Below are 56,692 nucleotides of genomic sequence, written 5' to 3' on the forward strand. Positions count from 1 at the left end.
CTTTCCAACACGAGGTGCTTGCCCAAGGATAAAATGTAAAAAGGAAAGGTGAAGATCACCATGTCTCTTAATGTAAGACAAGAAGTGAAAGATAGGCCCCTCGCAGAGGGAAGCAGAGGTTGTCATGTGCTTTTATTTCTTCCGTATCACAAGATTGTATAAAGCTTATTTTCTCCACACTAATAAGCCATACATATTTAGAGAGCAATTTTTATTGCTTGCAACATGACAACTTACTTGAAGGATCTTACTCAATCCATAGGTAGGTATGGTGGAATCTCATGGCAAAACTGGGTTTAAGGATATTTGGAAGCACAAGTAGTATCTCTACTTGATACAAGGAATTTGGCTAGCATGAGGGGGAAAGGCAAGCTCAATATGTTGGATGATCCATGACAATATACTTTAACTAAGATGTGAGAAAACATAACCCATTACATTGTATTCCTTGTCCAACATCAACTCTTTAGCATGTCATACTTTAATGAGTGCTCACATTCATAAAAGATGTCCAAGATAGTATATTTATATGTGAGAACCTCTCTTTCTTTATTACTTCCTATTAATTGCAACGATGACCAAGACTATGTTTGCCAACTCTCAACAACTTTTAATCATCATACTCTTTATATGTGAAGTCATTACTATCCACAAGATCAATATGGTCTCTTTTATTTCTTTTTATTCTTTTTTATTCCCTCAAGATCATAGCAAGATAGCAAAGCCCTTGACTCAACACTAATCTTTATTATATATAGCTCACAGACTCGATTACATAGAGGGATCATAAGGCAAAACTCAAAACTAAATCATACCAAAACTTTATTCTACTAGATCAAGATATTACCAAAAGGATCGAACTAAGAAAAACGGTAAAGATAGGAGTGTGATGGTGATACGATACCGGGGCACCTCCCCCAAGCTTGGCAGTTGCCAAGGGGAGTGCCCATACCCATGTGATTATGTCCTTGGAGGTGGTGATGATGGAATTGTTGATGATGTAGGCTTCTTCCTAAATTTACGCTTGAGGATGGAATTTTGCTCCCTTAGATCATCGATCTCCTTCTCAAGGCTTAATATCCTTTTGCATAGTTCCTGTTTGTTTTCCTGCAAGAGATGAAAGGGAATAAACTCGATCTTTGGTTTCTTTGCTGTGTCAGGGAGGCTTGACTTTTTAAACTCCACATGCATGTCCCCAGGTTGAGGTAATGGGGCTTCATCTTCATCTAAGCTTGTCTCCTCCTTTCCTTTAGGCTCATAGTCTTCTTCTTCTTCCATAGTCCAGCCATGATGCTCCAAGTCCCCGTAGACCTTGGGGTCTGCTAGGTAATCAGCCACATAGCTTTCTCCCTCCGAATCCTGGGATGACATATTACTCTAATCTGCGGCAGAAACAGTTCAAGACAAAAATAGAGGATTTTTGCGTGATACGGTGGTCAAAACCTTTGGGAGATTATATAATGAATTTTTACCGACCAAATGAAGTATCATGCAGGAAAACGGAGTTCAGAGAGCACATGAGGTGCCCACGAGGCAGGGGGCGCGCCCAGGGGGTAGGGCGCGCCCTCCACCCTCGTGGACGCCTCATGTCCTTCCCGGACTACTTATTATTTTTCCTATTTTCTTAAATATTCCAAAATGGGGAAAAATTGCTGTTAGGACTGTTTTGGAGTCGGTTTACTTACCGTACCACATACCTATTCCTTTTCGGAGTCTAAAACATTATGGAAAGTGTCCCTTATGTATTCCTCCAGGGTTACGGTTTCAATAACATTAGATTCAACATTTATAGGATTATCTGAGATATAATGTTTGATTCTTTGACCGTTCACCACCTTCGGATTCGTGCATTTGAAGTTGTTGATTTTTATGGCAACGGAACGATAGACCTCCTCGATAACGTAAGGGCCTTACCATTTAGAGAGAAGTTTTCCTGCAAAAAATCCTAAACAAGAGTTGAAAAGCAAAACATAATCGCCTACGTTAAACTCACGCTTTTCTATCCTTTTGTCATGCCATCGTTTAACTTTTTCCTTAAACAGTTTGGCATTCTCATAGGCATGGGTTCTCCATTCATCAAGTAAGCTAATGTCAAATAACCTCTTCTCACCGGCAAGTTTGAAATCATAATTGAGCTCTTTAATGGCCCAATATGCCTTATGTTCTAGTTCGAGAGGTAAATGACATGATTTTCCATAAACCATTTTATACGGAGACATACCCATAGGATTCTTATATGCAGTTCAATAAGCCCATAATACATCGTCAAGTTTCTTGGACCAATTCTTTCTACATCTATTAACAGTCTTTTGCAAAATTAATTTGAGCTCTCTGTTACTCAATTCTACTTGACCACTAGACTGTGGGTGATATGGAGATGCAATTCTACGATTAACATCATACTTAGCAAGCATTTTACGAAAAGCACCATGAATAAAATGTGAACCACCATCAGTCATTAAATATCTAAGGACTCCAAACCTCGGAAAAATTAACTTCTTTAAGCATCTTAATAGAGGTGTTATGATCAGCACTACTAGTTGGAATAGCTTCTACCCACTTAGTAACGTAACCTACAACAACTAAAATATGTGTGTACCCATTAGAGGCAGGAAAAGGTCCCATATAATCAAAGCCCCAAACATCAAATGGTTCAATAACAAGAGAATAATTCATAGGAATTTCTTGACGTCTACTAATATTACAAATTCTTTGACATCATCATAAGACAAGACAAACTTACGGGCATCTTTAAAAAGAGTAGGCCAATAAAAACCGGATTGCAATACCTTATGTGCAGTTCTATCTCCAGCATGGTGTCCTCCATATGCCTCGGAGTGACACTTGCATAGGATCTGTTCCTGTTCATGCTCAGGTACACAACGTCTAATAACACCATCTACTCCTTCTTTATAAAGGTGTGGGTCATCCCAGAAGTAATGCCTTAAATCATTGAAAAACTTTTTCTTTTGCTGGTATGTGAAACTAGGTGGTATGAATTTAGCAACAATGTAATTAGCATAATCAGCATACCATGGGACAGTACGAGAAGCATTTATGACAGCTAATTGTTCATCAGGAAAGCTATCATCAATAGGTAGTGGGTCATCAAGGACATTCTCTAACCTAAACAAGTTGTCTGCAACGGGGTTCTCAGCTCTCTTTCTATCAATAATATGCAAATCAAATTCTTGTAGCAAGAGAACCCATCTAATAAGTCTAGGTTTAGTATCTTTCTTTTCCATAAGATATTTAATAGCAGCATGATTAGTGTGAATAGTTACTTTAGAATCAACAATATAAGGTCTGAACTTATCACAAGCAAATATAACTGCTAAGAATTCTTTTTCAGTAGTAGCATAATTTCTCTGGGCAGTATCTAGAGTTTTACTAGCATATTGGATAACATTTAGTTTCTTATCAACTCTTTGTCCTAGAAAAACACCTACAGCATAATCACTAGCATCACACATAATTTCAAAGGGTAAATTCCAATCAGGTGGCTGAACAATAGGTGCAGAAATCCAAGCCTTCTTAAGTATTTCAAATGCTTCTACACAATCATCATCGAAGACAAAAGGAATATCTTTTTGTAAGAGATTAGTCAGAGGTCGAGACATTTTAGAGAACTCCTTAATGAACCTCCTATAAAAACCGGCATGACCAAGGAAACTTCTTATACCTTTAATGTCTTTGGGACACAGCATCTTTTCAATAGCATCAATCTTAGCTTTATCAACTTCAATACCTCTTTCAGAAATTTTATGCCCCAAGACAACACCTTCATTAACCATAAAGTGGCACTTCTCCCAATTCAAGACAAGACTAGTATCTTCGCATCTCTGCAAAACTTGATTAAGGTTGCTCAAGCAACCGTCAAAAGAGGATCCATAAACGGAGAAATCGTCCATGAATACCTCACAAATCTTTTCAGAAAAGTCAGAGAATATAGCCACCATGCATCTTTGAAAGGTAGCAGGTGCATTACATAAACCAAAAGGCATACGTCTATAAGCAAAAGTATCGAAAGTGCAAGTAAAAGTGGTCTTTTCTTGATCCTCTGCTGACACAGGTATTTGAGAGAAACTAGAGTAACCATCTAGAAAGCAAAAATGTGTATGTTTGGATAGTCTTTCTAGCATTTGATCAATAAAAGGTAAAGGGTAATGATCCTTTTTAGTAGCTTTATTTAATTTGCGTAAATCAATTACCATCCTATAACCTGTAATAATTCTTTGCGGGATCAATTCATCTTTATCATTAGGAACGACAGTAATACCTCCCTTCTTAGGGACACAACGGACAGGACTTACCCACTGACTATCAGCAACGGGATAAATTATACCTGCCTCAAGGAGCTTTAGTATTTCCTTTCTTACCACTTCTTTCATCTTAGGATTTAACCGTCGTTGGTGATCAATAACTGGTTTGGCGCCTTCCTCCAATTTTATTTTGTGTTGGCATAAAGTGGGACTAATTCCCTTAAGATCATCAAGAGTATACCCAGTAGCAACATGGTGCTTCTTCAGAGTTTTCAATAATCTTTCCTCTTCCTGCTCTGAAAGGTTAGCACTAATACTAACAGGATATATCTTCTTTTCATCAGGATAAGCATATTTGAGAGTATCAGGTAATGGCTTAAGCTCAACCACGGGATCACCCTTGGGTGGTGGAGGATCCCCTAAGATTTCAACAGGCAAGTTATGTTTCAAAATAGGTCCATGTTTAAAGAATACTTCATCTATCTCCCTTCTTTCATTCATAAACATATCATTTTCATGGTCTAGCAAATATTGTTCTAAAGGATCATTAGGAGGCACGACAATAGAAGCAAGACCAATAATTTCATCCTTACTAGGCAATTCTGGGTTGTCTACGAAACTTAGCAAAATTAAACTCCTGAGACATATCCCCCAAACCAATAGTAACAACATCCTTTTCGCAATCTATCTTAGCATTAACAGTGTTCAAGAAGGGTCTACCAAATATAATGGGACAAAAGTCATCTTGTGGGGAACCAAGTACAAGAAAATCAGCAGGATATTTAACTTTCCCACACAAGACTTCAACATCTCTAACAATCCCAATTGGTGAAATAGTATCTCTATTGGCAAGGTTAATTGTAACATCAATTCCTTCTATCTCAGCAGGTGCAATGTCATGCATAATTTCTTCATATAAGAAATGAGGTATTGCACTAGCACTAGCACCCATATCACATAAGCCATGATAACAATGATATCCTATTTTAACAGAAATAACAGGCATGCCTACAACAGGTCTATGTTTCTTAGCATCGGGTCTAGCAATTCTAGTAGCTGCATCACAGAAATAAATAACATGCCCATCAATATTATCAGCCAAGAGATCTTTAACCTTAGCAATACTAGGTTCAACTTTAATTTGCTCAGGTGGTGTATATGGTCTAGTATTACTCTTACGAACCACAGTTGAAGCTTTAGCATGATCCTTTATCCTAACAGAGAAAGGTGGTTTCTCAATATAAGTGGAAGGAACGATATGATCATTATAAGTGATAGCCTTTTGTTCAACTGTAATAGGTGCAACTACATTTACTTCAGTGGGAGGATTGTATTTAAACCACTTCTCCTTAGGGAGGTCAACATGAGTAGCAAATGATTCACAGAAGGAAGCTACTATCTCAGAGTCAAGTCCATATTTAGTGCTAAATCCATGAAAAGCATCGGTATCCATAAAAGATTTAACACAATCAAACTTAGGTGTCATACCTGACTCCTTACCTTCCTTGAAATCCCAATCTTCAGAGTTGCGTTTAATTCTTTCCAATAAATCCCACTTGAATTCAATAGTCTTCATCATAAAAGACCCAGCACAAGAAGTATCGAGCATGGAGCGATTGTTGAGAGAAAGCCGAGCATAAAAATTTTGAATAATCATTTCTCTTGAGAGCTCATGATTGGGGCATGAATATAACATCGACTTAAGCCTCCCCCAAGCTTGAGCGATGCTTTCTCCTTCGCGAGGCCAAAGATTATATATATAATTACGATCACGATGAACAAGATGCATAGGATAAAACTTCTGGTGAAATTCCAATTTCAATCATTTGTAGTCCCATGATCCCATATTATCACATAGCCTATACCATGTCAATGCATCTCCCTTCAAAGATAAAGGGAAGACCTTCTTCTTGATAACATCATCTGGCATACCTACAAGCTTAAATAATCCACAAACTTCATCCACATAGATTAGGTGTAAATCGGGATGCAATGTTCCATCTCCTACAAAGGGATTAGCTAGCAATTTCTCTACCATACCCAAAGGAATTTCAAAGTAAACATTCTCAGTAGGTTCAGTAGGTTGAGGAGCAACTCTTTGATCTACTGGTCGGGGTGAAGATACCCCGAACAAGCCCCTCAAAGGATTATGTTCCATAGTAACAAGTGACAGTAAATTTCAGCACACTATATAAATTTTTCCTTATCAAGTTCCACTCACCAAAGGCGCTTCACTCCCCGGCAACGGCGCCAGAAAAGAGTCTTGATGGCCCAAAAGTGTAGGGGATCTATCGTAGTCCTTTCGATAAGTAAGAGTGTCGAACCCAACGAGGAGCAGAAGGAAATGACAAGCGGTTTTCAGTAAGGTATTCTCTGCAAGCACTGAAATTATCGGTAACAGATAGTTTTGTGATAAGGTAATTTGTAACGGGTAACAAGCAGTGAAACTAATAAGATGCAGAAAGGTGGCCCAATCCTTTTTGTAGCAAAGGACAAGCCTGGACAAATTCTTATGTAAAGAAAAGCGATCCCGAGGACACATGGGAATTATCGTCAATCTAGTTTTCATCACATTCATATGATTCGCGTTCGTTACTTTGATAATTTGATATGTGGGTGGACCGGTGCTTGGGTACTGCCCTTTCTTGGACAAGCATCCCACTTATGATTAACCCCTATAGCAAGCATCTGCAACTACAAAAGAAGTATTAAGGTAAACCTAACCATAGCATGAAACAAATGGATCCAAATCAGCCCCTCACGAAGCAACACATAAACTAGGTTTTAAGCTTCTGTCCCTCTTGCAACCCATCATCTACTTATTACTTCCCAATGCCTTCCTCTAGGCTTAAATAATGGTGAAGTGGCATGTAGTCGATGCTCACATAACACCACTAGAGGAGAGACAACATACATCTCATCAAAATATCGAACGAATACCAAATTCACATGACTACTAATAGGAAGACTTCTCCCATGTCCTCAGGAACAAACATAACTACTCACAAAGCATATTCATGTTCATAATTAGAGGGATATTAATATGCATTAAGGATATGAACATATGATCTTCCACCAAATAAACCAACTAGCATCAACTAAAAGGAGTAATCAACACTACTAGCAACCCACAGGTACCAATCGAAGGTTTGGGTACAAAGATTGGATACAAGAGATGAACTAGGGTTTGAGAGGATATGGTGCTGGTGAAGATGTTGATGGAGATTGACCCCCTCCAGATGAGAGGATCGTTGGTGATGACGATGGTGATGATTTCCCCCTCCCGGAGGGAAGTTTCCCCGGCAGAACAGCTTCGCTGGAGCCCTAGATTAGTTCTGCCAAGGTACCGCCTCGTGGCGGCGGAGTTTTGTCCCATAAGATTGCTTGTGATTTTTTTCCAGGGTAAAAGACTTCATATAGCAGAAGATGGGCACCGGAGGGCTACCAGGTGGCCCATGAGGCAGGGGGCGCGCCTAGGGGGGTAGGGCGCGCCCCCCACCCTTGTGGCCAGGGTGTGGGCCCCCTCTGGTACTTCTTTCGCTCAATATTTTTTATTAATTCCCAAAATGACTTTCATGGAGTTTCAGGACTTTTGGAGCTGTGCAGAATAGGTCTATAATATTGATAACCCACAAGTATAGGGGATCGCAATAGTTTTCGAGGGTAGAGTATTCAACCCAAATTTATTGATTCGACACAAGGGGAGCCAAAGAATATTCTCAAGTATTAGCAGTTGAGTTGTCAATTCAACCACACCTGGATAACTTAGTATCTGCAGCAAAGTGTTTAGTAGCAAGCTCAAGAATTACTTGGGACCTCATAAATTTGACATGCAAGCTCAAGAACAGGGTCACCTAGGCAGCAAAAATTTGCAATGAATAAAGCACTAGAACAAAAACTAATTGGACCATTGGAGGAGTCACATACAAAGGAACAATCTCCCAAAGCAGTTTTGTGAATGGAGCTTTGAGCAAGGAGATTGAAAATGGCAGCAAAGTGAGCTAGAACTCGTGCTTGAGCTGGATGGTGATTTTTTTTGGGAGGAAGATGAAGTGTGTGGGTGTAGGAATAACTGGAGGGGGGGCACCATGGGCCCACGAGGCAGGGGCGCGCCCTGGACCCTCGTGGCCAGGTGCCAGCTCCCTCTACTGTGTTCTCGATGCCAGATATTCTTGAGTATTCCAGAAAAAAGCATACTAAATTTGCAGGGCATTTGGAGAACTTTTATTTTTGGGATATTTTTTATTGCATGGATAATTCAAAAAACAGACAGAAAAATTCTATTTTTACTTTATTTAATCTAAATAACAGAAAGTAGAAGGAGGGTACAGAAGGTTGTGCCTTCTAATTTCATCCATCTCATGCTCATCAAAAGGAATCCACTAACAAGGTTGATCAAGTCTTGTTAAAAAACTCATTCCGAATAACATGGAACTGGAGAAATTTCGAATAACACTAGGTTACCTCAATGGGGATATGCACATCCCCAATAATAAGAATATCATATTTCTTCTTGACAGTAGGAAGCAGAAATTCAAAACCTCCAATAATGATAGTTGGAATTTTTCCAATAGAATTGATGATATGAACTTGAGGTTGTTTCCTCGGAAAGTGTACCATATGCTCATTACCATTAACATGGAAAGTGATATTGCCTTTGTTGCAATCAATAACAGCCCCTGCAGTATTCAAAAAGGGTCTACCAAGGATAATCGGCATACTATCATCCTCGGGAATATCAAGAATAACAAAGTCCGTTAAGATAGTAATGTTTTCAACCACAACAGGCACATCCTCACAAATACCGACATGTATAGTAGTTGATTTATCAGCCATTTGCAAAGATATTTCAGTAGGTGTCAACTTATTCAATTCAAGTCTATGATATAAAGAGAGAGGCATAACACTAACACCTGCTCCATGATCACATAAAGCAGTTTTAACATAGCTTCTTTTAATGGAACATGGTATAGTTGGTACTCCTGGATCTCCAAGTTTCTTTGGTATTCCACCCTTAAAAGTATAATTAGCAAGCATGGTGGAAATTTCAGCTTCCAATATCTTTCTTTTATTCATAATAATATCTTTCATGTACTTAGCATAAGGATTCACCTTAAGCATATCAATTAAGCACATACGTAAGAAGATAGGTCTAATCATTTTAGCAAAGCGCTCAAAATCCTCATCATCCTTTTTCTTGGATGGCTTAGGTGGAAAAGGCATGGGTTTCTGAACCCATGGTTCTCTTTCTTTACCGTGCTTCCTAGCAACAAAATCTCTCTTATCATAACGTTGATTCTTTGATTGTGGGTTATCAAGATCAACAACAGGTTCAATCTCTACATCATTATTATTGCTAGGTTGAGCATCAACATGAACATTATCATTAACATTATCACTAGGTTCATGTTCATCACCAGATTGTGTTTCAGCATCAGAAATAGAAATATCATTGGGATTCTCAGGTGTGTCTACAACAGGTTCACTAGAAGCATGCAAAGTCCTATCATTTTTCTTTTTCTTCTTTTTAGAAGGACTAGGTGCATCTAAATTATTTCTCTGAGAATCTTGCTTAATTCTCTTAGGGTGGCCTTCGGTATACAAAGGTTCCTGAGTCATTTTACCAGTTCTAGTAGCCACTCTAACAGCAAAGTCATATTTATTATTTAATTCATCGAGCAAATCACTTTGAGCCTTAAGTACTTGTTCTGCTTGAGTGGTAACCATAGAAGCATATTTACTAATGATTTTAAGTTCACCTTTAACTCTAGCCATATAATCACTCAAGCATCCAATCATGTAAGAATTACTCTTTAATTCTCTACCAACATAAGCATTGAAATTTTCTTGTCTAGCCATAAAGTCATCAAATTCATCCAAACATTGGCTAGGAAACTTAGTAGGCGGGATTTCAACTTTATCATATCTATAGAGATAATTTACCTTTACTACCTATGTCGGGTTATCAAGACCATGTGTTTCTTCAGTAGGTGGTATATTAAGACCATTTATTTCTTCAACAGGAGGTAAATTCTTAACATATTCAGCTTTAATACCTTTTTCTTTCATAGATTTCAATGCCTCTTGCATATCTTCAGGACTGAGAAATAGAACACCTCTTTTCTTCGGAGTAGGTTTAGGAGTTGGCTCAGGAATTGGCTTAGGAATTGGCTCAGGAAGAGTCCAATTATTTTCATTAGTCAACATATTATTCAATAGCAATTCAGCTTGATCGGCTGTTCTTTCCCTGAAAACACAACCAGCACAACTATCCAAGTGGTCCTTGGAAGCATCGGTTAGTCCATTATAAAAGATATCAAGTATTTCATTTTTCTTAAGAGGATGATCAGGCAAAGCATTAAGTAATCGGAGAAGCCTCCCCCAAGCTTATGGGAGACTCTCTTCTTCAATCTGCACAAAATTATATATTTCCCTCAAGGCAGCTTGTTTCTTATGAGCAGGGAAATATTTAGCAGAGAAGTAATATATCATATCCTGGGGACTACGCACACAACCAGGATCAAGAGAATTAAACCAAGTTTTAGCATCACCCTTTAATGAGAACAGAAATATCCTAAGGATATAATAGTAGCGGGATTTCTCATCATTAGTGAACAGGGTGGCTATATCATTCAATTTAGTAAGATGTGCCACAACAGTTTCAGATTCATAGCCATAAAAAGGATCAAATTCAACCAAAGTAATTATCTCAGGATCGATAGAGAATTCATAATCATTATCAGTAACAAAGATAAGTGAAGTAGCAAAAGGAGGTCATATTTCATTCTACCATTTAGAGATTTCTGTTTCAGCTTAGCTAGTAACTTCTTAAGATCAGATCTATCATTGCAAGCAAGAAAATCTCTAGCAGTTTCTTCATCCATAACATAACCCTCAGGAACAATAGGCAATTCATACTTAGGGGGAGAACCTTCATCATCACTATCTTCAATAATTTCATTCTCTCTAACCCTAGCAAGTTGTTCATCAAGAAATTCACCTAATGGCACAGTAGTATCAAGCATAGATGTAGTTTCATCATAAGTATCATGCATAGTAGAAGTGGCATCATCAATAACATGCAGCATATCAGAATTAATAGCAGAAGCAGATTTAGGTGTCGCAAGCTTACTCATAACAGAAGGAGAATCTAGTGCAGAGCTAGATGGCAGTTCCTTACCTCCCCTCGTAGTTGAGGGATAAATCTTAGTTCTTTCGTCTTTCAAGTTCCTCGTAGTGACCAGCAGATATAAATCTCAAGTGACTCAAAGAATAGATCTATGCTCCACGGCAACGGCGCCAGAAAATAGTCTTCATAACCCACAAGTATAGGGGATCGCAACAGTTTTTGAGGGTAGAGTATTCAACCCAAATTTATTGATTGGACACAAGGGGAGCCAAAAAATATTCTCAAGTATTAGCACTTGAGTTGTCAATTCAACCACACCTAGATAACTTAGTATCTGCAGCAAAGTGTTTAGTAGCAAAGCAGTATGGAAGTAACGGTAATAGTGGCAAAAGTAACAGTAGCAGTTTTGTAGTAATTGTAACAGCGGCAACGGTAAAGTAAATAAGCAAAGCACAATATGTGAAAAGCTCGTAGGCATTGGATCAATGATGGATAATTATGTCGGATGCGATTCCTCATGTAATAGTTATAACATAGGGTGACACAGAACTAGCTCCAATTCATCAATGTAATGTAGGCATGTATTCCGAATATAGTCATACGTGCTTATGGAAAAGAACTTGCATGACATCTTTTGTCCTACCCTCCCATGGCAGCAGGGTCCTAGTGGAAACTAAGGGATATTAAGGCCTCCTTTTAATAGAGTACCGGACCAAAGCATTAACACATAGTGAATACATGAACTCCTCAAACTACGGTCATCACTGAGAACTATCCCGATTATTGTCACTTCGGGGTTGTCGGATCATAACTCATAATAGGTGACTATATACTTGCAAGATAGGATCAAGAACTCACATATATTCATGAAAACATAATAGGTTCAGATCTGAAATCATGGCACTCAGGCCCTAGTGACAAGCATTAAGCATAGCAAAGTCATAGCAACATCAATCTGAGAACATAGTGGATACTAGGGATCAAACCCTAACAAAACTAACTTGATTACATGGTAAATCTCATCCAACCCATCACTGTCCAGCAAGCCTACGATGGAATTACTCACGCACGGCGGTGAGCATCATGAAATTGTGACGGAGGATGGTTGATGATGACGACGGTGATGAATCTCCCTCTCCGGAGCCCCGAACGGATTCCAGATGAGCCCTCCCGAGAGAGATTAGGGCTTGGCGGCGGATCCGTATCGTAAAACGTGATGAAACTTTCTATCTGATTTTTTTCTCCGCGAAAGCAAATATATGGAGTTGGAGTTGAGGTCGGTGGACGTCCAGGGGGCCCACGAGGCAGGGGGCACGCCCTAGGGGAGGGGGCGCGCCCCCCACCTGTTGGAAATATGCCCTAGAGGCAATAATAAAATGATTATTATTATATTTCCTTGTTCATGATAATTGTCTATTATTCATGCTATAATTGTGTTATCCGGAAATCGTAATACATGTGTGAATACATAGACCACAACATGTCCCTAGTGAGCCTCTAGTTGACTAGCTCGTTGATCAACAGATAGTCATGGTTTCCTGACTATGGACATTGGATGTCATTGATAACGGGATCACATCATTAGGAGAATGATGTGATGGACAAGAGCCAATCCTAAGCATAGCACAAGATCATGTAGTTCGTTTGCTAGAGCTTTTCCAATGTCAAGTATCATTTCCTTAGACCATGAGATCATGTAACTCCCGGATACCATAGGAGTGCTTTGGGTGTACCAAACATCACAACGTAAGTGGGTGGCTATAAAGCTATACTACAGGTATCTCCGAAAGTGTCTGTTGGGTTGACACGGATCGAGACTGGGATTTGTCACTTCATATGACGGAGAGGTATCTCTGGGCCCACTCGGTAATGCATCATCATAATGAGCTCAATGTGATCAAGTGGTTGGTCACGGGATCATGCATTACGATACGAGTAAAGTGACTTGCTGGTAACGAGATTGAATGAGGTATTGGGATACCGACGATCGAATCTCGGGTAAGTAACGTACCGATTGACAAAGGGAATTGTATACGGGATTACCTAAATCCTCGACATCGTAGTTCATTCGATGAGATCATTGTGGAACATGTGGGAGCCAACATGGGTATCCAGATCCCGCTGTTGGTTATTGGCCGGAGAGCTGTCTTGGTCATGTCTACGTGATTCCCGGACCCGTAGGGTCTACACACTTAAGGTTCGGTGACGCTAGGGTTGTAGAGATATTAGTATGCGGTAACCCGAAAGTTGTTCGGAGTCCTGGATGAGATCCTGGACGTCACAAGGAGTTCCGTAATGGTCCGGAGGTGAAGAATTGTATATAGGAAGTCCAGTTTCGGCCACCGGGAAAGTTTCGAGGGTCACCAATATTGTACCGGGACCACCGGAAGGGTCCCGGGAGTCCACCGGGTGGGGCCACCTATCCCGGAGGGCCCCATGGGCTGAAGAGGGAAGGGAACCAGTCCCTGGTGGGCTGGTGCGCCCCCCTTGGGCCTCCCCCTGCGCCTAGCGTTGGAAACCCTAGGGGTGGGGGGCGCCCCACTTGACTTGGGGGGCAAGTCCCCCCCCCTAGCCCCCCCCCCTTGAGATTAGATCTCTAGGGGGCCGGTGCCCCCCTAGGGCCCCTATATAAAGAGGGGGGAGGGAGGGCAGCCGCACCCTAGTCCCTGGCGCCTCCCTCTCCCCACGTACCACCTCTCCCTCTCGCTGAGCTTGGCGAAGCCCAGCCGAGATCGCCGCTACTTCCACCACCACGCCGTCATGCTGCTAGATATCCATCAACCTCTCCTTCCCCCTTGCTGGATCAAGAAGGAGGAGACGTCTTCCCCAACCGTACGTGTGTTGAACGCGGAGGTGATGTCCGTTAAGCACTAGGATCTTTGGTGATTTGGATCACGACGAGTACGACTCCCTCAACCCCGTTCTCTTGAACGCTTCCGCTCGCGATATACAAGGGTATGTAGATGCACTCCTCTCTCGTTGCTAGATGACTCCATAGATTGATCTTGGTGAAGCGTAGAAAATTTTTATTTTCTGCAACGTTCCCCAACAGTGGCATCATGAGCTAGGTCTATGCGTAGTTTCTATGCACGAGTAGAACACAAATTTGTTGTGGGCATAGATGTTGTCAATTTTCTTGCCACTACTAGTCTTATCTTGTTTCGGCGGCATCGTGGGATGAGGCGGCCCGGACCGACCTTACATGTACGCTTACGTGAGACAGGTTCCACCAACTGACATGCACTAGTTGCATAAGGTGGCTAGCGGGTGTCTGTCTCTCCCACTTTAGTCGGATCGGATTCGATGAAAAGGGTCCTTATGAAGGGTAAATATAAATTGGCATATCACGTTGTGGTTTTACGTAGGTAAGAAACGTTCTTGCTAGAACCCTATTGCAGCCACGTAAAAGCATGCAACAACAATTAGAGGACGTCTAACTTGTTTTTGCAGCATATGCCTTGTGATGTGATATGGCCAAAAGGTTGTGATGAATGATATATATGTGATGTATGAGATCATGTTCTTGTAATAGGAATCACGACTTGCATGTCGATGAGTATGACAACCGGCAGGAGCCATAGGAGTTGTCTTAATTATTGTATGACCTACTTGTCAATGATTAAATGCCATGTAATTACTTTACTTTATTGCTAAACCGTTAGCCATAGTAGTAGAAGTAATAGTTGGCGAACAACTTCATGGAGACACGATGATGGAGATCATGGTGTCATGCCGGTGACGAAGATGATCATGGCGCCCCGAAGATGGAGATCAAAGGAGCAATATGATATTGTTCATATCATGTCACTATTTGATTGCATGTGATGTTTATCATGTTTTTGCATCTTATTTGCTTAGAACGACGGTAGTAAATAAGATGATCCCTCATAATAATTTCAAGAAAGTGTTCCCCCCAACTATCGCCGTTGCGAAAGTTCGTTGTTTCGAAGCACCACGTGATGATCGGGTGTGGTAGATTCCAACGTCCACATACAACGGGTGTAAGACAGATTTACACATGCAAAACACTTAGGTTGACTTGACAAGCCTAGCATGTACAGACATGGCCTTGGAACACAAGAGACCGAAAGGTCGAACATGAGTCGTATGGAAGATACGATCAACATGGATATGTTCACCGATGATGACTAGTCCATCTCACGTGATGAACGGACACGGCCTAGTTGACTCGGATCATGTATCACTTAGATGACTAGAGGTATGTCTAATCTGAGTGGGAGTTCATTAAATAATTTGATTAGATGAACTTAATTATCATGAACTTAGTCTAAAAACACTTGCAAAATTTCTTGTGGATCAAATGGCCAACGCTCATGTCAACCTCAACTTCAACGCGTTCCTAGAGAAAACCAAGCTGAAAGATGATGGCAGCAACTATATGGACTGGGTCCGGAACCTGAGGATCATCCTCATAGCTGCCAAGAAAGCATATGTCCTAGAAGCACCGCTAGGTGAAGCACCCATCCCAGAGAACCAAGACGTTATGAACGCTTGGTAGTCTCGTGTTGATGATTACTCCCTCGTTCAGTGTGGCATGATTTACAGCTTAGAACCGGGGCTCCAAAATCGTTTTGAGAAACACGGAGCATATGAGATGTTCGAAGAGATGAAAATGGTTTTCCAAGCTCATGCCCGGGTCGAGTGATATGAAGTCTCTGACAAGTTCTATAGTTGTAAGATGGAGGAAAATAGTTCTGTCACTGAGCACATACTCAAAATGTCTGGGTTGCACAACCGCTTGTCCCAGTTGGACATTAACCTCCCGGAGGAGGCGGTCATTGACATAATCCTTCAGTCGCTCCCACCTAGCTACAAGAGCTTTGTGATGAACTACAATATGCAGGGGATGTTGAAAACTATTCCTGAAGTATTTTCAATGTTGAAATCAGCGGAGGTGGAAATCAAAAAGGAACATCAAGTGTTGATGGTCAATAAAACCACTAGTTTCAAGAAAGGCAAGGGTAAGAAGAACTTCAAGAAGGACGGAAAGGGAGTTGCCGCGCCCGGTAAGCAAGTTGCCAGGAAGAAGCCAAAGAATGGACCCAAGCCTGAGACTGAGTGCTTTTATTGCAAAGGGAAGGGACACTGGAAGCGGAACTGCCCCAAATACTTAGCGGACAAGAAGGCCGGCAACACTAAAGGTATATGTGATATACATGTAATTGATGTGTACCTTACTAGTACTCGTAGTAGCTCCTGGGTATTTGATACCGGTGCGGTTGCTCATATTTGTAACTCAAAACAGGAGCTGCGGAATAAGCGGAGACTGGCGAAGGACGAGGTGACGATGCGCGTCGAGAATGGTTCCAAGGTCGATGTGATCGCTGTCGGCATGCTATCTCTACATTTACCTACGGGATTAGTTTTAAACCTCAATAATTGTTATTTAGTGCCAGCTTTGAGCATGAACATAGTATCTGGATCTCGTTTAATACGAGATGGCTACTCATTTAAATCCGAGAATAATGGTTGTTCTATTTATATGAGAGATATGTTTTATGGTCATGCCCCGCTGGTCAATGGTTTATTCTTAATGAATCTCGAACGTGATGTTACACATATTCATAGTGTGAATACCAAAAGATGTAAGATTGATAATGATAGTCCCACATATCTGTGGCACTGCCGCCTTGGTCGGTGTCAAACGCATGAAGAAGCTCCATACAGATGGACTTTTGGAGTCTCTTGATTTCGAATCATTTGACATGTGCAAACCATGCCTCATGGGTAATGACCAAGACTCTGTTCTCCGGAACAATGGAGCGAGCAACCAACTTATTGGAAATTATACATACTGATGTGTGCGGTCCAATGAGTGTTGAGGCTCGCGGTGGCTATCGTTATGTTCTCACTCTCACTGATGACTTAAGTAGATATGGGTATGTCTACTTGATGAAACACAAGTCTGAGACCTTTGAAAAGTTCAAGGAATTTCAGAATGAGGTAGAGAATCAACGTGACCGAAAAATTAAGTTCTTACGATCAAATCGTGGAGGAGAATATTTAAGTCACAAATTTAGTACGCACTTAAGGAAATGTGGAATTGTTTCACAACTCACGCCGCCTGGAACACCTCAGCGTAATGGTGTGTTCGAACGTCGTAATCGCACCTTATTGGATATGGTGTGGTCTATGATGTCTCTTACCGATTTACCGCTATCATTTTGGGGATACGCTTTAGAGACAGCTACAATCACTTTAAATAGGGCACCGTCTAAATCCGTTGAGACGACACCATATGAATTATGGTTTGGGAAGAAACCTAAGCTGTCGTTTCTAAAAGTTTGGGGATGCGATGCTTATGTCAAGAAACTTCAACCTGAAAAGCTCGAACCCAAGTCGGAAAAATGCGTCTTCATAGGATACCCTAAGGAAACCATTGGGTATACCTTCTACCTCAGATCTGAAGGCAAGATCTTTGTTGCCAAGAATGGGTCCTTTCTGGAGAAAGAGTTTCTCTCGAAAGAAGTAAGTGGGAGGAAAGTGGAACTTGATGAAGTACTACCTCTTGAACCAGTAAGTAGCGCAACTCAGGAAGATGTTCCTGTGGTGCCTGAACCGACTGGAGAGGAAGTTAATGATGATAATCAAGGTACTTCGGATCAAGTTACTACTGAACTTCATAGGTCCACAAGGACACGTTCCACACCAGAGTGGTATGGCAACCCTGTCCTGGAAATCATGTCGTTAGACAACGGTGAACCTTCGAACTACGAAGAAGCGATGGCGGGCCCAGATTCCAACAAATGGCTTGAAGCCATGCAATCCGAGATAGGATCCATGTATGAAAACAAAGTGTGGACTTTGACAGACTTGCTCGATGATCGGCGAGCGATAGAAAACAAATGGATCTTTAAGAAGAAGATGGACGCGGATGGTAATGTTACCATCAATAAGGCTCGACTTGTCGCTAAGGGTTATCGGCAAGTTCAAGGGGTTGACTACGATGAGACTTTCTCTCGCGTAGCGAAGCTGAAGTCCGTCCGAATCATGTTAGTAATTGCCGCATACTATGATTATGAGATATGGCAAATGGACGTCAAAACGGCATTCCTTAACGGCTATCTTAAGGAAGAACTGTATATGATGCAGCCGTAAGGTTTTGTCAATCCTGAGAATGTTAACAAGGTATACAAGCTCCAGCGATCCATTTATGGGCTGGTGCAAGCATCACGGAGTTGGAACATTCGCTTTGATGAGATGATCAAAGCATTTGGGTTTATGCAGACTTATGGAGATGCCTGTGTTTACAAGAAAGTGAGTGGGAGCTCTGTAACATTTCTCATATTATATGTAGATGACATACTTTTGATGGGAAATGATATAGAACTTTGGACAGCATTAAGGCCTACTGGAATAAGTGTTTTTCAATGAAGGACCTTGGAGAAGCTGCTTACATATTAGGCATCAAGATATATAGGGATAGATCGAGACGCCTCATAGGTCTTTCACAAAGCACATACCTTGATAAGATATTGAAGAAGTTCAATATGGACCAATCCAAGAAGGGGTTCTTTCCTGTGTTGCAAGGTGTGAAATTGAGCTCGGCTCAATGCCCGACCACGGCAGAAGATAGAGAAAAGATGAGTGTCATCCCCTATGCCTCGGCTAGAGGGTCTATTATGTATGCCATGTTGTGTACCAGACCTGATGTAAACCTTGCCGTAAGTTTGGTAGGAAGGTACCAAAGTAATCCCGGCATGGAACACTGGACAGTGGTCAAGAATATCATGAAGTACCTGAAAAGGACTAAGGATATGTTTCTTGTTTATGGAGGTGACGAAGAGCTCATCGTAAAGGGTTACGTCGACGCTAGCTTCGACACAGATCTGGATGACTCTAAGTCACAAACCGGATACGTGTATATTTTGAATGGAGGGGCAGTAAGCTAGTGCAGTTGCAAGCAAAGCGTCGTGGCGGGATCTACATGTGAAGCGGAGTACATGGCAGCCTCGGAGGCAGCGCATGAAGCAATCTGGATGAAGGAGTTCATCACCGACCTAGGAGTCATACCCAATGTGTCAGGGCCGATCACTCTCTTCTGTGACAACACTGGAGCTATTGCCCTTGCCAAGGAGCCCAGGTTTCACAAGAAGACCAGGCACATCAAGCGTCGCTTCAAATCCATTCGTGAAAATGTTCAAGATGGAGACATAGATATTTGCAAAGTACATACGGATCTGAATGTCGCAGATCCGTTGACTAAAACTCTTCCACGAGCAAAACATGATCAACACCAGAACTCTATGGGTGTTTGATTCATCACAATGTAACTAGATTATTGACTCTAGTGCAAGTGGGAGACTGTTGGAAATATGCCCTAGAGGCAATAATAAAATGATTATTATTATATTTCCTTGTTCATGATAATTGTCTATTATTCATGCTATAATTGTGTTATCCGGAAATCGTAATACATGTGTGAATACATAGACCACAACATGTCCCTAGTGAGCCTCTAGTTGACTAGCTCGTTGATCAACATATAGTCATGGTTTCCTGACTATGGACATTGGATGTCATTGATAACGGGATCACATCATTAGGAGAATGATGTGATGGACAAGACCCAATTCTAAGCATAGCACAAGATCGTGTAGTTCGTTTGCTAGAGCTTTTCCAATGTCAGGTATCATTTCCTTAGACCATGAGATTGTGTAACTCCCGGATACCGTAGGAGTGCTTTTGGTGTACCAAATGTCACAATGTAACTGGGTGGCTATAAAGGTATACTACAGGTATCTCCGAAAGTGTCTGTTGGGTTGACACGGATCGAGACTGGGATTTGTCACTTCGTATGACGGAGAGGTATCTCTGGGCCCACTCGGTAATGCATCATCATAATGAGCTCAATGTGATCAAGTGGTTGGTCACGGGATCATGCATTACGGTACGAGTAAAGTGACTTTCCGGTAACGAGATTGAACGAGGTATTGGGATACCGACGATCGAATCTCGGGCAAGTAACGTACCGATTGACAAAGGGAATTGTATACGGGATTACCTGAATCCTCGACATCGTGGTTCATTCGATGAGATCATCGTGGAACATGTGGGAGCCAACATGGGTATCCAGATCCCGCTGTTGGTTATTGGCCGGAGAGCTGTCTTGGTCATGTCTACGTGATTCCCGAACCCGTAGGGTCTACACACTTAAGGTTCGGTGATGCTAGGGTTGTAGAGATATTAGTATGCGGTAATCCGAAAGTTGTTCGGAGTCCCGGATGAGATCCCGGACGTCACGATGAGTTCCGGAATGGTCCGGAGGTGAAGAATTGTATATAGGAAGTCCAGTTTCAGCCACCGGGAAAGTTTTGGGGGTCACCGGTATTGTACCGGGACCATCGGAAGGGTCCCGGGGGTCCACCGGGTGGGACCACCTATCCCGGAGGGCCCCGTGGGCTGAAGAGGGAAGGTAACCAGTCCCTGGTGGGCTGGTGCGCCCCCTTGGGCCTCCCCTTGCGCCTAGGGTTGGAAACCCTAGGGTTGGGGGGCGCCCCACTTGACTTGGGGGGCAAGTCCCCCCCCTAGCCCCCCCCCCTTGAGATTAGATCTCTAGGGGGTGGCGCCCCCCTAGGGCCCCTATATAAAGAGGGGGGAGGGAGGGCAGCCGCACCCTAGTCCCTGGCGCCTCCCTCTCCCCATGTACCACCTCTCCCTCTCGTTGAGCTTGGCGAAGCCCTGCCGAGATCGCCGCTACTTCCACCACCACGCCGTCGTGCTGCTGGATCTCCATCAACCTCTCCTTCCCCCTTGCTGGATCAAGAAGGAGGAGATGTCTTCCCCAACCATACATGTGTTGAACGCGGAGGTGCTGTCCGTTCAGCACTAGGATCTTCGGTGATTTGGATCACGACGAGTACGACTCCCTCAATCCCGTTCTCTTGAACGCTTCCGCTCGTGATCTACAAGGGTATGTAGATGCACTCCTCTCTCTCGTTGCTAGATGACTCCATAGATTGATCTTGGTGAAGCGTAGAAAAATTTTATTTTCTGCAACGTTCCCCAACACCACCCTCGTGGATAGGGTGTGGGCCCCCTGACGCTGATTATTTCGCCGGTATTTTTTATTTATTCTGAAAAGTTGCTCCGTGGATTTTCAGGTCATTCCGAGAACTTCTATTTCTGCACAAAAATAACACCATGGTAGTTCTGCTGAAAACAGCGTCAGTCCGGGTTAGTTTCATTCAAATCATGCAAGTTAGAGTCCAAAACAAGGGCAAAAGTCTTTGGGAAAGTAGATATGACGGATACGTATCAAATATTTGCTCCTTTTCCAGCCCAGAATCCCATCTGCCGGCATTCTCCCTCTTTATGTAAACCTTGTAAAATAAGAGAGAATAGCCATAAGTATTGTGACATAACGTGTAATAACAGTCCATAATGCAGTAAATATCAATATAAAAGCATGATGCAAAATGGACGTATCACAGTGCTACACGAAGAGGAAACACATGCGCAAGGCACGCTTATGATCTTCAGAGACTTCGTCATCTACCTCGACAGCTTCAGCCATCGCTTTGACTGATCAGGATATTCTGAGACTTAAGCGTCTACTCGCGGCTTCAGGTTCTTCCTCAACGGGTACTGCTGGTTCTAGGACTGATGCTTCCCGCACTGAGCAACCACCCTCTACACAGTCAGGTACATCCCAATGGGTTCTGGACTCTGGAGCTTCTTTTCATATGTCTTCTCATTCTTCCACTTTGTCCTCTCTTCGCTCGCTTAATTCTCCTGTTCATGTCCTCACTGCTGATGGTACTCCTCTTTCTGTCGCTAGTAGAGGCAATCTTACCACTCCTTATTCTGTTCCTGATGTTGCTCATGTTCCTTGACTTACCATGAATCTGTTTTCTGTGGGTCAACTTACTGATTCTAGTTGTCGCGTCATCCTTGACGTTGACTCTTGTTCTGTCCAGGACCGTCGCACGCACACTCTGGTTGGGGCTGGTCCTCGCTGCCGTGATTCTCAGGGTCTTTGGGAGTTGGACTGGCTTCATGTTCCTTTCGCTGCCACCACTATCGCCAGTTCCTCCGCTTCAGTCGCCTCCGCTACTGGTTCTTTCCAGCAGTGGCATCATCGACTTGGTCATCTGTGTGGTTCTCGTTTGTCGTCTTTAGTTCGTCGAGGTCTTCTGGGGTCTATCTTAGGAGATGTCTCTTTAGAGTATCAGGGTTGTCGTCTTGGCAAGCAAATTCAGTAGCATATTCACATAGTGAGTTAGTGTCTAAGCGTCCTTTCGATTTAGTCCATTCTGATGTATGGGGTCTGGCTCCCTTCGCTTCGAAAGGTGGTCATAAATACTTTATTATTTTCATAGATGATTTCTCTCGTTACACATGGCTTTATTTCATGACTTCTCGTAGTGAGGTGTTGTCTATTTATAAGCGTTTTGCTGCCATGGTTCATACTCAGTTCTCTTCACTCATTCGTGTGTTTCATGCTGAATCCACTGGCGAGTATATCTCTAAGATGTTGCGTGGTGTTCTTGCTGAGCAAGGAACTCTCTCTCAATTCTCTTGTCCTGGTGCTCTTGCTCAGAATGGTGTTGCTGAGCGAAAGCATCGTCATCTTCTTGAGACGGCTCGTGCATTGATGATTGCTGCCTCTCTCACACCTCATTTTTGGGCTGAGGCCGTCTCCACCTCCACCTATCTCATCAATCTACAGCCTTCCGCTGCTCTACAGGGTGGTGTTCCTTTCGAGCGTCTTTTTGATCGTTCTCCCGATTATTCGATGCTTCGCTTGTTTGGTTGTGTTTGCTATGTTCTTCTTGCCCCTCGCGAACGCACCAAACTGATCGCTTAGTCTGTTGAGTGTGTCTTCTTAGGCTACATTGATGAGCATAAGGGCTATCGTTGTTGGGATCCTATCGGTCGTCGGATGCGTATCTCTCGAGACGTGACTTTTGATGAGTCTCGTCCCTTCTACCCACGCCCATCTTCCTCAACCTTTTCAGTGGAAGATATCTCTTTCCTCATCTTTCCTGACTCACCTATCACCCCCATCGAGCCTTTGCCTATTCGTTCTGCTCCCTCTGCTTCTCCACCTCTAGTCGATTTACCATCTTCCATGGTCTCCTCGCCTAGCATGTCATCGGATTCTACACCTTCATCTCTGGTGACTTCTTCGTCGCCACCCCCCGATTCTACCTTGGTGATTCCTCCTTCCATTGTTCCATCTTTTCCTCAGTGTTACGCTCGTCGTTCACGTCCTGTGGATGCCTCTTTGGATGTGTCGTCATCCTCATCTCAGCCTACTTATGGCTTGCGTTCTCGTCCTTGTCCGCCTGTTGATCGCTTTGGATTTCCCACCGCTGGTGCTGCTGTTCTTGAGCCGACTTCTTATCGTCAGGCTGTTGTTCATCCTGAATGGCAGTTTGCGATGGCAGAGGAGATTGTTGCTCTTGAACGCACTGGTACGTGGGATCTTGTTTCCCTTCCTTCCGGAGTCCGTCCCATCACTTGTAAGTGGGTCTACAAGGTTAAGACTCGCTCCGATGGTTCTCTTGAGCGTCACAAAGCTTGTCGTGTGGCTCGTGGTTTTCAGCAGGAGCATGGTCGTGATTATGACGAGACTTTTACTCCTGTGGCCCATATGACCACTGTTTGTACACTTCTCGTTGTGGCCTCTGCACGCCACTGGTGTATATCTCAGCTTGATGTTAAGAATGCGTTTTTTAATGGTGAGCTGCGTGAGGAGGTGTACATGCAGCCACCACCTGGGTATTCTATTCCCGATGGCATGTTATGTCGTCTTCGTCGCTCTCCCTATGGCCTTAAGCAAGCCCCCATGCTTGGTTTGAGCGTTTTGCCTCTGTGGTGACTGCCGCTGGTTTTTCAGCCAGTCTCATGATCCAGCATTGTTTATTCACCTTTCTCCTCGTGGTCGAACTCTTCTTCTTCTCTATGTTGATGACATGATCATCATTGGGGATGACCCCGAGTATATTGCCTTTGTAAAGGCCCCTCTTAGTGAGCAGTTTCTTATGTCTGATCTTGAACCTCTTTGCTACTTTCTTGGGATTGAAGTCTCTTTTATCTCTGATGGCTTTTTCATATCCCAAGAAAAGTATATCTAGGATCTTCTTGATCGTGCTGCTCTTACTGACGATCGCATTCTTGAGACTCCCATGGAGCTCAATGTTCACCTCCGTGATACTGATGGTGATCCCATGCCTGACCCGACACGTTATCGTCATCTTGTTAGCAGTCTTGTCTATCTAGCTGTCACTCGTCCGAATATCTCTTATCCGGTTCATATTCTAAGTCAGTTCGTCTCTGCTCCCACATGGCCTCATGGGAATACAAGTTGCTTATTCCTAACAGTTTTCATATTGTATAAATTTAACATTATAAATGTTAATATTTTTTATATAAATATGATCAAACTTTACAAAGTTTGATTTCAAATAATTTATATATAAAAAGTAAAAAGGACCGGTGGGAGTACAAAACATCGACAGTAATTCTGGAGGTTTTCCACGGCTCGTTCCGGCAAACCTAAATTATTATTATATGGCCTTTATGGGTGACAAAATTCGCCTCCCTGCGAACCTAACATTAGACTCGAGAAAAGTTTGGAGCAGGCCCTTCACGTCTTCAACCACCGGACCGAGGATCGATCGGTCCTTACTCTTCTGAGTTGAGCTTGCTCACCACCGTCTTGCAGTCCGACTCCAGAATGGTTCCTTGGAACTCAACTTCCTTTGCCAGCAATACAGCTGTACGGCTTGATGAACGCCGTGGGACTTTGATGCCACCTCAGCCTGACAGGTGACAGTAGACCCCACCGGCTAGAAATGATGTCAAAGTGTGCTTATGCCATATCGGTGCTATTTAAAAAATTATTACACAATCTTGGTGCTTTCTTGTGAAAAAAGGCAGTGGTTATTTCAAAATTGAACACTAAATGCAGTGGCCTTCCAAATTTTCCCTGGCAGAAATGAACCCAAAAATTCAAACTAATTGTTTTTGCTCGTACCCCCAGTGCAGTTTTTTCTTTTTTGCTGGACCAGTACAAGTTATTTTCAGTATGTGGTATTCGTAATCCTATATCGACACATCATCTGTACTTTTATCGTGCACAGAGCGGCTCAGGACTGTACAGTATAGTACACCACATAACAGGTACACATTTACGCTGCATGTATCGGCTAATCTGGCAGTAACCACTATACACTAAGCTTGGGACGGTAATACACACTCGCAAATTTCTTCGTAATGGAGTCAACACACGCCATCCTTATCCTTTCAGGCGTTGCCGGGTTGTCGAGGGGGAACCAGTCGAGATGGCCCTCCTCCGCCCTAGCCGCCGCGATCGCGTCTTTTATCGCAAACAAGACGGCGGAAGCGAGGAAGAACGGTGGCTCTCCTACAGCCTTGGATGAGTGTATGGCCCTTGGATTTGGAACACCCTGCAGTGAAGAGAATAACATGCAGGTTAATCAAGAGACAGCAGGCAAGTGAATATAAATACATGCCTTCCCGAACAACACAGTTCAGGAGTGCCTTGTGAGATGACAGCTAGGAAGTTAATATGTGCTCTGGAATGCCTATGGCCTCTGGAATGGTAGGAGACCCATCCTGTCAGGTATCAATTGCCTTTCCTTTAGATAAAAAGCATTAATTCTTTCCAGATCCTAGTTACCATGATTCGATGATGAATTAGCTATGTAGCATGCACAGGGTTACATTTAAACACCAAAGGCAACATAAGGCAGAATAGCAACAATTAACTGCTACGGTTAGTATAGGACTGGTTAACCGATGTCTGGTTTCATTTTAAAATGATTTCTCAGTAGTTTCAGCGAGCATTTCTTGCGAGATCTGGTGAGCATGTTACAGTATGTGTATAACAATGCCAGATATGTTCAACGAACTGATGTTGTAGCAACTCACTTCTAATATTGCAGTACAAAATATCACTTTTCCGTTGTAATATTTTGAATCCAACTTCTTCAACCAGGTCTAATATCCCCCTACACACCTTGAAGACATAATGCGTTTATATATTGGGAACTTACCTTCAATAGTGAAACCTTGAAATTGAGAGGTATATCATTTACAGAGGGTATTTTGTAAGAGCCAGGACCACAAGTAAAAAGGTGTCCAGGTCGAATCCACTTGTGGTTGTCGTCCCCCCATTTTAGCTCTTCCATGGCAGCCCAACCCAAACCTTGGATGAAAGCTCCTTCGATCTGAAATAACGCATCGAAGCTGAAGAACAATACAAAAAAAAGGGAGAGGATATCACTGCTCCAGAATCCTAATCCATCATATCCTGTAAACATACCTGGCCAATATCAATTGCTGGATTAATCGAATAGCCGAGATCCATGACAATATCAGCTGTCCTTGTGTGGAAATCCCCAGTTAGGGTGTCAATCTCAACTTCTGCAAATGCGGCTCCATAGGTGAAATAATTAAATGGACTCCCCTTGCCAGCAATCCAGTCAAACCCGATATCAGGGGTGATATAAAACCCATGAGCAGAAAGATCTACCCGTTCCATGTAGCATGCTTGAGCTAACTGAAAAACAGAAGATAAAAGGCCATACCAAAATTAATTGGACTGCTAATTTTTTTACAGTTATAATACAATGTTTTTGAATTAAGTTAACTATCCATAAACATACTCCTAGGTTATGTGTGAATAGCAGGAAGCATCACCAAGCCAGCTGCATCAATCAATCTAGAAGAATACTCACATGCTCACAGCTGGCGACAGAGGCACCAAAAAGCTTGAGCTCAGAGAAGCTATGGGGATCATCTTGGCTCAAGCTACAACCCAGAGCATGGACTCAAAATTGTGATTCTACAAAGTTTGAATAGCCTAACAGGGTTCGCTTAGATGTATATCCCTAATTTTGACAACTTGTCAAGTTCAGCTTAACCTTTACCAAACGATTTATATTTCACATAAGTGAACACTATTCTTTCGATGGCACACTCACTTTTGTCGATTTTTTATCAAACACAATCTCAAAGGGGGAGAGCTAGAGCTCGACTTATTGTCAGCCCTAGTTGTGAGCTGTCAAATGTCAGTACAGGGCAAATATGACATCACTGCCACTTCCTCAGATGAAGGAGAAATTCAGTACCTACAGCAAAGAAATGGGTTGTATACTGCAATCCTGGAGGTGGCAACTTCGTGGCAGTAAGCACTCTCACAAAATGCAGGCATAGTATGCTAGGGAAGCACACAAAATTCTACAATATGGTGAGAGAACATATATTTGGGTTAGAAATCAACAGTCTTTGGTGCTTGGCGATCAAGGTGAGGGACTGAGGGTTTCAAGGGATTTCACAGAGGGGAAAGGATGATTTTAAGTGGCTAGATGGAGTTACAACGTCAAGCGCACTTTGTAACACCTCTTTACCAATTTTATTTTCAGAGTTAAAAGTCAATAGATGTCAAGAAGATGCGACACCGCCAACGTGCTCCTCAAGCAGGGATGCCCCACAGCCCTATCTGCTCTCTCTGTCGCATTGCATCTGGAGACGGCTTTGCACCTAGTAGTGAACTGCTCATTCGCACGGTGTGTAGGGACAGACTGCTTGCTGCACTTCGGACTGCATTTCGCCTCTCCTGCGCCTAAGGAGCACAACTCTGATGATTGGTGCTTCCGTTCCATCGGCAACACCTCCAAGCCTGCTGCCAGGAAGATTAACTGCAGTGACGATCTCTGGAGCAATGTCAACAGCAGAGGCTCCATTTTATCCATCGGTCCTTCCAGAATATAGCCACCAATCCGTCACCACCAGTGCATATCGTGGAAGAATGGAATAATGGAGCATCATCGGAGGAGATGGGAACCTACAAACCTACCCACGGATGGTCACTGTCGATGCGCGCAAGCCAGGACCAGCAAATGCGAAGAGCAGCGTTCAGCAGATGCATATCACGGATCTTTTTCATACTTGATGATACAGACGTTACAAACTATTTTCCGTGCTTACACTCCATTACACTGACTCCCGATGGTTTTACTAGTCCAAAGATTGGTACATTACCTGTAGTCCTGTACTGGTTACCCAGTTGTTGGTCCCAAGTCCCAACACTAGGCCTATACACCGGCAGTATCATTAGATATAATGCATTGTACAAATGGAAAGAGCCATGACCGAAGGATTGCTACGATAGCATAACCAGGTAGTAAGCATTACAAGGTGTCAACATAGCATAATGACAGTATTGATCATATTTAGTTGTCTCAGAAATAAAATAATGAATTCATACAGGTTCACCAAGATTCTTCAAGCAAGAACCAATAATGTTGCCCAACTACTCAAAGACACAGAATAGGATATTGGTAGAATTACCTCAGCGAAGGACTTATGATTCCCCCTACTAGCAATGGGTTCCATCCGAGCCTTTATTTGCTGACAAGCATCCAAAACTGCAGCACCATACAAATCCGAACTGGCAGAGGCTGCTGTTGGTGAAGCATTTGGAACCTAAACACATGAAATACATGATCATCCCATCGTTGCTAACACAAATAGTATAATTAAAAAAAGTAAATATATCTTGTGTAGAGGGAGACTTGTTGGCCCCCCTTACCAGGCATGGGTTCCAAATCTCACCTTATCGGTACTTGTCTCTGAGATAAATACACAGTTTAGAGGGATATCTAGTGATGAGGCGGCAACTTGGGCTATCTTTGTGTGTAAACCCTGTCCCATCTCAACCCCGCCATGCGTTACCAGGACAGTACCATCAGTGTAAACTTGCACAAGAGCACCAGCCTGCAATTGTTCATCCATCAAAACTTATGTTATATTCAATTACGATGCAAACAAACATATAATAATGTAACCAATAGGTAAGTTTTTTACTTGTTTAATATTTTTCAGTGGAACATCTATAATTTAAACAAGGATTCAAAATATCATCATGGTACTGAAGTATACACTGGCGAGAAATGTGAAAGCACAAGTACTCCCTGGGTGATTTTGGTAATTAATGTCAACATATCTTTTGTTGGACTAATACTTCTATCTAGTGTATTTCAGATAAGTCCAACGGTGGAGTGGCATGGACAAGAGGATGTGGAACCCCTTCAAGATGCTAAGGACAAAGGATTGGCTCAAGCTCTAAAGTTCAAGACTCTACATTTTCCATTTCAGTGATCCAAGATTACATTGAGTCCATAGGAAAGCCAATACTATTAAAAGGGGATGATGTGTTGCTTAATGGCTTGCTTGCTCAAAGTGCTTACTGATATGCTCCAAAGCCCTCAACCACTTTCTCATATCCACATATGTCCCAAACCAAAAATCAAACTCGGCCCCACCGATTTGATCCATCCGGCGCCACCGAGTTTAGTTGACATAGCCACTGTCAGAAACCCTAGTCACTTCGGTCTAACCGATGGGATCTCGGTCTCACCGAGATGGGCTTGCAAACTCCCTGTTATCTATTACAATATTTTCGGTCTCACCGAGAATATGTAATCGGTCACACCGAGTTTGCCTGACCAACTCTCTGTTTTGCTTATTACCAAATTGGTCCCACCGAGTTGTGTAATCGGTCAAACTGAGATGAGGTTTTACCCTAACCCTTGCACATCGGTTCCACCGAGTTGATCATACCGATCCCACCGAAATGTCTAACGGTCACATTATGAACTAAATCAGTCCGACAGAGTTTTCTGATTTGGTCCCACCGAGTTTGGTGAATCGTGTGTAACGGTTAGATTTTGTGTGGAGGCTATATATACCCCTCCACCCTCTCCTCATTCGTGAGGAAAGCCATTAGAACATGCCTACACTTCCAACATTCATTTTTTGAGAGAGAACCACCTACTCATGTGTTGAGACCAAGATATTCCAATCCAACCATATGAATCTTGATCTCTAGCCTTCCCCAAGTTGCTTTCCACTCAAATCATCTTTCCACCAAATCCAATCCTATGAGAGAGAGTTGAGTGTTGGGGAGACTATCATTTGAAGCACAAGAGCAAGGAGTTCATCAACAACACACCATCTATTACCTTTTGGAGAGTGGTGTCTCCTAGATTGGTTAGGTGTCACTTGAGAGCCTCTGTCAAGATTGTGGAGTTGAACCAAGGAGTTTGTACGGGCAAGGAGATCGCCTACTTCGTGAAGATCTACCCTAGTGAGGCAAGTCCTTCGTGGGCGATGGCCATGGTGGGATAGACAAGGTTTGCTTCTTCGTGGACCCTTCGTGGGTGGAGCCCTCCGTGGACTCGCGCAACCGTTACCCTTCGTGGGTTGAAGCCTCCATCAACGTGGATGTAAGATAGCACCACCTACCAGAACCACGCCAAAAATCTCATTGTCTCCAATTGCATTTGCACACTCCAATCCCATCCCTTTACTTTCTTGCAAGTTGCATGCTTTACTTTCCGCTGCCCATATACTCTTCGCATGCTTGCTTGATATGTATTGTGAATGGTTAAACTTGTGCTTAAACTTCACCTCAACTTGAAAAACTTAAAAACTGCCAACTTTGTGTGTTGAGGGTCTATTCACCCCCCTCTAGACACCTCTTCTCGATCCTTTCAATTGGTATCAGAGCTTTGGTCTCCATTGCTTTGGTTTAAACACCATTGAAGGAAGATGGATGAGTCTACTTTGGGGAGTCTTAGACATAGAGTGCCTATACTTGATGGAGAGTACTTTCATGAGTGAAAAAATGAGATGCTTGTGATTTTCAATGAATATCATTTGAACAAGTACATTACTAGCCCTTGTGCACCTCATGTTGATCCTATGCACCCTACTCTTGATGAGTCCATTGACATGATTCGCAATCTTAGAACTGTTAATCTTATCACTAGAGGTTTGCCTAAAAACTTGATGGGTTGCTTGCCTACTCTTAATTGTGCCTACACTACATGGATATTTCTTGAGGAAAGATTTCCAAACTATTCCTTGCAAAATCTAGATGAGATTCTTCATAAGTCTATTACCTTGAGTAAGATGAATTCCAATGATCCTAAGTTTGGTGATTGTCTATTTGAGCTTACAAATCTTATGCGTGCCAAAGGAGATGTTGGAATTATTAGCAATATTATTTCCGAAGCTATTAGAATTCATAAAGATGATCATTGTCAAAATCATTTATCTAATGAATCACCCTCTCTAGGAATTAATCCACCACATGATGATGTTGAACATGGATACTATGATGAGGATGAGGATAGTGACTATGATCTTGATGATGCAATGAGACACTTTGGTCTTACGGCAAATCTTCGCGGATACATGGCAGGAGGAAAGGAATGGGTCCTTGATAGTGGATGTACCGATCACATGACCGGAGATAAAGATATGTTTCGTGAGCTTGCTGAAAACGACGGCCCTTAAAAGTATGTCACTTTTGGTGATAACTCAAAGGGTAAGATGGTTGGCCTCGGTAAGTTGGTCATCTCACACGATAGCTCCATACAAAATGTCATGCTCGTTGAATCTCTTGGCTATAATCTGCTTTCTGTTTCTAGACTAGCTGACTTTGGTTTCAATGTCCTATTTACCAAAGTAGATTGCCAAGTGTTTCATAGAGATAATCATAAAATGGTCTTTACCGGCATACGTAGAGATGATCTATACATTGTTGATTTCACTAAAAAGGCTCAACCTAGAACTTACTTAATTGCTAATGGCATGTTTGGATCGTTTCCTGGAGATGTTTTGCCTGGCCTGAAGCATGCCTGAAACCTGCCTGGAAGTTGTTTAGTTGGTGGCCTGAAGAATTGCAGTGTGCCTGGTCTGGTTGTCCCTGGGAGAGTGATTAGCCTGGTCTAGTGAAAAAAAAGAAAAAGAAAAAGATATTTTTTGACCCAGGCAGGGTCGTTAGCCTGTGCCAGGCGTCCCAGTTCTCGCGCCTGGCCGGCAGCCTGGATCCTAATCCAAGTTATAGAAAACGAGATGGGACCAGACGATGCCCAATACTTTTAATTAGTGCTACCAGGCGAGGTTACAATCCAAACACGTACACCAAAAAATAGCCTGGCCAGGCAAGAAAAGACCAACATCTCAGGCCCAAGCCAGGCACTGGTTTTTCTCAGGCACTATGTTGAGGATACGAACCAAACTAGCCCTAATCTTCCAAAGGCTGGTTGTGGCATAGACGGTTAGGTCATGTGGGCATGCGAAACCTTGACAAGCTTATTAAAGGTGATCATATCCTTGGTGTTAAAGATGTCATATTTGATAAGGATAGACTTTGCAGCGCTTGCCAAGCAGGAAAATAGGTTGGAGGAAGCCACCCCGTGAAGAACATCATGACCATGAGAAGACCGGTCGAGCTACTTCATATGGATCTCTTTGGTCCCAACGCCTACAAAAGTCTTGGTGGAAACTCATTTGGTCTAGTTATAGTTGATGATTTTTCAAGATTTACGTGGGTGTTCTTTCTCGATGATAAATCGCAGGTCCAAAAGGTCTCCAAGAACTTTGCTAGGAAGATCCAAAATCAATTTGAAGTGAAGATCAAGAAGGTTCGCAGCGACAATGAAACGGAGTTCAAGAACGTCAATGTGGACACCTTTCTTGACGAAGAAGGGATCTCACATGAGTTCTCGGCTACGTACACACCTCAATAAAATGGAGTTGTTGAGAGGAAGAACCGGACACTCATCGAAATGGCAAGAACGATGCTTGATGAATACAAGACGCCAAAACACTTTTGGGCGGAAGCGGTTGAGACAGCTTGTCATGCAACAAATCGCTTGTATCTTCACAAGCTACTCGGCAAGACGGCATACGAGCTCCTCACCAGTAACAAACCCCAAGTTGGATACTTTCGAGTATTCGGCTCAAAGTGCTACATTCTTGATAAGCATCGTCGTTCTAAATTCGCTCCCAAATCTCATGAAGGTTTCCTACTTGGTTATGGCTCAAACTCTCACACTTACTGTGTCTACAACAATTTCACCCGAAAGGTTGAAGAGACGGTAGATGTGAAGTTTGATGCTCGCAAGTAGAGCAATTGCCAATTGATGTAGGAGACAAAGACCCTTCGGAAGCAATCCAAGACTTGTCTATTGGCAAGATCCGTCCAACGGAGGTGAAGGAGAGTACCTCGTCCGTCCAAGTGGAAGCTTCTACCTCACGACAAGGTGACCAAGAGTTGATATGGAAGCATCCACAAGTGGGACACACCAAGATGAAGAAAACGAGGAAGTACACCAAGATGAACCGCATCAACCTCCTTCTCCACCACGACGAGAGAACGACAACGTCAATAATGAAGAAGGCCAAGAAGAAGAACGAGATGATGAAGAAGATGTTCCACCCCGATCAAAGCAAACGCTCTCACGAGTTCGAGCAAGAGTCGCTAGAGACCATCCCGTCAAGCAAATCTACAATGATATCCAAACCGGAAGAATCACTCGCTCTAAATCTCGTTTGGCTAATTTTTGTGAACACTATTCATTCATCTCTAGCATTGAACCCATGAAGGTTGAAGAAGCATTGGAAGATCTGGATTGGATAAATGCCATGCATGAAGAACTACACAACTTTGAGAGAAACCAAGTGTGGACATTGGTCGAGAAGCCCGACAACAACCACAACATCATCGGTACCAAATGGGTGTTTCGCAACAAGCAAGATGAAGATGGACAAGTAGTTCGCAACAAAGCACGTCTCGTCGCCCGAGGCTACACTCAAGTCGAAGGTATGGACTATGGTGAGACATATGCCCCCGTTGCTAGACTTAAGTCCATTCGCATCTTACTTGCCTATGCTAATCACCATGATATCACATTATACCAAATGGACATTAAAAGTGCTTTTCCAAATGGTGAAATTGAGGAGAAAGTTTATGTTAAACAACCTCCCGGCTTTGTTAATCCTAAGAAATCCAATCATGTTTACAAACTTCACAAAGCTCTTTATGATCTTAAACAAGCTCCTAAAGCATGGTATAAATGCTTGACCAAGTTCCTTATTGAAAAAGGCTTTGAGATTGGAAAAATTGATTCTACTCTTTTCACTAAAAGGGTTAATGGAGAATTATTTGTGTGCCAAATTTACGTTGATGATATTATATTTGGATCAACTAACCCTCATTTTAGTGAGAAGTTTGGAAAGCTTATGTCGGAGAAGTTTGAGATGTCTATGATGAGTGAGCTCAAGTTCTTTCTTGGTTTGCAAATCAAGCAAACTAAGAAAGATACCTTTGTCTCTCAAACAAAGTATACCAAGGACTTGTTCAAGAAGTTCAATATACAAGAATGCAAAGGTATGAGTACACCCATGCCTACTAGTGGACATCTTGACTTGACTAAAGATGGTGAACCCGTTGATCAAAAGGTTTACCGCTCTATGATTGGTTCATTATTATATCCATGTGCCTCTCGTCCCGATATTATGCCAAGTGTGTGCATGTGTGCACGATATCAAGCGGTCCCTAAAGAATGTCATCTTAAGGCTGTGAAAAGGATAGTGAGATACTTAATACATACACCAAATTTTGGCATTTGGTATCCTAAGAGGTCTTCTTTTGATCTTGTTGGCTACTCCGATTCGGACTATGCCGGAGACAAGGTTGATAGAAAGTCCACTTCGGGTACTTGTCAATTTCTTGGTAGATCTCTTGTGTCTTGGTCCTCCAAGAAACAAAACTCGATATCCTTATCCACCGCCGAAGCGGAATACATTGCCGCCGGTTCATGTTGTGCTCAATTACTTTGAATGACCCAAACTCTTAAAGATTATGGGATATATGTGAAACATGTTCCTTTGCTTTGTGACAATGAAAGTGCTATTAAGATTGCTCACAATCCCGTGCAACATTCTCAAACTAAGCACATTGAAGTTCGTCATCATTTCATTCGAGATCACGTTGCTAAGGGTGATATTAACCTTAAGCATGTTCGTACCGACAAGCAATTGGCGGATATATTCACTAAACCACTTGATGAGAAAGTGTTTTGCGGGTTGAGAGGTGAATTGAACATCATTGATGCTTCAAACTTGGAGTAGGAACTCCATTTGGATACATGCAAGACATAAGCCTATGACTAATCCTTGATATTTCTCTTATGATGATAGTCACATATCTTGGATATATTTGCACCCTTGCATATTATCTAACCCTTGTAGGTACTTGAAGGAAACTAAATCTACGAGATTGCAACTCACTCAATCTTGAGCAATCTCTACATCACCAAGTCTCTACATTACGGTGGTTGAAGACAAGGAAGCTTGAAACCCTTCAAATATATCCTTTGACAAAATTCCTATATCAAAGTTCATGATTGTCATTTTGGATACACAAGTGCTATTCCTTGCAAGGCTAACTCATGTAGGTAGATGAACTCCAATTACAAGTGGTGCTACAAATGAACTACATCAACATTGTGGATCAAGATTAACACCACCACCCAAGGTATGTTATTTCATCTTAGAGAAGCTTTACCCCAAGACACGGGTCAAAGAAGCTCAACAAGATGTGAACATCAAAATGCTTAAACGAAAAATGGCAACCCCATTTTGAGCTTAAACGATGAGTATGACCTATGATCAAGTGTCTTCACTTGACTCCTAAGTCAATATGCTCTAACATAGGTGACTTCATCGCCGACCAATTCTAGATGAAGTTCTCTAGTGCTTTCTACTTGTTCTTGCATTTGTCTCATGCATATTTGTTCCCTTTTCAAAAAAAAACTTCATCTAGATTTCTTCTCTTTTATTTCTGTTATGCATATCTCTGCATCTAATTCCTTGCAAATCCTTTAATTAATTCATTGCAAATCCTTGTCAGATTTTATTTGCTTAGTGAGTTGAGGTGACTAGTGATTTTTCTCTGAACTGAACTCGGACACACCGACTTGCCTCTTTCGGTCAAACCGAAACTTTTCGGTGCCACCGAAGAAAACAACTCGGTGTAGCCGATCTCAATGCTAAGAAAACACTTTGTCATTTGCATCCTACACATTTTGTTCCAAGTCCACTCGATGATTCTTCTCGTCTACCAGCATCCTTATTTTTTCCTGCTACTTTGCCATCTGACTCAAGGATCAATCCTATCCAATCCTATTTTGACTCACACTCCAGGGAAGACCCTTCTTGGAAATTGATGTCAAAGGGGGAGAGAGAGTTCACATCAAAGCTTAATCATATCAAAAAGGGAAAAGAGTGCTCAATTATCACATCAAGAGAGACCCCGGTTGCTTGGTATTCAAAGAGGAGAGAATTTACATGTCTTTAGAGGGGAAAGACATGTTCATGTTGTTTTTGTGTGTGCTTTGCTCTGATTTTCTATTCCCTATCTTCTCCCAATATCCCATATAAGATTCAGGGGGGGCAAGACATATAAGGGAAGAAAATCTTCAAATTCATTGCATATCATTACCTTTGGGGACATGTTTACACTCAAATAGAGTACCTAGTAGTCACTCTATACATGTCATCCCAATCTTGGTGCTCTTGTGGTTTGCTCTTGCTCTGCTTAGTAGATGTTTCTGTGTTGTCTAACCTTGTTTACTCAGGTTCATCTCTTCCAAAGCTAGCTCAAGACCACAAGGTAAGTATATGCATCACACTCGTGTGCATGAGGATATCTTGCTGATGTACATATTGTTTGCAAGAAGGACTCATAAACATGAAGGCGCGTTTCTCATATTCACACCATTTACTCTGATGCATATAGTCAAGATACATGTAACTCATTGCTTGCTCTGTCATGATTATGCATTCACATGATCTCATGTTTCATATTTATATGATTGCATACATGTAGGGGGAGCCTATGCATGTTACATGTCCTTCCAAAGCTTTACTTGCCTTTCTCTATATCTCTATCTAAAGGTTTGATGTATGTTGTCATCAATTACCTAAAGGGGGGAGATTGAAAGCACAAATGCTCCCTGAGTGATTTGGTAATTAATGTCAACATATCTCTTGTTGGACTAATATTTTTATCTAGTGTATTTCAGATAAGTCCAAGGGTGAAGTGGCATGGACAAGAGGATGTGGAACCCCTTCAAGATGCTAAGGACAAAGGATTGGCTCAAGCTCTAAAGGTCAAGACTCTACATTTTCTATTTCAGTGATCCAAGATCACATTGAGTCCATAGAAAAGCCAATACTATTAAAAAGGGATGAGGTGTTGCTTAATGGCTTGCTTGCTCAAAGTGCTTACTGATATGCTTCAAAGCCCTCAACCACTTTCGCATATCTCCCTCAACCACTTTCTCATATCCACATATGTCCCAAACCAAAAGTCAAACTCGGCCCCACCGATTTGATTCATCCAGCACCACCGAATTCAGTTGACATAGCCACTGCCAGAAACCCTAGTCACTTCGGTCTAACCGATGGGATCTCGGTCTCACCGAGATGGGCTTGCAAACTTCCTGTTATCTATTACAATATTTTCGGTCTCACCGAGAATATGTAATCGGTCACACCGAGTTTGGCTAACCAACTCTCTGTTTTGCTTATTACCAAATCGGTCCCACCGAGTTGTGTAATCGGTCAAACCGAGATGAGATTTTATCCTAACCCTTGCACATCGGTTCCACCGAGTTGATCATACCGGTCCCAGCGAAATGTCTAACGATCACATTATGAATTAAATCGGTCCGACCGAGTTTTCTGATTCGGTCCCACCGAGTTTGGTGAATCATGTGTAACGGTTAGATTTTGTGTGGAGGCTATATATACCCCTCCACCCTCTCCTCATTCGTGAGGAAAGCCATCAGAACATGCTTACACTTCCAGCATTCATTTTCTGAGAGAGAACCACCTACTCATGTGTTGAGACCAAGATATTTCAATCCAACCATATGAATTTTGATCTCTAGCCTTCCCCAAGTTGCTTTCCACTCAAATCATCTTTCCATCAAATCCAATCCTATGAGAGAGAGTTGAGTGTTGGGGAGACTATCATTTGAAGCGCAAGAGCAAGGAGTTCATCAACAACACACCATCTATTACCTTTTGGAGAGTGGTGTCTCCTAGATTGGTTAGGTGTCACTTGGGAGCCTCCATCAAGATTGTGGAGTTGAACTAAGAAGTTTGTACGGGCAAGGAGATCGCCTACTTCGTGAAGATCTACCCTAGTGAGGTAAGTCCTTCGTGGGCGATGGCCATGGTGGGATAGACAAGGTTTGCTTCTTCGTGGACCCTCCGTGGGTGGAGCCCTCCGTGGACTCGCGCAACCATTACTCTTCGTGGGTTGAAGTCTCCATCAACGTGGATGTACGATAGCACCACCTACCGGAACCACGCCAAGAAACTCCATGTCTCCAATTGCGTTTGTACACTCCAATCCCATCCCTTTACTTTCTTGCAAGTTGCATGCTTTACTTTCCGCTCCTCATATACTCTTTGCATGCTTGCTTGATATGTATTGTGAATGGTTAAACTTGTGCTTAAACTTCACCTCAACTTGAAAAATTTAAAAACTGCCAACTTTGTGTGTTGAGGGTATATTCACCCCCCTCTAGACACCTTTTCTCGATCCTTTCAAAATGGCACAAGATACAGCATATTAATGAAATTTCGTTCCAATTCACAATCCACACCGAGCACAAATGCTTCCCTAGTACCAGAACCAACAACTACGATGGGCTTGTGACATGGTAGACACTGCTAGCACGTGTTCTGGGGTACATATGAGATGACTACGACACCACCCGCACCGGGGATGCCCGTTATCCCATTATCCGTTTAGCTATCAGGTGGAGGGCCCAACGAGGCTAAAATTCATAACTTCTCCACAACTTTGTTTTAACTTGCTTTATGATATATCTAAGTAGAAATAAGTACAGCCGTTCATACAAATGATGCTGATCTGATAGAAAATGAGTTATAGAAGGATTACACAAATGCAAGGTTAGAACAAAAATTCATGCTTTTAAAGTTTAGACACACAGGCACACCAATAGCATGTACATGAGTATGAGCAAGTCAGGGAGTGGGGTTGGGAAAGCATTCCCATCCATATCGACAGCAGGAACAAATCATCCCAATGCGCTAGACTCGTTTGCCATCCTCCCCAAACATTCACCACAAAGCAAATAATGTAGTACTACAGCGACAGCGGGAACAAATCATCACAATTCGCTAGACTCGTTTGCCATCCCTCCCCAAACATTCACCAGAAAGCAAATAATGTAGTACTACATTGACAAACTCAATAAACATTTAAGCAGAAAAACACGAAAATATGTTCTCAGACTTGCAACTGGAAAAACAGAGCACGTGGACTGTATAGTTTAAACATATGTTGAATAACTATTAGTCTTATGGAATTCCCAAACGTTAAGTAGCCAAAAGTGAGACCCCAAAAACAGAGCTTTCTATGTGTAGTCTGTGAGGGGAAGCTATTCACCTGATTCATAAATTTTGCAGTGAAGGATATGCCAAATTTTGTGGGAACCATAGCAATGCCTCGCTTCCTCCAACGATTTTCACTGTTAAAAACATTTACAGCTTTGCGAGCCTCCAAAATATTACAAGATGCCTTCAGTTCATCCCAAACCGAATGCATTGTACAATTCTGGAGCAACTGGCCATAATAAAGCTCAGTTCCCTCACTTTGGAAATTAAGTTCCTGTAAACAGTATATTAGTTAACCAACAATGGTGTGACAAGGCTAGCACCATCCACTAAGCTGTGCATGCTTACTTTTATCTCCTCTGGACTCTGCTTGAGTTCTGTAGCCATGTGATGAATCCAATTCTCTGCAATCAACATGCCTTGTGGACCACCAAAACCTCTAAAAGCAGTATTGCTTGGGAAATTTGTAAAGCATACTTTCCCACTGACTCTGATATTTGGTATAGCGTACACATTTTCCGAATGGAAAACAGCACGCTCCAAGACTGCAAGGGACAGATCTAGTGAGTTACCACCGTTGTTGTAAATTTCGAGATCTAAGGCCTGTATCTTCCCGTCATTGGTAAATCCAAGCTGAAAGATCAACCATAGTTAGGTAGAATACAAAAAAGGAAAGTGAAGTTCAGTAGTAGTCATATCAGAGCTAAGCATCCACTTGTTATTGTCCCCAATTGACTTCAACATTACATGACAGTGGTCCAGTGTATTTACTGGTTATCACTTAGCATTCAGATTTATCTTTCAAATCTCAAGAAATGATGCATATGGAGATATTGAGTCCTTCAGAACCAATCAACCAAGTTGCTGAGATTATTTGCTATAAACTTAGCAAACTCCAGTCATCAAACTCACAGTATTAACTATCAGACTGAAACGGATGTACTGTTTCAACTCCATACCTTATATTTCCCTAGGAAACTGTGCCTCTGTCCAGTCGTTATCATGTCAACGTCCCTGTCCAAAACAATCTTTACTGGCCTTCTTAGACAATAGGAAGCTACAGATGCCGCGGCAGCAAATATTGCTGATCTAGTTTCTTTTCCACCAAATCCGCCACCAATACGCTTAGTCTTGCAAACAACTTTTGATAGTGGAAGACCAAGAGCATTAGCGACATACTTCTGATGCTTCTGGGGAGCCTTCAGATAAAGAACATTTAGTCAAATAAGAGTATAAGACCGACTACACATGTCATGTTGAACAAAACATGACATAGGACACCAGTAGCAAGAGACAAGTGCCTCACAAATAAGGGCAGGAAAGGCAATACTACTAACCTACAAACTATAGCGAAATATACACCATTTAATGTGTTTAGTATGACATTGTTATGTTAGTGCTCCACATCCATCGTATTAAATAATGTCATACTTGTTTCTTGTATTTATTTGCATGTTCCCCGTGAATCACTGATAATTTTCTAAACCTAAAGTTTGACAGATAACTAAAAAAAAGTTTGTCAGCACCACCTTAACCAGCTCGGCAACTTCCACGTGGCCTGGATGAATGGCGGGTGATGGATTTGGGACCACGTAATGACTAGCAGCAGCATGTTGTGTTCACACTGAAATAACATCAAGCTGAAACCTGCCAAGGTCTGAACCAAGACAGCACTCAACCTTTGGACACACTTCTCTTTGACGAAAGAACGCAGTGATGAGCCTTGGGTAGATGTGATGCACATGAGGCTTAATTTATACTCCCTCTGTTCGGTTGTGTTAGGCCGGTAAGCACATCTAGGTAATCCCTGTTTGTAAGGTAATAGTTACGATACTCTCACCCTTCCATGTGGTAAGATTTCATGCCCCCATGGGCTGAAAAATCCAGGCCCAAATCGACTTGAATCCACCGATTTGGCCATCAACAAACCCGAACAGAGGGAGTACTGAAGATTACTGTGATCGAGTCATTAGGTGATTAAGGACTACATAATATACAAATTCTTAGAAGTGAAGGCTACTGCGAAAATGAAAAGCAAAGCCTACTGCGAAAATTGAATGCACCAGATACTGGGCCATAGCCTACAACAAGCAGAAACACTAGTTGCAGTGGATCCCACCACCTCTACCCCTGCCTCTTAACCTGGCATGTTAGAAGAGTAGAAAGTGAGATGTTTCCCCTGCCCCGCATACTGATGTCCAGTAGGGTATTACTTTGCAATATCTCCAGGCAAGAGAAAGGTTCATACTCCTTTTATTTCTGGAGTACTTATACATTTGTGAAGAAGCTATAACTCTGGGAGCATGAAATCAACATGCAATTCACATTGTAAATTCAAAACTAAAGAACAGAGCATACTTGCGTAGATGATATCATATGAATTTCATTTCCAGAATCAACTGGCCAGACAAAAGTGCATTGAGGTTCCATGTAGAAGTGCTCTTGACCCCCGACTCGAATTTCTCCTTCTATAATTTTATCGCATGTATTGGATGCAAAACATTGGTCAACATCCCCATTTGAAAGGCATCTTGTGGTATTGGGATGAAAGCTACCAGCTTTGACAGCTTCCGATATTGAGAGGATTGCTGGCAGCTCAGAATACTCGATATTTACTTTATTTGCAGCAACTTTTGCGTTATCATGGGTATCTGCCACAACAATTCCAATAATCTGCCAATGAGAAGAGAAAGGTGTAACTGAAAACTTAACAAAAAGTGCGGGATTCCCCACCTCCCAAATCATATCAAAACTTGTATGCCTAAAATATCAGATCTAGCAGATATACCTGGCCAACACAAGTAACAATATCAGATGCAAAAACCTCCTCGTCATGGATAATTGGCCCAATATGGTTGGAACCAGGCACATCTTTTGAAAGAAAGAGACCAGCAAACCCAGGGGAACATTTGGCAACTGAATCGTCGATAGACAAAATGCGAGCATGAGCCTTCTTACTCAGCACCAGAGCGGCATGTAAGTTATTCGGGGGTGTTGGTGTGTCATCAACATATTCTGCCTCACCAGTGACCTAGCATATTGGATTGAGAGATCAAGCAAGTCAAAAAATAAAGTATAGTTTCCTTTTTGCTGTTTCTTTTCTGTTTTTTTTCTTTGCTCCATTTGGAGTTTGGTTGTATTTTTGCGGCACTTGTAACAAAAAAAGGTGCACATTTGGATGTTTGCTCCAAAAAAAAAAATTGTTACAGCGTAGGACAAATAATTATCCAGTAGTGGAGGAAGCTACAACAACATAGCACGTTTCTTAGTTCAAGGCTCGTCCGTATTTATTTATTTGTGCCTTTTACAAGAAGGTTGATCCCACGTGAGAGTAAGAGTATGTGTTCACTTATAACTTTTGCAGCTGGTTCTGCATATGAGTAAGTGTGCAAACGTTATTTGTGCCTCTTGCAACATTGATGGTCCTGCTTGCGAGTATATTGCATTTATTAGTTGTGACTTTTACAAGATTGTTAGCCTGTAAGTAAGAATGCTGAGAGGAGTGAACTCACCACCAACTCCAATCTTTATAAGTAGAAAGGTAAATACTACAAGGTTAATAATACCTGAAGAATAGCTGACATATGAACCATTGGTTGTCCCACAGCAGTTCCTTGCCCTACTGATTCATAACCTTGAGCTCCAATAGAAACAGGTCTAGTGTAAGACTGTATAGCTGACATATTAGCTGCATCCAGCCCAACCTTCGATAACCCTTTAATGTTCATCTCATGCGTAACATAAAGGAAAAATTTGAAAAAGAAACTCAAAGTGAGTGAACTGCGAAATTCAACCATTCCACCTGGTGCATTCTCTGCTAGTGGGATGTCCTCTTTTAATAAATTAAAGGTCTCATCCAGCAATCCATCATCCAACTTCTTTCCAACAAGGAATTTTTCAGTTTTTGCAGCAGTAAGTGGAACCGCAGCTACCCCTCCGTAGACAATAGAGACATCAGATACTATCCAGTTTCCTTCAGCTTCTGTTATATGCATACGCATTCCAGCATTCACCAAAGCAATGTCATCCTCCCTTCTATGTGCCTGTTTAAATTCTTTTACATATTCATATGGTCTTGTCCATGGTAGTATAACAGAGAGCAATACTTCATCAGCCTTTAAATCAACTTTGCGATAGCCAAGAAAGAAATCTTTTGCAGCAGTAGTCCTAACATTATTGTTGACATCAATTATCTGGAAATTTGCACAAGTGGCCATCCAAAGTGGGTTTAGATCTGATATTGGACTAGCAGTACAAATATTACCACCAACAGAAGCAACATTCCTGATTTGTGTTCCTGCAAACCATTTTAACTGCCGTAGTATTGCGTGGCAAGACGAAGTTTCATGAGAACCACGCTCCGCAATAACATTTTTGAGGAACTTCTGGAGCTGTGCGAGTCTAACTGCAGAACCAATGTGTAAGCCATGTTCTTCCACTTTGAGGGTATGAAGTTCTGGAACATGGGTAACTGAGATCATGACCTTATATTGAGCATTCTTGAACTTTGTTTCAACTCCCACTTCGGAGTTACCAATGATAAGTTTTGCATCTGGGTAGCAAGATCTCAAGTACAGTAGCTGCTCTAATTTAAGAGGTCTATACCATCTGATCCCATTAAACCCATTCAATTTAAGTGGCATAAATTTTCTCAACTGCAGTTCTGGGGGGAAAATGAGCTCCTTCTCGCTGTATGAATTTCCATCGATTTCGTTGTATGAACAAGGTAAGTAGACTTTCACGGAAGACAATGTTGAAGATTCATTAGCATTGACATCTGTCTCATTTCTGCATGAACATGGCTTTCCAGTTGAAGGGCAGATAGCTTGGCCATTAGCATTTTCTGAAGGTGAAGCTGTGTACAAGGAATCATCCGTTTTTGCAAAGACGCGGAAGGCATCTATTATTGGTCTGTAGCCAGTACAGCGACACAAATTTCCTGCAAGGCTATCTTCAATCTGCTCTTCAGTAGGAGGATGTTTACTTGATCTCAGCAGTGCATACATGGACATCACAAAACCAGGGGTGCAAAATCCACATTGTGAACCATGTGCCTCGGCTAAACGTTCCTGTAATGGACATACAGCATCACGAGAAAGGCAAATAGATACAAATGGATGTAGGGAACTGATGAAAGTAATGTTGCTCAATATTTCACTTAATTTTTCCCAGCATACAGAAGGCTGTAGAAACTTAACACAGCACGGACATGTGACAGCTTTATAGTTTATACATGACCACATTTTCAATAAATGGATTTCAAGTAATAAACTCTAGACAGTAACTCGTTTAGTGAGAGGGTAGGTTTTTTGTTAGGGCGTGTACAATGGTGCTATTTTAGCAATGCCACCTAAGATAATTGCTGAGTTGGAGAAGAGAGAAATGAGAAAAAAGACTTACCTTCCCTTAGCTAAGAGCATCTCTAGTCCATCCCCCAAAAGCTAAATATGGGGGAAATTTTCTGGTTTGGGGAATTAAGCACTAGCTAGTCCATCCCCCAAAATCTACACCTCTAGCCCATTTTTGCTCCAAAGAAGGGCAAGTCTCAGCAAATTGGGGCAGCCCATTCATCCCTCTCGGCCATTGTACCCATTGTACTGTTATGGATGCAACTTGATTGTATTGAAGGACCACGGGGCATATGTATATTACACAAGACTTGGGGTACAAGGAAAGGAAACATAGTCTAATAGGACTCCTTGACCTAATACTAATACTCCTTAACATGTACAAGATGTCATCTCTTAGTTACATAGGAGAATTTTCTAGTATGAATGTATGATCCCATAAATTTAGGAGTAACACCAACATACAATCCATTGCATAATATCTTTGTTTGTCTTCTCTAAATGATATGCATGGTAGATAAGGCTGTCTTATCAACGATTGTACATGCCCTTAGTCCACTTGACATCTTTGGAGAGTGGAGAGACTTGACCTGATTGCATAATATGGTGTATTCATATAATAAAAAACATAACCTATCAAAATAGAAATATATATTTTTCCTGTACTAAGCGTAGCTAATTCATCATTTGATCTACTCAATATTCCTACCATGCCAAATTGAGCTGCTTTAGTTGTGCTCACCAAGTTCTGCAACTTTTGTTAGTCATATTTTACCCCCTTTTTTTTGCGACATTAGTCATATTTTACCTGGATACTAGTCTTACAGTAAATAGTATATCGGTGTGTCAATTATTTTATAACATTGTCATCCTTGTATCAAGCTAAATGGGTTAATGTCACATGTCAGAATCAGACCTGATGATGTTCTCAAAAACAGAATCAGACCACCACACCTGACCTACTGCGTATACATGGATAGGTTTTACTGCTATAGAATCTTAACCTTTTTCAGTACGTTTTAATCAACAGAATACAGTATTATCATAAAAGAATTTAAATATTCCACATTCATCATTTCACTAGCCAGCATGGGAAAAAAAATACTACCTTCTACCTTGGTAGTCAGGATCATATCGGTAACAGATGTAGCTGCCACAAGTCATACAAAAACAGTGCATCACCTGGACTGGGTGCAAACCTCGCTGGCGATCTCCAATTCCCTCTACTGTGATTATGTGCATTCCTTCCAAAGAATAAAGTGGAGCCAGGCAGGCGTTTATTGCATAATGCCTACATAAAGTAAGTAAATTATTTGGGCCTAAATGGAGCTCAAATTCAAGGAATAGGCAATAGCCACAAAAGATACATGGCAGTTAATATACAGGATTTACATTCGCCACTCAAAAATGGCTCATTAGCAATGCACGCCACTATACCCTTTAAACACCACAGGTTAAGAAATGCATGCAAGCTACAGTATGCAAATGCATGTTGTGTTTCAGCTGGAAGAAAACGGAATGAATAAGGGTGAATGTACTGCAGAATCTATTTCCATTGCTATGTGGCCCACAGTTTTTTTAGGATTGTTTGGTTGGCGGATCCAAGTAGAATGGAATGGAATGGTTCCACCTCAGTGTTTTCCACGAAGAATGGAATTATTCCAGATTTTGTTTGATTGGAGGGATGGGATAGAACGGGATGGTTCCATTATGTGTTTGGTTGGAGGGATGGGATGGAATAAATATTTTTTTTGAGGATTTTTCTTTTTTGAGGAATGGGAGAATAAATATGGTTCAAGGCGCGTCGTGTATAGAAATAGCGAGATTACCTCTAGCATTTGCAAATTTGCATATGTATAAATTTCAGCAACAGCTCATTTGCATTGTCAGCAACATTTATTCGGTTTTCCAGAAACAGTAACTCAAATTAGATAGAATGAGTATGACATCACTTGTTGAAGAAATATGATTCTCACTGTGATTTCTTTGTAGTTTGATCATAGCATGAGACCATGACAGTGCAGGCACCACAACCGCCTTCACCACATCCAAGCTTTGTTCCTCGAAGACCGATATCTACAATACATAGCTACAGAGAAATTAGGAAGTAGTTTGCAAAGCACCAAATATAAATGATGCAAGTATGTGTTACGTTATATCTTGAAGGCTTGAAGCTGACAAATGCAGCAGTCTACGACCCCAACGGATGCTCTTGAACTGCTCACAAGAAGGTGGTCGCTGACTATGATGATGCTATAGCGTCCATCGAGGCTCAGTTTGCTGCCTACAAGACATGGGCGGAGGAGGATAGTTGTGCCTCCACTATTCTCAGTTTCTAAGCAACGTGGTTGTTCTTTCTTAGGCACAGTTGATGCGGGCACGTGTTCGTGATCACTACGAGCCCCCTCTATGTACCTCGCTGCTATGCGACAAGAGCAGTGGTTGAATCAGAGTGATGCAACGGGTGATGACTTCTTATTACCCAGCTGTCCTCGGCGTGACATCAGATTGACTCTCTTGGACTGGAGGTTGGACAAATCTACTAGTGCTCTGAATGTCAGCACTCTCACTTGGAGCTTCATTGCATCTACAATTTCTTGACACATCTTTGGGCTGAGTTTCAACAGTTTCATGCTCAGCTGCTAGCTCACCACCCTTGTGAGTCTGTTGAGGCCCTTGAAGCTATTCATATGCATACCGGGCTTTACAGCGTGAGTCTGCTTCTTTATCCTTCAGTTCTGGCTGTCTGGGCTCCACCTCCTGCATCTAGTATGACACCCTCCACTGTCCGTACACCACCAGGCCTTGGTGGTGGTTCTCTTTAGCGCTAGAAAGTTTGTCTTGTGCAACTTCATCTTCATCAAGAGAATGGTCACTACTCAAAAGAGTTGGGCCCACCGTTAGGAGCTAGGGTTCTACCCGGCCGGCCGGGCAGAACCCTAGCTCCTAACACCTTGGTATCAGGTAGCCCAGTTCCGATCATGTCTTCGCCGCCGCCCACCCCGTCGCCTCCGCTGCCGACCGGCACCACTGCGCCGCTGGCCCTCTCCACCGCGCCGCTGCCCTCCCTGTCCACGCTGCTGGTCGCATCTTCCGGCGCCACCACCACCCAGATGCCGGCGCCCTCCACCGCACCACCGGCCGCCGCCTACACTCCGAGGAGATGACCGGGGTCCTCAACGACCTCGTCACTGCCGCCCAAGGGATCAGGCTGTACCTGACCAGCCCCTACGGGCCGCCGCCACTCCTGCCGCCAACCGCCGCCACCGGGCCACGGGCCCTGCCGTGGTACTCGGCGCTCCCAGGGGTCTCCACGGCGCTTGCGGGGCCGCTGCAGCCGCCGCCGCCACCCGCCGCCCCGCAGTGGCCGGCTCCGGCGCCCACCGCCCCCATCCAGCAGCAGCTGCTGCAGGCTCCTCCTCCACGCAGCACCAGGCCAGGGCCGACCACGCAAGGAGGCGTCCCGATCCAGTAGGTGCGCTTCCCGTCGTCGTCGTCACCGCTCCCGGCTTGGCTGTCCGGGTCGGAGCCGCAGCCCGTCTACACTACGGTCGGGGACCAGCCGGCACCCACTTTGCCGTTAGACAATCCGTCTGGCTCCGCAGGTCCGTCCGGGGGCCGTGCCGACCCGCCGTTCCACGGGGCGCCACCCCCCTCGCTGCTTCGCGCCACCGAGCCATACGGCCAGGGCGGCCATACCCAGACGCCGCCACGCTTTGCCAAGCTGGACTTCGCCACCTACGGCGGGACGGAAGACCCCCTCAACTGGCTCAACCAGTGCGAGCAGTTCTTCCGGGGGCAACGCACACTCGCGTCGGACTGCACCTGGCTTGCCTTGTATCACCTTCGGGGCGCCGCACAGACGTGGTACTACGCCCTCGAGCAGGACGAGGGCGGGATGCCCCCGGGAGCGTTTTCGCGAGCTGTCTCCTTCTCTTCGGGCCGCCGATCCGCGGGAGCCGGCTGGCAGAGCCCGGCCGCCTCCCCTTCACATCCACGGTGTAGGACTTCACCGACCGCTTCCAGGCCCTGGCATGCCACGCGCCGAGCGTGACGGCGCAGCAGCGGGCCGAGCTCTTCGTCGGCGGTCTCCCGGACCACATCCGCGTTGACGTGGAGCTCCGGGGACCCCAGGACCTCCAGACGCCCATGTACTACGCCCGCACCTTCGAGTGTCGCGCGCAGGCCTTGCAGCAGGTGGCCCCGGCTCGCGGAGGTCGACAGCACGCCAGGCAGCCCCCGGCACCGGCGCCAGGCCGGCCGCCCCCGACCGCTCCTGCGACTACCACCACGGCCTCGACGCGGTCCTTCCAACGGCTCTCTCCGGCCGAGCAACTTGAGCGTCGGCGCCAGGGGCTTTGCTTTAACTGCGATGAGCCCTACGTGTCAGGTCACGTCTGCCCGCGCCTCTTCTACTTGGAGACGGCCGACTACGTTGAGGAGGACACACCCGCCGACGGTCTCGGCGAGTTGCCGCCCCCAGCTGCGGAGGCCGCCCCCACGGCCGCACCCGCGACGGCGCTCGTGGTCTCGCTCCATGCGCTTGCCGGCATCCGCGATGAGTGGACTATGCTCTTGCCGATGACGATTCACGACGAGCGCCTGGTGGCCCTCTTGGATATGGGCTCCACACATAACTTTTTGCCCCGAGGCTACCATGCGCCGCTTAGCGCTCTAGCCGACAGGAGGGGAGCAACTTCGGGTCACGGTGGCTAACGGCGATCGCCTCCGGTGTCATGGGCTGGCGCGGAACGTGCCCATTACTACTGGCGACGAGCACTTCACCATCACGTGTGCGGGCATCGACTTGGGCTGCTTCGACTTCATCCTCAGCGTCGACTTCTTGCAGACCCTTGGTCCCATCCTCTGGAACTTCGACGCCCTGACGATGACCTTCTGGCGCCAGGGTCGCCGCGTCCGGTGGGAGGACGTGGGTGGTGCCTCTCCGGCGACGCCACAGCTTCAGCTGGCCGCGGCCGCCGCCGAGCCCGAGCATCCCTTGCTGGATCACCTCCTGCAGCAGCACCGCGACCTCTTCGACGAGCCTCAGGGTTTTCCGCCAGCCCGAGTGTATGATCACCGCATTCATCTCCTACCGGGCACGGCGCCAGTTGCAGTGCGCCCCTACCGCTATCCCCAACTGCAGAAGGACGAGCTGGAGCGGCAGTGCGCGCTCATGCTCGCCGTGGGCACCATCCGGATCTCCACGTCGCCGTTTCGGCGCCAGTCCTCCTCGTCCGCAAATCGGACGGCACGTGGCGCTTTTGCATCGACTACCGCGCTCTTAATGTCGTGACACTCAAGGACAAGTTTCCTATTCCGGTGGTCGACAAGCTCCTAGACGAGCTCCATGGGGCGCGTTTCTTCACCAAGCTCGACCTCCGGTCAGGCTACCACCAGGTGCGCATGCACCCGGACGATGTCGCCAAGACGGCGTTTCGGACTCATCACGGCCACTTCGAGTTCTTGGTGATGCCGTTTGGCCTCTCCAACGCCCCAGCGACCTTCCAGGCTGATGAACGACGTCCTCCGCCCCTACTTGCGTCGGTTTGTGCTCGTTTTCTTTGATGACATTCTTATCTACAGCGCATCATGGGCGGAGCACCTTCAGCACGTCGCCATCGTCTTCAACGAGCTTCAGGCGCACCATCTTCATCTTAAGCGCTCGAAGTGCTCACTCGGGACGCCTTCAATCGCCTACCTCGGCCACGTCACCTCAGCCGAGGGGGTAGCTATTGACGCGGCCGTCACGGCCTGGCCGACACCGCATTCACCACGGGCTCTTCGCAGCTTCCTGGGCCTCGCGGGGTACTACCGGAAATTTATCCGGGAGTTTGGCCTCATCGCGTCACCGCTCACGCGCCTGCTGCGCCGCGACGCCTTTGCCTGGGATGAGGAGGCGACGACGGCGTTCGAGGCCCTCAAGGGGGCCCTCACGACGGGCCTCGTTCTTCAGATGCCGAATTTCGACCGCCCGTTTGTGGTGGACTGCGACGCCTCCGGTGCGGGGTTCAGCGCCGTCCTTCATCAGGGCGATGGCCCTCTCACCTTCTTCAGCAGGCCCTTCGCCGCGCGCCATCTTAAGCTCGCGGCTTATGAGCGGGAGCTCATTGGCTTGGTGCAGGCTATGCGCCATTGGCGGCCCTATCTTTGGGGCCGCTCGTTCCGGATTCGCACGGATCACTACAGCCTTAAGTTCTTATTGGACCAGAGGTTGTCTACCGTGCCGCAGCATCAGTGGATCAGCAAGCTCTTTGGTTTTGACTTCACCGTCGAGTATCGTCCGGGCCGCCTTAACACTGTGGCCGATGCCTTGTCTCGCCGCAACGCGGACCCCGACCCCTCCGTCGGCGACTCCGAGGGGGCAGTGCTATGCATCCGCACGGGGCCCTCCCTCGCCCTCTTCGCCGACATCCGACAGGCCACCGCGGCCGCGCCGGACGCTGCTTGCTGCGGGCGACCTGGAGGAGCCGTGGCGCCTCGCCGATGGCCTCCTCCTGCATGGGCGCCGTATCTCCGTGCCGGTGCACGACGACCTCCGTCATCAGGTTCTGCTGCTGACCCACTCGGCCGGCCACGAGGGTGTGCAGAAAACCCTCTATCGTCTCCGCGCCGACTTCTATATCCCCGGTGATCGGGCCTTGGTCCGGGACTGGGTGCGGTCTTGTGTGACGTGCCAGCGCAACAAGACAGAGACACTACAGCCGGCTGGTCTGCTACTGCCCTTGGAGGTGCCGTCTCAGGTCTGGGCGGATATCTCCATGGACTTCATCGAGGGCCTCCCCAAGGTGGGCGGCAAGTCCGTCATCCTCACGGTGGTCGACCGCTTCTCCAAGTATGCTCACTTCATCGCGCTCGGCCATCCCTACACTGATGCGTCCGTGGCCCGTGCCTTCTTCGACGGCATCGTCCGCCTCCACGGGTTTCCCGCTTTGATCGTCAGCAATCGGGACGTGTTCACGGGGCATGGCTGGCACGATCTCTTCCGGTTGGCGGGCGTGAAGCTCCGCATGAGCACGGCCTTCCATCCTCAGACGGACGGCCAATCTGAGGTCATCAACAAGGTGATTGCCATGTACTTGCGTTGTGTCACAGGTGATCGTCCGCGCGCTTGGCTGGATTGGCTCGCGTGGAGGGCGCCGGCATCTGGGTGGTGGCGGCGCCGAAAGATGCGACCAGTGGCGCGGACAGGGAGGGCAGCGGCACGGTGGAGAGGGCCAGCGGCGCGGTGGTGCCGGTCGGCAGCGGAGGCGACGGGGTGGGCGGAGGCGAAGACATGATCGGAACTGAGCTACCTGATACCAAGGTGTTAGGAGCTAGGGTTCTGCCCGGTCTAGGCCGTAGCTTGTAGGGGAAGGAGGGAGGAGGGTGAGGCCGTGACCGCGGCGGCCGGCGGCTGGGCGCCGTCCTGCGCGGTGGAGGCGGCGGCGGTGATGACAGGAGGCGGCTAGGGCTTAGGGTTTCCGACTCCTCTGGGACCCGGGCAATAGAATTGTCTTATTGCTTCCTCTGAAAAAGAGTCTTACAACTTGTTCATATTACCACGAAAATAAGATAACTTGTGGGCTAAGCCCCTAACTAAACCTGCCCGGTGGGCCTCCTACGGTTATAAGTTACCCCGGTCATAACACCCACGACACTCAATCGAACGCATGGGCGATATCCAGCTTGAGAATGGCACGCGGCTCACCCAGCCAGTGCGGCTATCTCGCCGTTTGCTGAACCAACATGAAATTATCATGTATGCAGCGTTTCCGGGTGAAAATGCATTGGTTCTCCTCTACCAAAGCCCCCAGCCTAGGCGACAACCTGGTGGCCAACATCTTCGCCACCAACAGGGAGAAGATGTGTATGAGACTGAAGGCGTTGGTAGTCCGTAAGGGCCGAGGCAGCCGATCACTTGGGATGGAGCATTAGCAGGGTCTAGTTCATTTCATGGAGCCCCCGCCCACAGCGGATGCAGCTTGGGAAAGGTAGCCATAACAACGGCCTTCACAGTCCCCGTGAAACCGTCCATGCCTAGCACCTTCATGTGTAGCAACCAACACACCAGTCTCACACTTCCTCCTCCGTAAAGGGTTCGCCGAGGTTGGTCAAGTAGCCTCGGACATGGCGGCATGGTCAGAGACCACCCAACAATCGACCGTGAGTCTATGGATAACCTTCTTCTGCTTCTTGTAGGAGGCATGCTGGTGGAAGAAGGTCGTGTTGGTGTCACCCTCCCCTCACTCATCATCGGTTCAGGATTTTTATCAGCGTAACGAGCTCTTTCACATTTTATATATTTTGGGAATAATGGCACCCACTCATCTTCCTGGGCTTTTAGTGGCTATTAATCGGTTATGGTAGACTAACTACATCATGTCTGTTTGTCAGTTCGGTTTCATTTCTACATTAGCAGCACACTGCAAAATAAACTATGTTCAGAGAACATTTTGTGTTGATTCCGTGTCCCACTGTACGATTTTTGTACAAGCAAGTATCCACCGTCGTGTGATTGCATAAACAGAGCCAAAACATTTTTTCGAGAGTACGCAAATTGCGTACCATAGCTTTATAGAAGAAGAGAATTGAAAATACAAGACAACTATCACTCGTTGCGAACAACAAGCGTAGCACCACACCACATCTGGCTAGTCCAAGGACAGCCAACAACGACAACACAACTGCTATAGATAAAACATTACTTTGAAGCACATCCGACAAGTTCTCATTTGCTACAGGCTTTCGCCCCGCTTTATAGATAAAGCCACAATCATGAAACAAAGTCTGAAAGTACCACGGCACATAGGTTCAGGCTGCGGGCAGCAGCACAACCGATTCAGGTGCAGACAGCGCGCCACAGATGCTTCCGTGATACGATACAAGTTAGAGAGCGGGAAGGGGGGGGGGACCTCTGAGGTACTGGAGGAGGGTGAGGTGGGCGAGGCCGTCGGGAAGCACGCGGCGGACGCCGTTGACGTAGATGACCGCCTCGTCTGACCAGTCCACCGCCGCGGACGGCCCCTCCTCCGCCGCCTTCGTGAGCGAACCCATGGGCAATCACCACGGGCGCGAAGGCTTTCTGGAAGCGCGCACCGCTCGCGCCGGATGAGAGACGGGGCTGGGGAAGGGAGGATCCCGATTTGGATCAAAGTGTTGTGCAGAAGGTTGTCTGCGGCCGCGGGGCTCTGGAATTGTTTAGAGACGGGTCGAATTGGACTCGTGGAGTGATGCGGCGAGGATGATACAGCACGTGCGGTAGTAGTGAGCAAGGCGGTACTTCCACCAGCCGCTGAGTCACGATTCAGTCGACAACGACAAACCGCCAAAACCGACATGAAAATAGAGAAATTTGATTTTAACGCATACTTTACTTTTCACTTTAATAATTTGGCCCCAAAAGATTGACGTGTGAGGCCGGGCAACTTGCCATTGGAACAATTTAGGGCAAAAACCAAAACAAATAAAAAACGTAATCCAAAAGAAGCGCTCGGTACACGAAACATGAAGGCGGCGGTTGGGCACACCACTTGGTGCACTTCCTGACAAGAAAATGACCCTTAAGGAAGCCTAAGGAATAAGAACAACCCAACGAGCGGTCCAAACGGACGCAAAAAGTGTTCGCATTTTGTCCGTTTGAATGGCTAAACGGACATACGTTCGTCCATGTCAATCCTTTCCTGGTCAGTGTATCTAACGGAGCGACTCATTTGGATGAGGATCCGTACCAATAAATTTTAGCGGTAAAAAATGCAAGCAAATGGAAAGCACATGGCAATACAAGCATAAATAGTAACACAAACCAAGTGGCCAGCTTGGTAAGCTACCAACAACAAATTGCAATCAATAAATAGTAACACAAATATTTTTGGTATTTTAATTTTTTTTTAATAAGCAAAGCTAATAAATAAAAGGCAAGAAAGATAAGAACAAGCAAATGATAATTGTGTGCGCCGGCACCTAGTTTGTCTGGTGAAGCCTCCTGGCAACGACACTAGAAATCCTTCTGCTACTTCAATAGTTGTTGGGTTTCCATGAAGAGGAAGGGTGATATAGTATAGTAGCAGATACCACTTCCTTCAGTTAAGAACCAACGTTTATCGAACAAGCAGGAGACACCACATGAACAAACGTTAAACAATACCTGCACACACACACACAAACAAATACTTGCACCCCAACAAGGCAAGAGGGCGTCACACCCCTTGTTCTTACCGATCGCAAGGATTAAATCTGGTGATGATAGATATAATAAATGAAAGTAAAACAAAACAATGAGCAATTATAGGATTTGTTTTATTATAGATGTGAATGGACCCCGGGGTCATAGCATTCACCAGAGGCATCTCTCTCGAAGATATCAACGATGGGTAAACAATTTACTGTTGGGCAATTAATAGAAAAAATGCATAGTTATAATGATCATCCATGGCATAAATAATACATAAGCATTAAGTCTGTGACAAGTAGACTGTTAAACTTACTGACATCTACTACTATTACTCGACCCCTTGACCGCTATCCAGCATGCATTGCAAGGTATTAAGTTCACGACAAACAGAGTAATGCTTAAAGCAAGATGACATAATGTAGACAGAATAAGACCAAGCAATATGTTCAAACTCCGTCGTTTTACCCTTAGTAGCAACAACACAATACGTTCCTTGCAACTCCTCCTGTCACAGAGTAAGGACACCACAAGATTGAACCTACTACTATGCACCACTCGCTCTGATGATCTAGTCATTAACTTGGCCAAAGAAAACTCATAGATCGAAAGCATACATAGCTATAAAATTACACATAAATAAATCTCAAAGAGGATTCAAATACTTTCAATGAATAACCTGATTATAAACCCACAATTCATCGGAACCCAATAAACGCACCGCACAAAATAAATTGGATTGATCTCAGATGAGATCATTGTATTGAAGATCACATAAAGAGAGAAAGAGCCATCTAGATACTCTATGGACCCTAAGTCCTGTGGGAACTACTCACATCATTGCAGAGGCAACCAAGTCGATGAAGATAGCCTCCCCAATGGTTCCCCCTATGGAAGAGAACTGAAAAAGGCCTCTAGATGGGATCCTGGAAGAACAAAGGTTTGCGGCGGTAGAAGAATTGTTTCGTGACTTGGTACCGAGGTGTGACGCCCGGATAATTAAGCTACAGTGATTCCCCGCTAATGTTGCCACGTCACCACGGTTACTGTGATAAACTCTCGATAGTTCAGAACCGAAACAAATTCAAAATTTAAATAAAAGAAAACAATAAAAGTTTTCAAAAATTAAAACAAAAATGTTCGGTGGTTGCCAAATATTACAAAGATAATAATGGTGTAAGGTTCACAATTTTATAAAATGCCTAAGTGTTTATAAATAAATAAAAACAGAAAAGAAAATAAATACAAAAGCAAAAGACAAAACAAAACTAAAAGGAAAAAAAAGGCCCCCGGCCAACTGGGCCAGACGGCCCAGCTCACCGGCCAGGCCGGCCCACCTGGCCCAGCCGGCCTCCCCTTAACCCCCCACCCCGACTGGAACCCTAGCCGGTCCGCCACTCCACTCTCCCCACTCGCCCCCCCCCACTCGCTCTCCCCCTCCTCCCCGATCCAGATCGGATCGGGGGAACGAACCCCATCGCTCCCCCTGCGCCCCGCGCCCCACGTCGCCCGTAGC

At 44.4% G+C, this 56,692-nt stretch overlaps 1 protein-coding gene across 2 annotated transcripts; it reads right to left on the reverse strand.

The window, feature by feature from the left end:
• Positions 1–25,366: 25,366 nt before the first annotated feature.
• Positions 25,367–54,225, reverse strand: LOC119337084 (xanthine dehydrogenase-like). Of its 2 annotated transcripts, XM_037609199.1 has the most exons (14): positions 53,921–54,225; positions 47,003–47,102; positions 46,209–46,317; positions 43,245–44,747; positions 42,467–42,709; positions 42,037–42,351; positions 40,638–40,877; positions 40,027–40,311; positions 39,731–39,952; positions 29,002–29,163; positions 28,738–28,872; positions 26,708–26,944; positions 26,439–26,612; positions 25,367–25,829 (listed from the first exon to the last, which is right to left on the reverse strand). In XM_037609199.1, exons 1-14 carry the CDS (start codon positions 54,060–54,062, stop codon positions 25,587–25,589), a joined length of 4,110 nt encoding a protein of 1,369 aa, XP_037465096.1. In that variant the 5' UTR covers positions 54,063–54,225; the 3' UTR covers positions 25,367–25,586. The 2 variants fall into 2 exon arrangements, with proteins under 2 accessions (XP_037465096.1, XP_037465102.1); XM_037609205.1 differs by lacking the exons at positions 46,209–46,317; positions 47,003–47,102; positions 53,921–54,225 and adding an exon at positions 46,135–46,152.
• Positions 54,226–56,692: the final 2,467 nt, after the last annotated feature.

The sequence above is a fragment of the Triticum dicoccoides genome, chromosome 1B (assembly GCF_002162155.2).
Source record: "Triticum dicoccoides isolate Atlit2015 ecotype Zavitan chromosome 1B, WEW_v2.0, whole genome shotgun sequence".
Taxonomy (NCBI): domain Eukaryota; kingdom Viridiplantae; phylum Streptophyta; class Magnoliopsida; order Poales; family Poaceae; genus Triticum; species Triticum dicoccoides.

Excerpts from the sequence above, each read along its gene's own strand:
- LOC119337084 (XM_037609199.1), bottom strand. The coding sequence starts at position 54,062 with ATGGGTTCGCTCACGAAGGCGGCGGAGGAGGGGCCGTCCGCGGCGGTG. Across the intron at positions 44,748-46,208 it reads GAGGTTTGCACCCAGTCCAG|GAACGTTTAGCCGAGGCACA; the intron begins GTGATGCACTGT and ends TGTCCATTACAG. Across the intron at positions 29,164-39,730 it reads CTGCAAAATTTATGAATCAG|GCTGGTGCTCTTGTGCAAGT; the intron begins GTGAATAGCTTC and ends GAACAATTGCAG.